Source organism: Gymnoscopelus braueri, assembly GCF_963280865.1.
Source record: "Gymnoscopelus braueri genome assembly, chromosome: 18".
NCBI lineage: Eukaryota > Metazoa > Chordata > Actinopteri > Myctophiformes > Myctophidae > Gymnoscopelus > Gymnoscopelus braueri.
The window spans coordinates 31355630-31427427 of record NC_137618.1 but is presented as its reverse complement, the minus strand read 5'-3'; the positions used below and the strand labels follow the sequence as shown (position 1 = coordinate 31427427).

General features: G+C 40.1%; 5 protein-coding genes across 8 annotated transcripts in view; 3 read left to right on the top strand and 2 right to left on the bottom strand.

The window, feature by feature from the left end:
* The window catches only part of glra2 (glycine receptor, alpha 2), a gene marked incomplete at its 5' end in the record, with an annotated part of 12654 nt that extends 3698 nt beyond the window's left edge, over window positions 1-8956 (top strand). The window contains 7 exons of one of the 2 annotated variants that reach the window (XM_080456784.1): window positions 150-217; window positions 2030-2253; window positions 4063-4145; window positions 4251-4388; window positions 4488-4702; window positions 8103-8252; window positions 8643-8956. In XM_080456784.1, the coding sequence (XP_080312910.1) occupies window positions 150-217; window positions 2030-2253; window positions 4063-4145; window positions 4251-4388; window positions 4488-4702; window positions 8103-8252; window positions 8643-8927 (1163 nt within the window). In that variant the 3' untranslated portion in view covers window positions 8928-8956. Of the gene's footprint in view, window positions 1-4; window positions 73-149; window positions 218-2029; window positions 2254-4062; window positions 4146-4250; window positions 4389-4487; window positions 4703-8102; window positions 8253-8642 lie in introns of both variants that reach the window. The other variant, XM_080456785.1, reaches the window with a different exon arrangement.
* An 8058-nt stretch (window positions 8957-17014) lies between these two features.
* On the bottom strand, window positions 17015-25544 carry fancb (FA complementation group B). Of its 2 annotated transcripts, none has more exons than XM_080456649.1 (9): window positions 25494-25544; window positions 23981-24930; window positions 23731-23886; window positions 23493-23585; window positions 23082-23210; window positions 22745-22917; window positions 21408-21820; window positions 20237-20477; window positions 17015-18209 (listed from the first exon to the last, which is right to left on the bottom strand). In XM_080456649.1, exons 2-9 carry the CDS (start codon window positions 24893-24895, stop codon window positions 17804-17806), a joined length of 2526 nt encoding a protein of 841 aa, XP_080312775.1. In that variant the 5' UTR covers window positions 24896-24930; window positions 25494-25544; the 3' UTR covers window positions 17015-17803. The 2 variants fall into 2 exon arrangements, with proteins under 2 accessions (XP_080312775.1, XP_080312776.1); XM_080456650.1 differs by having other exon boundaries at window positions 25270-25508.
* Window positions 25545-26826: 1282 nt separating this feature from the next.
* mospd2 (motile sperm domain containing 2) lies at window positions 26827-47703 on the top strand. The gene is made up of 15 exons (XM_080412564.1): window positions 26827-26992; window positions 27129-27183; window positions 28134-28289; window positions 28952-29038; window positions 31284-31438; window positions 33763-33823; window positions 33980-34018; window positions 34179-34303; window positions 34492-34665; window positions 41797-41915; window positions 44327-44420; window positions 44603-44699; window positions 45265-45385; window positions 45942-46044; window positions 47067-47703. Exons 1-15 carry the CDS (start codon window positions 26960-26962, stop codon window positions 47217-47219), a joined length of 1572 nt encoding a protein of 523 aa, XP_080268690.1. The 5' UTR covers window positions 26827-26959; the 3' UTR covers window positions 47220-47703.
* A 6335-nt stretch (window positions 47704-54038) lies between these two features.
* Window positions 54039-59953, bottom strand: LOC308106154 (ankyrin repeat and SOCS box protein 9-like). 2 transcript variants are annotated; one of them, XM_080457206.1, is made up of 7 exons: window positions 59743-59953; window positions 59503-59582; window positions 59158-59265; window positions 58531-58681; window positions 57813-57947; window positions 54844-55035; window positions 54039-54500 (listed from the first exon to the last, which is right to left on the bottom strand). In XM_080457206.1, the coding sequence occupies exons 1-7, from the start codon at window positions 59822-59824 to the stop codon at window positions 54349-54351; spliced, it is 900 nt and encodes a 299-aa protein (XP_080313332.1). In that variant the 5' UTR covers window positions 59825-59953; the 3' UTR covers window positions 54039-54348. The 2 variants fall into 2 exon arrangements, with proteins under 2 accessions (XP_080313332.1, XP_080313333.1); XM_080457207.1 differs by lacking the exon at window positions 59158-59265.
* A 2570-nt stretch (window positions 59954-62523) lies between these two features.
* gpr143 (G protein-coupled receptor 143) lies at window positions 62524-71076 on the top strand (the record flags this gene model as incomplete). Its single annotated transcript, XM_080457067.1, has 9 exons — window positions 62524-62785; window positions 64105-64217; window positions 64775-64869; window positions 65388-65480; window positions 66369-66478; window positions 66932-67040; window positions 67426-67543; window positions 68226-68481; window positions 70278-71076. 9 exons carry the CDS (start codon window positions 62524-62526, stop codon window positions 70379-70381), a joined length of 1260 nt encoding a protein of 419 aa, XP_080313193.1. The 3' UTR covers window positions 70382-71076.
* Between the last annotated feature and the right edge of the window lie 722 nt (window positions 71077-71798).

The following is a 71798-nucleotide window of genomic DNA, read 5'->3' as shown; positions in this document are numbered from 1 at the left end:
GCAGGTCCCCCAGTAAACGTTACATGCAATATTTTTATCAACAGTTTCGGCTCTGTCACAGAGACAACTATGGTGAGTCCTCCAGTCTTTTCTGATTGATTCTTTCCCTGTCCTATGTATCATTTTGTTATCTGTCCCCCAACTTGCAGGTCCACCCGTTAATGTTACCTGCAACATATTTATCAACAGCTTTGGTTCTATAGCAGAAACTACGATGGTGAGTTGAGCATCCACTGAGCTCGGCCATCCATGTCTTCCACCCTTGCTCTCTGCTCTGGAGTTAAGGCTGAATCATCCAGTTCATTTACCACAATCGAATGTTTCATGTCTAATTTCAAATTGTACTCATACGATTTTGATCATCCAAGTCTATTGGCGGCTCCAATAGCCACATATTGTGGCGCTACCTGAACCTTGTATTACAACTGAGAATCATGACTCTCGTGATACCTAAAGCAGCATTGGATTGTACATACAGTATGTTAAATTACTCCAGATTTTATAATCCACACAAAGACTGCCAGTACTCAATTTAAGTGCAGCCAATACCCTTGTGTGGGGGGCTTACGGCTTTAGTCTCAAACAGATTGATCAGCGTCATGTCCGAAGACACCCAACTAACTGCTCAAGGGGTAAACAACATCAAACCTGGCATTCTTCACTTGAGCTTGTTCAGAAGCCACCGAAGAATTCAAAATGAGTTGTGCTGATGATCAAATAAGCTTGGATGAAATCTGGTTGCACAAGACTTATTTTTCATACCACTGCCAAGGAGTACCAGAGCCTTTAGACAAACAGAAAGACACACCTTTTAGGTTTGTAACATTTGGAACTGCCAATATACAAATATTAAACAAGGTGAAGACATCTCATAATCATGTCAAGTCAATCAATCGGCTTCTGAATATATATATTTTTATTTGCACATTTAAAAACAACAAATTTGTAACAACAGCGTAATATTGTGTTGGAATGTGCAGGTGAGATTTAGAAAACCCTGTCGGGTTTATAAGGTTAATCTCACCTCACTTAAGAAATACAAAGTAATAAAGACCAAAAATTTATTATTTTGCAACATACATACAAATATACAAAAATACAAATACAACAATAGATACACACAGTATGAATACTAGAGAATAATGCAACCAACTTCATCTACAGAATCCAATGGATTTTCTTTGTCAGCCATTGCTTACTCATTGGTCACATCATCTATCTACCATTATGGCTCTTAATGATTATTGGCTACTGAGAAAGTTTGTGTACATTCAGTATATTTCAAACTTAAATTCCACAGTGATACAGTGACTGCGGCTCCTTTGAACATATTCAAATAAATGCCCGTATGGGTACTTTTGGGTATTTAGATGATGGTATTGTTTGCTATAAATTGCTAGATACATTAAAACTCATCCATACTTTTATTTTTTATGTGCAAAGATTTATTGGAGAATTGTTTCTGGGGAAAACAACCCACACACAGAAAACAGAACACGCACGCACGCACGCGCACACACACACACACACACACACACACACACACACACACACACACACACACACACACACACACACACACACACACACACACACACACACACACACACACACACACACACACACACACACACACACACACACTATTGTGAATGTAATGTTATTAATGTGATAGCAATGTAATGAGATGTCCCATGTTTGATGTTAATAATTGTAAAATTATGCTTATGGCATGTACTGATGCAGTGTGTAATGCATAGAAATGAAAATGCACAAGGCAGTTTTGCAATTATAAAGAAATATCTAAGAATAGCAAGAATGACTAGTTCTGGTACCATAATAACATGCATGTTTCATACATCAAAGCTGGGCACAAAGCAAAATCCTCTGTGTTAATGTAACTCTGAGAGTATACAAATGTAACCAAATGGACCATTTGGTTCCATTTATACACTCAGAGTTTAATTAAAAGTTAGGATTTTACAGTGTAGTATGTAAGTATGTAAATGTGTACTTGTCACCTGCGTAGGACTACAGAGTGAACATCTTCCTGCGGCAGAAGTGGAAAGACCCTCGGCTGTCATACGTTAAATACCCAGACTCCTCCCTTGACCTGGACCCTTCCATGTTAGACTCCATCTGGAAACCTGACCTCTTCTTTGCCAATGAGAAGGGCGCCAACTTCCATGACGTAACCACAGACAACAAGCTCCTAAGGATCTTCAAGGACGGGGCTGTGCTGTACAGTATCAGGTAAAGTGAAGGACATGCTAAGAAACATTACAGACGTTACAGGATTGCAGGTTAAAGCTGCAATCCATGATTTTCATATCCTGCCTGGGATTTAAACAGCATGGGAGACCAAACGTCGCTCTTCAAGGTGGAATCCTAGCTTGGCAAGGGGAGATATTGCACATACTGTATGAGCTTAAGGCAGTGCTACCTGTCAACCAGTAGGTGTCCTACCTGACACCAGGGTCTATATTTCTCAATGGAACAGATGGGAGACCAGACAACCCCACTGCAGATGTGCTAGTGCTATTGTATTAACATACTCTATCATACAAATTGGTAAACATAAAATGTTATTCATTGAAATAAGTTCCACATCGCAGCTATAACAGAAAGGAGAATGGATATCTTAGATTTATAACTGGAAGCAATGGAGATGTAGCCATAAAATGTTTGCATGTGGCATTGAAGTAGTTACACTGTAACTACTTTAATGCCACATGCATCCAACTCATGCCGTAACTGTTACAGCATGAGTTTGAGGCTGAAATCTCAAGAAGAAAATATCTGAGAAAAGAAGCTGAAGCAGATAATAGATAATTATGAGCTCTGATTCCATGCCTGCTTACCCAGCAGGCTATTGGCTCACTGCTCTTACTCATTGCAGACATCAAAGACTATCTACCCAGAGTAAGCAGCTTTGAGTGAATGTAATTCAATATTGATCTAGTCCCTAGATTCTAGTCCCAAGAATGAGCACATTTATATCTCCCAAATACAGTTCCCATGTGTGGTAAAGATTTTACAAAGGAACACAGACTGTAAGATCGTAAACTAATCCTGAGGGTGGTTGTTGTTGTTGTTGTTTAGAATTAACTTAAAACAGGGTTTGATGAAAGCATGCGATACATTAATCTCCCTTCTCCCACATGCTTCGATATAGTCAGAATATGTTTGCAGGGCTGTTTGAGATCAATGGCATTCTGGGAGTTCTGGGGTTCTTGACTGGAGATATGAGCTAAATTTCTTTATAATGATTTGTATGATGAACATATTAGTCATGTAAGTAATAAGTATACATTGTAAAAAAAAAATATCCTTAAAAGATAAATAATAATAATAATAATAGTAATAATAATCTATACTATAATTTACGGAAGCTCTGTCTATGTGTCGGCATACAGCATTATCTATCCCAGTGTAGTTGAACAGGATCAGTAAGAAAAGACTCACTTCAGAAAGATGCAACCCACACTTAATGGATGACACTTAATAGGCCCGTCTAGCAAAATCGGCCCTACATTTGATCACAAATCTGTGCAACAAGATATGAAAATATGTTTCATTTCATTTCAATGTAATTTCAGTCACACACAGCATTCGATCGATTTTATCTGCGATGCCCGAGTATAAAGCAGATCAATTTGGAGTCCACTTAGAGATCAGTTTCTGGCTGAGCGGGGCCCAGGTGTGGACGCAGACAGCGGTCTGGTGCAAAGAAATGAAAGGCGGTTAGCCACTTTCCCCATCCACAAGAGACATGATGACAGAGCGAGCAGACAGTAGACCACAATGCATCTCAGAAACAATATAAGTCCCAGTAATGAAAGTGTGATAGGAACCTGCTGAAGGGAATCCCACATGCTGTGTCAGAGGCTGTCTGAGAGAAGGAACGAGAGGCAGAGATAGAATGCAAATGCTATGTCTAGGTTTGTGAACAAGGATTCGGTACTTCCTAATCCATTTCAAGTAAACAAGTTTATGTTTAAAATGTGCTGAATAAAAAAAAAGAAAACCAACATCAATTGCTGTGTTTTGTATATACCGTAGGTTGACTCTCATTCTGTCCTGTCCAATGGATCTGAAGAACTTTCCAATGGATACCCAAACGTGCACAATGCAACTGGAAAGCTGTAAGCTGCCTTTCTTACCCTTCTTAGCTAAATTGAAATGTGTTGCATGTATATACTGTGTGTCTTTGATAGAATTCTGTTTCATTTCTCCATTGCCATCTTCAGTTGGTTACACCATGAACGACTTGATCTTTGAGTGGGAGGAGAACGGTGCGGTGCAGGTGTCGGAGGGACTCACATTACCTCAGTTCCTGATGAGGGACGAGAAGGAGATGGGCTACTGTACCAAGCATTACAACACTGGTCAGAGAACACACATACTATATATCCTTGTATACGTCCTTGCTCTTTCACAGTTAAAATGGTCTTGCTAAAATTGCATTTGTTGAAATCACTCACCAGGTAAATTCACCTGTATTGAGGTGAAATTCCGCCTGGAGCGTCAAATGGGCTACTACCTGATCCAGATGTACATTCCCTCTCTCCTGATTGTCATCCTCTCCTGGGTCTCCTTCTGGATCAACATGGACGCCGCGCCCGCCAGAGTGGCACTGGGCATCACCACCGTGCTCACCATGACAACCCAGAGCTCCGGCTCCAGATCTTCCCTTCCAAAGGTAAACCTCTCTGTCTTCACGTCAACAGCCTGAGGGGTCAGTGCCAAAGTGAGGCTAATAGGCTGGGCTCTTGGATCAAATGCTCCTCGATCTCTCCCCCGTGTCACAAGACATGGATAATCTGTCGCTATTACACTGATGGAATGGATATGGTAAATAGACCTATATGAGGACATGCTGCACAGAATCTTAAACACTGGGGTGAAATTGTTGTGAAAGGAGCTAAGTGGCAGGCAATTGATGGATTTAAAGCCTTTTCTCAGAGGATGATGTTATATTGTGTGACAGGTATAAAGGAGAGAGATACAACACAGACATGAAATGCACCCTGTCTTGGGTCTATTTAATTCCTCAGTTCACAAAAGCATAAACGAGGAACATAAAAACAAGAATTAACTTTATTTGAGGAAATCACAGCACCCTCCATTTTGTTACATTAGAGATGCTGCCAGTTAATGTGCATAGTTTACACTGCTACAGTAGCTTATTTTCCCACATAATAAATTGGCCTGCACACTTGGTCTGTACAGTACTACAGGCATTGTGCATCAGCTATAGTAGATCAATCACTTCTCCCACACCACGGCCTACATAATATGACCACTCAAGGGCTTTGCCATGTCAGAGTCCCACATGAAAGACATAATAAATATTTAAACAGGGTGCTTTGAAAGCCTCGTCTCAGGAAAAGTAAACAAAAGCTCAATATGCCTTAAATGCCCACAAATAGCTGACTTGTTTCCCTCCAATGCAAATCAGCTGTCATGATGGAAGACAAAGCCCAGGTCATCCATTGATGAATAGGAATGTGTCTTCGGGCTCCTTTCAACTTCATCTTCAACTCAACCCGAGTGAATACTGAGATGGAAACCAATGCTGAAGGTCCAAATTAGAGCTATGGTTTCCAGTCTATTACCTTAGCAAATAAGGCACCAATTATTTCCAGCTGTGCCCTATAGCTCTGCAATCATGGATATTACTGTCAGCTTCAACACACTTGTTAGTAAACACCACTCCTAATTATAGTCATTTAGAAGTCACAGCAAGTTAATTTACATATAGAGCACACTAAAGGCAGATTAAAAAGCCTGACTAAAGTTATATAACTGTAGCGGTTATTTGTTTTTTTTATCAGATATTTTGGTTCAAAATAGTTGCCTTTCCAATTAACTAGTCCACTGTCAGGAAATATGTACAGTAACTTCAAAGATACTGTATATTCATCCAACAGATCTACCATGTTCTGTCATGTGATTGGTCAGGGTAGGGGCTAATCAATTGGTTACAGCTTGCAGCTGGTTAATTTTAGGTATGGGTTTGGTGGTTTAATTAATCAATTGATTTTAGTTAAAGGAGAATTCCGGACAAATTAAGTGTTATCTTTGATGTCTCGTTACTCACCTACCGACGTAAAAAGTGGCGTTCTTTTTTTCCATAGATTCCCCTGTCGTCATTTTTTAAACCCCCTCCGTTGTCATAATGGGAGCGCGTGGGTTAGGGAAATTCGTCTATTATAACCGATGCAAAGTTATTTTTTTCTCTACTACGATTCATTGTAGAGTCTCATGATAGTCAAACATGCGCTGAAACTTCCTGCGAGGCTACCGTTAATGGCGAACGATTTAACACTGGTTGCTTGTTTCCAGAACCTGGCAACACGAGTTGCCAGGTTCTGGAAAGAAACAAGCATCCAGTGTTAAATCGTTCGCCATTAACGGTAGCCTCGCAGGAAGTTTCAGCGCATGTTTGACTATCATGAGACTCTACAATGAATCGTAGTAGAGAAAAAAATAACTTTGCATCGGTTATAATAGACGAATTTCCCTAACCCACGCGCTCCCAATTATGACAACGGAGGGGGTTTAAAAAATGACGACAGGGGAATCTATGGAAAAAAAGAACGCCACTTTTTACGTCGGTAGGTGAGTAACGAGACATCAAAGATAACACTTAATTTGTCCGGAATTCTCCTTTAAGGTTAGGCACTTAATAATAGTATGTTTGTGTATGCATGGGTTTGGTGTGGTTTAATGAATTATTCTTAGTAAAGGTAAGGCACTTTTAGTATATTTAAGTGCAGGCATGGGGTTGGTTTGGTTTAATTAATTAATCTTAGTAAAGGTTAGGCGCTTTTAGTATAAAGTGTAGGCATGGGTTTGGTGTGGTTTAACTAAGCCTAATTATTTTTTGTTAAAGCAGCACTATGTGGTTTGGGGTATCAGTAGCCACTTTGGGCACAAATAACATGGCAGCCAACGTCTTTGACTTCATTACCCAAGAGTCTCTGCAAGCATGTCCGTCGAGAACACGCTGTGATTGGCCAGTCTTCGCTTTGACTGGCAGTTCTCCCTTGGTGCTTTGGCAAATGCCAGGATGATAGTCATTTGTCTCCCCTATACATAGTAATAGTCAAGCCCTAGAAGGGACCCCCCCCCCCAGGGACCCCCCCCCCCCCCCCAAGTCTATACATTTATGGAAGGATGATTGTTATTGCTTATAGATGTTAACTCTCTCAGTGCCACGCCCCGACATATCCCGAGTTTTTCCCGAGTACCCTCAGTGCCAGCACGAGAAATCCCGAGTTTTTACTTTTGACTGTGGTCGCGCTATTCTGTATATTTTTCATGATCACTTTCGCTTCCTGACTACATCAGAGTCACCCGGAGCCGGATGTAAAAAAAAAAAATTCATTTCCGGGTCACGTTGTTTTTCTCCGGTGATTTTCGGCCAGAATAGGGAAAGTCACGGTTTTTCACACGGTATAAAAAGCGAACGGAGAGGTCCACGTCTACTCTCTTTGGTCTGGGTGACGATCAGTCATCGTAGTCGTGTATCGCATCGTAATTTAGCCTGATCAACGATTGTCAAAATGTCAACATCCGGTTAGGACCGGATATGACGTGAGCCTGTTTGGGAGGGGGTGAGTGAGCCAGCGAGGTCATCAATGTGTCGATTTGTTGCTCTCTACTGGTAGAACTGTATTATGGGTTTAAAACCCCAATCAGATCATTTATTTGAATGAAAAATTACAAAATTTTAAATAAAAAAAAAACGCAAATTCCTAGCAGTTTGGGAGTACTTTATGAAAATACTCTTGGCACTGAAAGAGTTAAAAAGTGACAGTGCTGCTTTAAGGTTAGGCACTTTTAGTATGTGAAGACATAGTTTTGTGGCGGTTATAGGGTAAGGATTTGTTATAATTCCTTTACCAATGCCCTCCCAATATCAATGGGTGAATATATCCACTGCCCTAATGAAAATTAAACCAACCATTTTTAAACAATTAGTAAACAGTTTCATAATTCAAATGGTTCGTATGCGTAATAGAATTCATACCACATAAGAGTCATGTATCGTTTCTGTCAGAATTTTTAATAAAGGGAAACCATTTTGTTCACAGGTCTCTTACGTGAAAGCCATTGACATCTGGATGGCTGTGTGTCTGCTCTTTGTGTTTGCTGCGTTGCTGGAATATGCTGGAGTTAATTTTGTCTCCAGGCAACAGAAGGAGTTCCTTCGCTTGAGGCGAAGGCAGAGAAGGCATCACAAGGTAAGCCAGCGTTCAAATCCCTACAAGGTGGCTGCCTGGTGACCGATTTATTTTTTGGACAGAGACTCGATGTGGCTGGAAGTGCTTATCATTTGACTGAATAAATGTATATGACCTAAATAGTTTATCTTTTCAGTCTGGGCATGTTGTTGTGTAGATATTCATTTGTGTTCACTTATAATATGGAATGCCAAAACTGCCATATCTCAAATTAAATACAATTTGAGATATGGCAGTTTTGGCATTCCATATCATGACACAGCCCAATGGGCTTCATCATATGTCATGACATACGTCATATCATTAGGTTACAGGATTAAGCCCCTGAGTCACATATGTCTTAATAAAAAAGATCACGTGAACACTGAACATGCGTGTGTCTTTGTCCAGGATGACGATATGCAAGAAGGCCGATTTAACTTCTCTAGCAACAGCATGAGTCAGTGTCTGCCGACGAAAGATGGCACAGCTGTTAAGAATGCTACCCCAGCTCCTAATCCTCAACCACCTGACCCAAAAGAGACCGAAACCAGAAACCTGGAAATCAGGAAGAGGTTTGTAGACAGAGCCAAGAGGATAGACACAATCTCCAGAGCGGCTTTTCCTATGGCATTCCTCCTCTTCAACATATTCTACTGGATCACCTACAAGATCATCAGACACGAAGGCATCTAATGGCTCCTGTGAGTTTTGAACCTTCCATAAATAACATTTCTCAGTTATTTCTCATTTCTGAGATTGAGAAATGCTGAGGTGAGGTGACATTGTGAGACTGTACATTGAGATGCACCCTGGTGATAATGCCGGTGTTCTTGCAGGGATCATGTATAATGCTCATGCATAATCACACAAGATAAATGCACATGTTCTGATTATCAAGTGAAAAACAGTGAGATTCAGATGTATCTTGTTGTACTACTGTTGCACAATATTGCCTGAAAAAAATAATGTCTTAACTCTATAGGCACAGTAAAATGCTGGAAAAGATGGACCAAATTTTCAACAAAAAAAAAAAATCACTGCCTTGGTGTCTGTACAGCCAAGCAATGGTAACACATTCCGTGAATTTGTATATGAACGGTAGCACAGTCAGAACCTTACTTTGAGACTTTGTGGTTGCAGGAAAAAAGGGGGTGTTTCATATTAAGGGTGTTTAGAACTGTTTTATATTGTACTATTGTCATGCACTTCCTCACTGTTTATACAGCATAAAGCAGCAAGACTCTGCAATGTACAGGCTGCGATGCAAGCACATAGATATATCCTACATACATTAAACAGCAGCACATGTCCCCGGCATGTGTATGAATAAGCAGATGAAAATCCAGAATTGGCTCACGGATACTGCATTTTTATTAACAACCCGAGGCCTTAGATATCATGGATTTGGTGAGATAAAAGAACTACGCTTCCCTATTTTTCCAAGCATCTCCTATTCAGTGGTCTGTCACAAATGAATGCACTGTTTCTCTTATGCTTTTCTACCTAAGACCAGATATCTGAAGGTACTTTTTTCATTTGTTTTCCTATTATAAATATCTGTGCATAATTGATGTCACCTAAAATCAGTGTAATGGCTTACCCACTCGTCTCAGTATACAACTAATTTAAATATCACTTTCATCCTGAAGCTAATTTCTGAAATATCTTGGCATACGTTTCACGAGTGAAGTTTATCAGTTCTAATAATGGTCAGTGTATTGGTAAGCTGAGATGCAAACTAACTACATACAATCTGATGATATACCATTAGTTAATATTCCTACATACCAATGAATTTGTTTATATCACAGGTAAATATTCCAGGTATAATCAACATGGATTTAGAGTTGGAGTGTATGTTTTTGTAGATTTAGTCTAATGAATATTTATTGAAACAGGGAACACAATATGTTTATAAAAATCGCTTTCTGTATACTTATAAATCCTCAATGGACTGTTCAACGCATCCCCACACTTTGTGTTCTTGACTGGATACACAGTAAAATCCTGTTAATTTATCCATTTGAACTCCGAGTGCACAAATGTAAACACACACATTTTGTACTCTCAGAATTAAATAAACACAGAGGAATTTACTGTGTAGTGACACATTTGTAGAGTGATGCAACTGCAACGGGGAGATTCTCATGTCACTCACGGTATAGAGCAGCTATTGGTCTTTGCACTCCTGATATACTGTGCTGAAGAACTCTTTTCTTGAATACTGTTCCTGGAAAAGGTCATCTACTCTACTGTACATCAATAAAGTTGAGTGTGCTCCACGTGTGCAATATGTGTCCTCCATCTCTTTTTTAAATCATGTATTTATAAACAGTATATACTTAGTCGTATGACAAATAGCTGATCTACAAGCTCAATGTGTTGCATTGCAATGTGTTGTGAGCTTGCAGATCTGACAATTGTGCTCATTTTGAAAATGTTTGATGATTGTTTTCTAGATTTTTTTTGTTTTGGGCAGTTTTCGCCAAAATAGGGACATTTGGATGAAAGTGGTTAACCGGGTAAATCATATTGAGATTAAAATCTCTTTTTTAAAGTGGGCACTGGGGCCTTTTCAGCAAAGCCCTGCATCATGCTCATACACACTGTACATGTACACACCTGGGAGCTGCCCAGTACAACCACAACCGTCTACTGGGCAACTAGACTGCAGCAGTTGGGGTGGTTAGGAGCTTTGCTAAAGGGCACTTCAGCGGTGGGTGTTGAGGGAGGGGTGAGTGTTGGTTATTCACTTCCCTAGTCAGATTTCTCCAGTCGGTCCGGGGGATCAAACTGGGAACCTTTCACAAATACATTCCTCTAGGCGACAACAACTTTAAATTCCATATATTTCGATGTATTTTGTGTGTGTGTGTGTATATACACACACTAAATAAGTATATATATATACCGTATATATGAATGGAAACAACTAGGAAGAATAGTTAACAAGTGGGACAAATTAGCGTACAAATAGTATACACACCTGCTTTTTTAGTCAAGTCAAGTTACAAATCAGATCAAAGGAGAGGAAACAGGCACATAGAGAGTTCCCTTCACCTGGCTAGTAAGTCAGGGTGACGGCACATTGCCTCAGATCTCTGGACCGCCTGGAGAGACACAGATATGAGCCGACATTGGGTTTCCATTAATGCAGGATAATGGACTTCACACCCTCTGCAGCGTGGACATCACAGCAGGTAGTGTTCACCTGTGTGGACACTAGCTGAATGGGAGATGTCAGAGTGCCTTCACAGGAGACAGGACAACTCTGTTAGACACACACACACCCACACATGAGACAAGGTGATGCATTTCTGCCAAAAATGTCTTAGAAAATAGCAGCGACAAGCTGAAATTTTGTCGCATTGTGACATGTGAGCTTGTAGTAGGGCATTCACCGAATAGTCGAATATTCGAATATCAAACCGACTATTCGACTATCAAACCACTATTCGATTATTCTATAAAAAAAAACAAAAAAACGTTGTTTTTTTTAGTGGCTTTTCTACAGCAGACACGCAGCTGTGAGCTCTGGTGTGACGTCAACTCGCATTCCTTGAGTCGAGTCATCAATGCCATTGAAAAAAAAATGAAGAAAAAAAAACTTTATTTTTTTTTATTCTTTTATTTTTTATAATCAAATCGATTAATATATACAAATACTTATAGGTCGAATAATTCGAATGCTAAAAATCACTATTCGTGAATGCCCTAGCTTGTAGATCTTTTATTTTATTTTATTGAAAACATTTCAACAATGTTTGCCTATACTGACATGCCTAAAATATGGAGGAAAAAATGGCTTAACGATGTCACATCTTTGTCATTTCCTTTGAGCCATGATGATATCCATGATGAACCCATCATTATTGACAGAAAAAAAACATCATCATAATATGGATCTTTGAAATTGTAAAGGCAGGAAAAGCTGCTGTGCTGGAACTTAATATAAACACTGAGGTGGCATAATGGACTCCATCATACTTCATACTACAAATGCACCGAATCTGTGTGTTGTCTCGCACATGAGACAAGCACCATCTGACCAATCTACTTCAAAACATAGCATGTGTCGGTGAGGAACTGAGGGTGCGTTGTGCCGAGTGGGAATTCGGTCGGACATGCGGTTGTCCCGAACCGAAAATCTCAGTATCTGTCTGTCTGTGTCCCATTTACAGTAATGCCCAAATATGTTGATCTCTGTTATCTGTCTGTCTGTCTGCGTCTCTTTTAAGCCCATGTATGGAGATCCCGGGTGTTTCCAATGTCATAGTACTGACGTCATAGGCTGGCCTCCATGTACTATCTGTCTGTCCCTTTTATGCCCATGTATTGAGACTGAAGATTCCTGATGTAGCCAATATGGCGTCATAGAACTGACGTCATAGGCTGGTCTCTAAACTATGGTAATGGATACGACACTAAGTACTCTGACAACGACTACAACAAATTGCCCTAGTCTAATAATGGAATTTGTTATTATGCTGTAGAATAATAATTGACGGCACCATGATTAGGACACATCAACCCCTAATATTTGTGTGTTCAGAAATTGATAAATTGTTTACGGAGGGTGATTAAGGACACAGCATGATTTATCTAACTGCTGCTTGGAACTCAAAACAGCAGGATTACAAACCAATCAATAATTCTAATCCAGAGGTGGAAGAACCATCAATTCTGCTGACACGGCTTTATATTATTTCTCATAATTCTGCCGTGTGAACAAGGGAGTATACAATCGCCTTTGCAACACCCAATCAAGCTTAGTTTGACGGCTTGAGAAAAGAAAATAATTTCCAGGCCTCCGTGTAAAAATAGGCTGTTTTAATTGTGTTTGAGAGGGGAAACAACTCCCCATCATTCATTAGAGTTCAGGAGGCAGCTCTGCAAGGTCTGAGAGAGGTAAGTAATGAGGGTTTCCATAGCAACTGCACAGAAATTGAAAAGGCCAGCATGTGAGAAAAGTGGGGAATTGATCGAGTTAAGAAAATTGGTAGATCATTTACTGAGTACGCCTTACATCAATCTCAAGATGAATATGAGGGTAAATGGAAATGACTCCTATATTATAACATTTAATAGGAGCATATGCTCAGATTAATCCATTTATCTACAGGATCAAGCACCCAAGCCCAGAAGGTTCTGTACTAGTTTCAGTGCAACAGCCAATAGGGCAGAAGAGGGAAACACCCATTCAATGGGACGTTGCCATTATTCATTATAGATGTTGAAATAAAGTAAAAAACAGTGGCACACTGGGGACTCTTGCTAAGCAGTTACTGCTGGTTCGTGTGTAGTCATGTGTGGTCTGGTAGTATTGATCTTCACTCTTTTGTAATGGTTTAATGTTGCCTCATGCCTAATCAATAGGAACTAAGTGTTTGTTAATGCCTCAATTCACAATGAGGATTACGAAGATTTGTCAAGTTGCCTCTCAAATGTAGAGGCAAGTCCAAAAGCCATCAACCTACCTCTCCCCTGAGTTTAGAATGTGTAAAGTAGTCTCAAGCCCAATGATAGATTAAAATGTTCTTGCAAACTTGCCTAACGTATACACAAATGCTAGAATATATAGCCTGATTACAGTTTGATACCTCTATTATGTGGAATAGTGGCATTCAATTTACTAACATTCCATAGCTTCCCTTAAAATGGTATAAGGACAGAAACTAGATCTCCGCCAGGTCAGGTAGGTTATTGTGGCCTCCTGGTGGCGCTATAATAGGCCAATGTGAAAAGGGTGCCATTTCTTATTAGGCCTTGCACGGCAATCGGACACTGCATTCATGGCTTGAGGCATTTTGTGCAAAAAAAATGTGTTCTGCTAAATTAGACCTGCTGGTGGCGCTATAACAGGCCAATGTTAAAAGGGTGGCATTTGTTCCTCAACATAGTGTGAAGGTGCGTGCAAAGTTTGATCGCAATCGGACGGTGCGTTCATGATTTGCGGAATTTTGTTCAAAACAAGCCACTACTGTAAACTTTAGATGTCAATCTTACCCAATGAGAATGGAATATGAAAAATCAAACACGTCCATCTTGATCACATGACTATGGAGATCATGTGTACCGATTTGCGTGAAGTTTGGATAAAATCGGAAGGAGTAATATATAAAAAAATGTTTTACGTAAGTCGGCCTCCTGGTGGCGCTATAAAAGGCAGATGTGAAAAATGCAGGGCAAAGGTTTTTCCTTGACCTCTAGGGAGTGCGCATACAAAGTTTTGCACAAATCGGTGCAGTTATAGGCACAAACATGAATTGGCCTGTTATAGCGCCACCATGAGGCTGATTAGAACATTTTCAAGTGCCATTTCTTCCTAGGCATAGTGGAAATATGCGTGCAAAATTTCACGGAAATTGCATGCTGTGTTCATGATTTGAGGCATTTTGTTCAAAACGGAGTATTCCTGCAAACTTTGGAAGCCATTTTTAGCCAATCAGGATGGAATATGAAAAATCTGAAAGACCCGTTTTGTTTAATGACTATAGAGATACTGTGTACCGATTTGCGGGATTTGGGGACAAAATCTGTAGGAGTACTGTCAAAAAATATGTTTTGCACAAATTGGCCTCCTGGTGACGCTATAAAAGGCCCACGCTATAAAAAGGCCCTTGTGCCCCCGGACAGGGGCTAAAACATACTCTCTCGCCATGCCTTTCGGCCTGGCGGAGACAATAAATGAATTTAGTCTCAGTTATTCCATTACCTTTGCAAACAACATTTACCTCACATGGGTTTCATTCATATATCACTTATGTTGATTACATACTATGTATTAACACACTGAAGGTACAGTAAATTCAATAATTTGCCAGTATGTCTGGTTGACCTACTGAGATCCAGCGTCAAGAGATGGAAACCTCTGGCCCTATTCAATACCTGTAGAGTATTATAGAGACCAGAGCACTCAGGGTTCATATTGAATACTGACCATGAAACTCGGCATCAATATGGCTTTAACACACTACTCAACACTGTCCTTGACATCTTGCAATAACATCCTTTATGCAACCTTTAATCGTATGCTGAGAATTGGATTGTTCAAACACCAATTACAAATTAATTCATGCGGAACAGATGATTCATATGAGAAATGAATAAGCAATACACATTTTGGAGACAGAGAAACTATTAAAAAAGGCAACCATAATTGCTTACGTATCGTAATAAAAACGTTCTGGGGGAACAACACAAAGTTGTATGCAACGTATGCATGTAATATTGCACATACGGAAACAGTGGATGTGAGGCGGCCCGAACCTCTTGTATAGAAAAAACGAAATCATGTATACATAAATATACAGTATACACAATCTATAAATGCACGGAATCTATGCATATCTGTGTTTCCCCTATGTATCTCGAGAACAGTCCGACCGATCAAATTCAAATTTGCCAAGGACCTGAGGGAGGGATATACCGAGAGGGACTGTCTATCTGTCTGTCTGTATCTACTGCACTAAGTACTGACAATGGGTATTGCATAGCCGAGAGGCAATATGTGTTTTGTATGCCAATTATATAATACTAATTGGCAGACAAAACACACCCCAATGTCACAGCCACAGTACTGACATAGATCACCAACGTCATATAGAAGTACTCTGATAACAGGTACAGCCTGCAAATGACAGAGCAGTCGCCCGCGGATTGACAGGTCCAGGTCTAGTTTCCTTAAAAGTAACTTAAGACCAAAGCAATTCTGTTCCGAGTGTTTAATTAAGTCTTGACAGTGAGAGACTACCGGAGCAGATTATCAGTCTAAAATAAAAACTTGAGGTGTGAAAAGAGGGAGCGTTTCTCCCCAGATTGAGAGTGCTACAAACAGATGGGAGACGCAGCAGGTCCTGGATCTCTGACAACACTACTGCACATCCGCAACCTCTAGTTACCATGGGCCTACATCACGGAGCGGAGGCCAGCAATCTCCATCTCAACAGATGCCGTTGGTCAACCCACCACAGATCTCTAGCATTCAACTAAAAAAACAAGTTCCTTTTTGGAGACATGCTTGATGCTTACAGCACTTGGCACTTTAATAACAGTGCTGACAGCTTGTACAGCATCACGGGAGACCGCATACAAAATAGAAAATAACAAAAATAATAACTGAACCGTAAGGGGGAAAGTGCCACTAAATGCTTCCACAGCCAACTTCGGTAGCCAGCATAGCAGCAGCACAGCCTTGCCTTAAAGTGTTTTTCAGTCTTCTTAATATTGAACACACATTACATTTCCCACTTCAGGATGAAAGAAGCCAGATTCTGTCTCCCACTGGTGAGCACACAGCAAAGTCAGACATTAAAGAGGCTGTCTAAACAGAAACACTGTTGATCTGATGGGAGCTGAGCATCACAGACAGATTAGGGCTATGAAATCCAGGAAGTTGTCCACAGGAGGTACATTGAAGCTCTCCGCACTGACATGAAATGCAAACCCCAAGAGATTTGTCTGAAAGGGGGTAGTCTCATACTGTATAACCTCAGCAGAGAAATCCAGCCAAGATGTGGACATGCTTTCAGTATAGCCGGGGAAATGCATTGCATACTTGAATGGCGTCATTAAATCACCACACTTGACACATTTCATTTACCATAAACACAGCTAGTCTAAAAGTACTTGATATTACCTTTAATTTTGGCTATGGGATATTCATCAAAGAAATGTTCCTACTGTGCAATATTGGGGAATAAAATAATATGAAAAACACATGCTACCAACGTGGATGTTTTTGGCATAAACCAATTAAACAGATTTTAGAGTTTAGAGTTTAACTTAAATAGTATTGTTGCTCAATTGCGAGGAAGACGCTTCCCAATGTGTTTCATGAGCCGACTAGAACTCGCAAAGGAACATCTCCAGTCCATCCTGTGTGCATTTTGGGCTTGTACATACTGTAGGCTGGTGGCCGATTTTCCATTGTGAGCTCTCGGCACACAGAACATATTGGGGAATGTTGAGTCCGACTCAGACTTTGTCTAATGAATGGTTCGGTTTACCTACTCAATATAACTATCATAGTATCACAATACAGCAATGGATAAATGGCATATACTGTACGTATAACATTGTGTTTGTTTATTATTGTTTTTGAATAATGACCGCTGAACTCAATGACAGACTGCTGTCTAAACAAAGGCTCAGAGCACCTGGCTCATATCAATTTGCGTTGCTTGATTTTTGCCATATCCAACATTGCAGCCATGTAAACAAACACACAATGTAATTTGCAGATGAACAGTACACGGGACATAAGCCATGAAATCCTTTTAAAATCAATCACTTTGTTTTATTGTTACTTTTGGGTCCATTCATTCATTTCCTTATTAAGCAGTCGTGTAATAAGCGGGATAATCAATGGGGAGCAGGTCATTATTGAGAAATAAACCCCTTCAGGGTGATTAGACCCTGTCAGGGTTTATTTCTCAATAATGACCTCCTGCTCCCGATCGATAATCTCTTATAATGAAAGCACTGCCATATCTATAACATAAAATCTTTCTTCACACCATAGTGATAAAATTTGAGTGCCACTGCCTCTAGCGCATTCCAGAAATGAATTAAGTTCTCTGTGACTCCAAGAGTACCGCCATATCCCCCTCTAGCTTAACCTTAAATAGTTTCTGGGTCAACCTGCGATAGCTCCCTATATCCACCAGGGGGCTCAATCTGGTCTTGCTCCTCCTCAAGTCCATGTCCCAGTCCTCTCTGCATCTTTGGAGACCCTCCACAGAATGTGGCTCTGGGGTCTCTTTGTGCCTCTTTCCAATGGTCCTTTCCTTCTCCTCGTCCTTGCAACACAACAGGGATGACACACCGTCTTTGAGTGACAACACCTCCTCCTCCAAGGTCAGAGAAAGCACCCGAGTTGTCCTACATGTCCCCAGGTCTTTCAGGGACTTGATGGAGCAGGATGCAGGAAGGAAACCCAAAAATGAATCCAGGAACTGGAGCATCCGTAAGTGACTGTAAATAAGGAAATAGTGCCATTTTGTTTTCATACAGAGTAAATCCTCAGTGTTATTTTTTCCATTTGTAACTGTGTACAACTGTGTATTAACACGGTGGATTTTACAGTGTGGTATGTTGAGTTTTGCTCACTATCATTTCTGAGCTACCTCAGATCCAGCTCAACAGTGGTTAGAATTCATGGAGCATGTATATGAGATTGGTACTTCAGTGTTGTAGAACCTCAAAGGATCCCCATTACTTTGAAATTCCATCAGTTTTCTACGTGACTGACACAAATCCAAGTTATCAATTTCAAAGCCAGAATTGATGTGAGAAGCGTCCATGTATATTTACACAAAGGGCTTTTCTGTCAGATAATTGCATCTACTAGCTCACTAGTTTTGACTATGGAACAAGAACAACATTGTGATGAAATGGAATACTGCTCAACAAGGCAGTATGTTACCTTCCAAACAAAGGCAATTAAGTAGCATACTTTTTTGAAAAAACATATTGTGACAGGGGATTTCACCAGGATATAATAGGCCTATACTGACGTGCAATATACTTTTAAAAATTCCAATTAATTTTAATATCATTCTCTTTTATAATATATTTATTGCTTATCGTCTTTCATTTTTGTTTTACTTGATGAGGGCAGCTGTAATTTCACTCATGGATCAATAAAGTAGGCATATTTCTATTCTATTCTGATCACGAAAACCAGCATGATACCAAGCGTGAGACGTTTCCCCTTCTAAATATTTCACACACACGTTAGGCACGTTAGGCTACTGTATAGATTCCAACCTGTATCATAACTATATTAATGTAAAATATATCAAAGGACTTCATAATTAGCTACATATCTATTAGTTAAGTTAATTCCATTTGCATTATTAAGACCATGTGGGTCGAGGATAATGATTTGTGTAACTTTTAATCAATGAACCAAGTCAACCAATCTACTTCCATACGCAACGCCAGGGGAGAGATGGAGTCATTTCCTCGGTCGGTCACAGTAATCAGTTAAATTATAATTCAAAAAGTATTCCAATCATGACGAACATGGGAATTATCCCCTCGTGGAACCTGCAAACCATACGAGCTAACCCTTAAGTATACGCGCACAGGACAGACGTCTCCAAATACACACGGTGCGCCGTGGCGCATGGACCAGAGTGGTCCATGTGTGACGATTCTAACCAGTTTTATAGGCTATAAATAACACTGCAATATCAACATTGCTACCAATATTTATGATGCCTGAACTTCCCCACAGGGATCAATAAAGGTCCTATCTATATAGATCTATCCAGGCAGACTGTCTGTCTGATACAAAAGTTATAAAAACTCTCATTGGCTGTAGCACATCTCTGCTCTCAGTGCTGGTTGCAACTTGAGATCCAGTTCATATTGTACGATTTCCAGTCGGCAAGAGCTTCAAACTTGCTTCACACACACACACACACATACAGCAAGCAAAACTGGATAAATCCCTCGATTTCACATCAGATCGGGGGATTTATCAGCAAGCGTCAAGACAGATCGGCAGGATAATCGGGGCTAAAATAATTCAATGTGAACCCGCCTTTACAGTAATCAAGCCTAAAGTGGATAGACCAAGTCAGTAGGTTATAGCCGTCCCAGACTTTATATTTCAGACATATCCCAGGTTTTAATGTGTGTGTGTGTGTCTGTGAAGAAGGGCGTTCCTGAAAAAGATCATTTGTTCTCAGCGAGCCTCCCCTGGGTAAATTAAGGTAAAAAGAAAGACATGCTTGTCCACCTGTACAAAACGCCAACAAAATCTAGGCTATTTTTGAAAGTTGTAAATCTTTGTAGCCAAAGCTTTTATTCTACGAAATGCTGTGGCCAATGAAGAGGTGAAAAACAAAAGGCAATTTTACTCAAAGACCTTCAGTTGACTGGGGGCTCTCTGACCAATTATTTGAATTGTCAAATTAAAAGGTTCAGCCCTACTGTGCATCTATGGCTCGGTTCTGCACACTGCTTTGATGCTGTGAATAAAACCAAATTACCTGCAGTGGACTATCAGTTCCCCCTGGAAGGGAGTTGTCTGTTGCCAGTGAAACAGCCTGAGAGCAGCTGGTCCTGCAGGGTTGGACAGAAGATACTGGGGCTCCACCTCTAGCCTCTCACACCCCATTGTTCTCTGGATCCAGCCATCCACATCCCTCAAGCTGTGGTCAGGAGAATCTATGTGGAGGATCCAGCGATTTAGCACAGCCAACAGGCTCAGCAAATCCTCCCTGACCTCATCTAGACAGTAGAGAGAACATAGCAGAAGAAGATGTAGACGCACAACATTCAATCACTCTAATAAAACTAAATATGGGCTCACACACATCAAAATCCAGAGTGCCAATTTAACACCATTACGGGTCCATTGTTACACTTTCAGGGTTAAATTAACCCATTAAGAAGACCTGAGGCCGATTCTACGACTGCCTTCTAAATCAGTAGTTCTCACACTTTTTCGTAATTCAAAATTATTCAACACTTAAAGGAGAAATCCGGACATTTTAAGTGTTATCTTTGATGTGTCGTTACTCACTTACCAGCGTAGAAAGTGGCGTTGTTTTTTTCCATCGATTCCTGAGAGGCTACCGCTAATGCCGAACGATTTAACACTGGTTGCTTGTTTCTCTACCTGGCAACACCAAGTTGCCAGGTTCTGGGAGAGAAACAAGCAACTAGCGTTAGCTCGTTCGGCATTAGCGGTAGCCTCTCAGGAACTTTCAGCGCATGTTTGACTATCATGAGACTCTACAATGAGTAGTAGTAGAGAAAAAAAATAACTTTGCATCGGTTATAATAGACGAATTTCCCTAAGCCACGCGCTCCCATTATGCAAACGGTGGGGGTTGAAAAAATGACGACAGGGGAATCGATGGAAAAAAACAACGCCACTTTCTACGTCGGTAGGTGAGTAACGACACATCAAAGATAACACTTAAAATGTCCGGATTTCTCCTTTAAAAGATTTTTCAAAAATGTTCAAAAATAGCAGATAATACAAGCTTGCAGTGCGGCACAAAGTGACACGCTGTGTGCTTGTTGTATCTGCTATTTTTGAATAGCCAACGCTAAAATCGAAAATGACAGATGCTTTCCCGGTTTTAATACTCTGGATTTTGCTGCATAGATACAAAACCAAAACCAAGTCCTAAATGTTCGATCCCAATTTACCCGTCGTGAGTTTGGAGTCATTCAGCAGCCGAGTTTGGGTATTGCTCTGGGCATCCAAAGGGACATGACCACAATGGAGGACAAACGGAGTTGGCTCGTGTGCAAGGGCAGAAGATTCCTGAGTGTGGAGGTAATGGAGCACGACAAGGCACTTGACACAGCCAGAGTTCAGCAGAGGCGTCAGGTCAGTCACCGCGGTCACGGCCAGTCTGCACGCATTGCTGTCACTGGGTGTGTTGGCATTGTCCCGTCTGCTTTTCTTGGCCGCGGGCTCCAGGCGAGTGGAAGGAGAAGTGGGGGATAAGGGACCGAGTGTGGGGAGCCGGAACACTTGGCTGTGGGTCTGGATGACTGCAGGCACTGATCTCTGGCCCGTCTCTGTCGAGACGGATAAGCTCACACTGCCTACTGGTCTGGAACAGAAATAAAACACATCCCTAACAGTCATGTATCACATGGACGACAGGTGATCACACAGGTAATCTATTACGAAGATTCGTAAAAAATCTATCGGTGACTGAACGAGCAGGTAGGTGGACTGGTAAACAATTGAGATGCCCTGGGGGGGGGGGGACCAATTTATTACTGAAACTCTAACGGTGTTGTAATATAAACCCCACAATAGTACAGAGGCTCTTGAAGCAATTCTGCCATGGATTTCGGTAGTTACAATGTGACCAAATTGAAACCAGAACAGGTGGATGGTGTAACGAAGGAACTGATTGCTCTGCCGCTTCTATGAAGAAAAAAGAGCTTGGAGGGTTATTTGACAATGTGTTGCCATGGCTACCACCTGACAGCTAAGCTAAAGCTACAGTGGTGCAATTTCATACAAAGTCAGGAGATAAGAGTGAGACGGATACAAATACACTGCCTTATTTGTTTACAATAATGCCTTGTTCATCTATGAAAGAAAACATGTTATTATGCAGCTATTTCGAGGTACACATTAATCCTCTATAAGATTTGAGGATTAATAGCCTCGCTCTTACATGTTTTAGTAGTTAAAATGTAATCAGACAGCAGTGGTAGGAGCAGACAACTGTAAAGTGCCTCTCACTAGGAAACAATGCTTGACTGGACTTCATTAATACATACAGCACATTAACACTGCCTGTATCATTACCATACACGTGGTTCCACTTTCTGCCAGATGAGGATGGCATGGCATGATATCAAGCCGGCAAGAATCATTACTAACAAGTGCTAAAATAATGTGATGTTCAATGAGCCATTTAGGGAAGATATAGAGACGCACATATAGAATTCTATAAATCACATGCTTTGCTAAATAGGTGATCTTACATTCATAGAAGAAAACATCACCACACATTTACCTAGAGCTGTCTGTAGTTAGGATGACGCCCACAACCAATTGGTCTTCAATGATGCGATGCCAGAGCTTGTCAACTTGAGGTTTTGAGGACACTGCTGGCACATCTCGCTTCGTGTTATCAAAGGCTTCAATCTCAGGCTCATCATTGCCGTCCCATAGAGAAGTAAGACCCTCCTGTACAGGATGAGCAAAGACTATAATCAACACTGACAAAATCTGTGTGACAGCAATGACAGTTACCTCTGTCATTCCCTGCAACAGCACACCCACATTGGTCAAAACGTAAGGCCATTAATGAGGCCAATGTGTATGGGGTCATGAACACAGTATACAATTACCTCCTCATACTGAGAGAGTACAGGCCTTCTTCCTGAGACCACATCTATAAGGGATTGGACTGACTGGTGAATCACCCTCTCCTTCACTCTCACATCTCTCTGCAGATCCTGAAGCAAGTTCAAGCCACTCTATATACAAAAGACATTATTTGAGTGAGATGGTCCACTGAATGTTTTAAACGTGTTTTATAAATACAATTGACTTGACTGAATGAGATCTCTAACTGAATTATAACTAAATGACTTATTCATAGACTAAATGACTAATTCATAGACTAAATGATAAGTTCATTAATTTGCAAGGTCATCAGAATAAAATAACTGATTGTAATGAATTAAATGAATAAATACAAATAACCAATTATGCATCATAATATTAATGTAAAGAAAGCCATTAATATTAATGCTCACCTGCAGCCGAGACTCTAAAGCTTGAAGAGTGAGAAGATAGTTCTCCTGGGCTGGATGAGAGGTCTTCAGAACATCTCCGCTGTCCTGACTGTGCTAGAAAATAACAATATATTCGCCATTAGTCATTCTCACTTTTTCAAAATTATCTACTCCACATTTAGGGATTATCCTGGCAAATGCTGACAAGATGCTTTTTAACAACAGTAGTGTTATCCTGTAAGGATGACAAATATCTTACAGAGTACGTGGTGCCACAGAGGTCTGTGATGAGGTAATTCTCCAATGGGTGTCCAGGGCCCACCTGCTTTGCAAAAACCAGCAGCATCTGGTCTGTTCCATGGCCCAGGAAGTCATCCACGTGAATAGAACTTACACCTGACCAACAAGAGGCTACCTGCATGTGTAAAGTGGGACAGTAAAAAGACTAATAGACTACTTTTGTCAAGATGACACATCAACCCCCCAAAATTAACCCATTTAGAATATACCTGGAACGTTTCCTTCCATACAGCACAGACATGCCCCTGGTCGAAGTAGATGACAAACAGGGAGCCATTTCTTCCCGTGTTGACCATCTGAATATCCTCAGGCTCCTCAAAGGGGAGCTGGCACACTTCTTTTGGAATTCCACTCTCAAAATAAACTAGCTGCTTCTTACAGGTTGCTGCAACAACTCTGGTTTTCAACACACCATTCTTCTCTTCAGCTGAGAGAACCAGCATGGACTTTGTAATGGAACAATAGGGCTGAGGTAAAACCCAACTTCCGTCAAACATCTGTCCATTGTCTGGAAGATACCCAAGAGCTTGGCTGCTGCGTGCATCCGTCATACATTCTTCTGAGGAATTTTGCAGACCTAGAAAAAACACTTGTTCTTTGTGAAGCGGGAGTACTCCAATGATGATTTGGGAGAGTTGGGCAGGTATTTGTCTCACTTCAGGTGCCTGCAGAGATGTGTAAAAGACAGAAGCAGCATGGCTCCATATCACTATGGGGCCTGGCAGAATTCCAACATCGTCTTGCATTTGATAAGGGAGCTGAAATTCCATGTGAGGCTCCAGTCTGTTTGAACTGCTCAGAGTGAGGAGACTGTACTTGAAGCTCTCGCTTTTACGTCTATGTACCAATAAAACACATGGCGTAGTGACTCTTTTTTGAACATCAAAGACACATTTGCAAGTCACTATGTCACATGACCTTGTTTTGTTGATGACAGCTGCTCCATCATTTGCTCTTAGGAAAGAGTTGCCACCTTGATCGAAGGAAAGGCTGCTGAATAGGACCTCAGCAGCTTTTACATTGTATTCTGAAGATGTTTTGCATTGAAAGAAGATTATCTTTCCGCAGTGGCACAGCCGATGCTGTTTACGCTCCGAATCTTCCAGGTGTATTTTCTCCATCATGCATCCAGGTAAGAGAAATAGGGTGCGACACCCCCCTGCACAATGTAGAGTTGGTTAATAAGTCATTTGTTTTAGAAGCTATTCAAATGTACAGTATTAAAAAATAAGACATTGAATTATGAATGTACAATATTAGACATATTTTATGACAAATCTAAAGGGTTGTGCAATATCTCATTTGGTTTAGAAGTTATTAAAAAATCTATGTATATTATGGTAAGAACATAATTCAGAGAGTACTCCAGAAGCAGCTCTGTGGTGGTCTGTCGAATATCCAATATTTAACTAACTTTACCACGGTAGACACACAACACACAGATACATTGTTAACAACTAGCAACAACACAACATTATTAAGCATACAAGCAGTATACCTGCTGGCTGCAGCTGCCTAAATGCGAGATGTAACTCTGTGAGATAGTGTAGTAGAAGATGCTAAACCAGTGTAAACATGGCACAGACAAAACCCTGCACCGCAAACAACAGTGAACACATTATAGCTCCCAAAGTACAAAGTTGACAGAAGTCGATCTAACGTAATGTAACGTTAGCTTTGCTTGTGAAAACAGACAAAGCAGATGTTCTTTTAAATATTTACATGTAAGGAAGGACACTCATCTCATCCACTCATGTCTCCACTGAACTTTCCAGCCAGTGTTGCCAGATTGTGCGAGAGAAATAAGAAACCAGCTCTATGAAAATAAGCCCAAAAGATGCGAGCCGCCGAGCCCTTCGCCCTTTGGACATCGGCTATTTGAAATTAGCCGACATGTAGAATAGATCTGCTATTTTCAAAAAAATCTTGAAAACAATTTGATATCTTAATAACACAAATCTTGTATGCGGGTCCCTGACATAAAATGCCAGGGACCCCTCATACCATCTGAATTTCCCATCCCATCTGAATCTCAGATGGGATGGGGGTCCCCGGTCCGCAGACAAAAACATTTGGGGGTTCTTGACTTGAAAATGTTTGAGAAACACTGGTTTAAACAACATTTAGGAAGGAAGCCCAAAAAAGCAACCACAACCCGAAACTACCAATATGTACAACAAGCAACTTTACAGAAAAACAAGCCCAAAGTCGCTTATAATAAGCAGACATGGCAACACTACCACTGAACTTTCCAGCGCGCGAACAGAAGTTCAACATTTCCTGCTATGATGATGACGTCAGTCAGTCGAAGTGCATTATGGTAAACATTTAGCACGCGACTGTTTAATAATAGCCAAAATAAATGAATACGTTATTTATGCAGCTAAATAGACAATAGCAATAACACAAAAGCAAACAATTATATATATATAAATAAAAAATATATCTTAATCTGTCGGGACTCGGGATGATCACTGAAGCGGTCAGTGAAATGACGTCAGCTGGAGGCGTAGCCTTGATACAAGATTGTCATATTATGACAGTCTTGGATGATTTTCTAAATAGTGTTTCCGCTTTCGTCCCTTTTAGTCCGTACATCTACATAAACGTTCAAATTTCAAATATAAAGTACTTGCCTCATGGCCAAAGATGTTACAATTATGTGCGGCTCCTCAGAAGTACGTACCTGTGGCTGTATTGTTCGATAAAAAGCATTTTTAATCCGATTGGTGGCCAGTTATAATGTGCAATACACCTCCCAACCGATAGGGTCGCGTCGTTGAAAGCATGTGGAGAAAATAGCCACCGATCAGATTAAAATGCTTTTTATTGAACAACACGGAAGATACGGGTATTTTTGAGGGCCCGTACATAATTCTAACATCCGTCATCATGGGGTAAGCACTTTATAATGGAAATCTATACGTTTATGTAGATGTAAGGGCGAAAATGGGAGAAAGTGCCAACACTATTTTGAAAATCATCCAAGACTGTCCGTCTTGTGATCTTTTCGGCTACAGGGGGCGTTGCCGTGGTGGTGGAGCCAACATGGAGCGCTACAGAGAGTTGCAGTTTCTCTCACCCAGCACTGATTCATCGTTAGCCAATAGCCACCTAGCATGCTAACGCTAGCGGCTAGTCAACAAGGAACTGCCAACAACAAGTAGGACAGTGTGTGACACTTGAACATGGCTGAAGTTGATCGGAACGAATCGGAGGAGGTAACGTTATAATTAGAACAAAAGCCGCATACACCATTTTTCTTTGTCGTCAATAATTGTTCCATGTGAACAGATCTTACTGTAAAGACAATGTCTGTCTCTGTTTTAATGTAAAGACATAATGTCTCTTACACAGAATGAGAAAAGGATCGAGGAGACGAGACAGAGATTCAACAATGAGTTCTTGCAAGGTAACCGTTTATTATGTAACCGTTATATAGACTTAATAATTAGCAAAAAAGCGCATCTTCTATATAAAATAATTGTGCAAAAAAAAAAAAAACATGCCATATGTACCTCATATTCAGTGGTGTAACTACATTATGTACATTTACTCAAGTACTGTACTTAAGTACAATTTTGAGGTATTTTACTTTACTGGAGTATTTCCAGTTTGCAGTACTTTTACTTCTACTCCACTACATCTCAGAGGCAAATGTTGTACTTTTACTCCACTACAATAATTTGAAAACTTTTTTTTCCCAAAAAATATTATTATTATTTCTGTAGATTTTGATTATTAGGCCCCCCCCCCCCACCGGCTATTTGAAAATAGCCGGTCTACAAGCTAGAGATGCAATGCACTGTGAGCTTGTAGATCTGCTATTTTCAAAATATTTTTATACATTTCATATATTGAAAACTTGTGAAATGGGACATTCTGCATAATGAGTACTTTCTACGTTTGGTACTTTAAGTACATTTTGATGCCAATACTTTTGTACTTTTACTCAAGTAAATTTAGAATTCCAGACTTTGACTTGTAACAAGAGTATTTCTATATTGCAGTATTGATACTTTTACTTAAGTAAAACATTTGAATACTTTTTCCACCACTGTATGTACCTCATATTAATAACATCAACTGACTGACCCAAACTACAAACTAACAACAGGTAGCTTGCTAGCTAGCTAGTTAGCCAGACAGACAGCAAGTCAACTATATTTTAAGAGCCGTCTGTCAGTGACCACCACATGTTTAAAAGAGTAACAATTTCTATGTAAGTTAACTCTATGTTCTCTTAACAGCCTTTGTTTATTTTTCAGTAGTTGTTCCATATTTTGGCTTGCTGTCACGGTAGGAAACTGACATTTTAACTACTTATGTGACACTAAGTTGTGCCCTGTTGTCATCCTTCAGAGTCATCAGATAAATATGACTCCAGAGATGTGGACAGACTACAGAAAGATGACACGCTTGTGGATTGGTACCTGTCATGGAGACAGTTTGTCATCGATGATGCCCTGAAGATGATCGATGAAAGCTTTCAGTGGAGAAAAGAGTATGGTGTGAATGGTAGGCAGACTTGTTTGGGCCACTGTAATACTGTTCTCTACTACAGCTAAACCCAATATTGACATTCTGCGTCTAGATGTGTAGGCACAGATCAGTGGGTGTCTTTGTGCTCCTTTGGGATCCAGAAAGAGTCCCATTGTCTATTGACCTCTAAAGACAATCGCCTGTGTCAGTGGTTTCTGAAGAACCGTTAGTAGAATTACTGTGTTTTACTAAAGTAATTGCTGGCCCTTTAAACTAGGAAATTCAGTTTGTCAAATAACTTATTTTGTTTTCTCAAATTATTAGATTTATTAATGTTATTGGTATATCATTTTCATACTTCCACACAATCCACGATATCACTTGTTGCACAAAAGTACTGTATATTTCTGTTATAAGTTCTGTTATCTTTCTATAGGCATGCAAATATTACAAGTAGATATACAGAAGAAAGATATTTTGGTGTTCATAACTCATAATGGAATTGAGAAGTGTTGAATTAAGAGATATGGAATTGAGAAGTGTTGAATTAAGAGATATGCGCTTTCCAACAATACCGGACTTCCTATCATACAGTATGCCCTAGTGCTATGGAATTCTACACAGAGGTTCTAGTTCAATTTTGTTCAATGTAAGTGATCTAACTAACAGTGTTTGTGTGTGTTCTTTGTGGTTTTCAGATTTGAGTGAGGCCAGCATTCCTAAGTGGATGTTTGAGACTGGCGCCGTTTATCTCCATGGCTACGACAAAGAGGGCAACAAGCTCTGTATGTTCTTATATTATTACAGTCTTATTACAGTCAAATGTTAAGGTTTCAAGTAGGGGAAAAATATCTAATTGTGATATATATATATTTTTTCCCCCAGACTGATGTTGCGAATGCGAGTTGATTTGCGATTTTATCTTTTAAGTCAGTCAGCTTCAATTATTTTAACTATACAGTGTAACTACCACAATATTAGTTACTGTCAGCATAAACCGATATTTAAAGGACCATGTTGTATGGTGTTATTGCATGTTTAGCCCATTGACTACAAGTCATGAATACTTAATTGACATTAGTACTGACAATTTTCCAAAGGACACACTTTTGACTCGTCCCCTGGAGGACTTTAGGTCCGGGTTAAGATATAGCGATATAGCAACAACCAATCAAATCTGTAACACTATCGGCAGAAATCTTTGTTTTCAGTGACTGTCTCCAAGCTTCTTTTTAGGTGTCACGCAGCAAAATAGCTCAAATGCATCTTGTGTGTGATCTTAAGCCTCGGCCAGACAGTTGCGTCAGATATCAGGAAATGCCGTTCACTTCTATTATATGGGGAAAATGAAGTGGAGCGTCCTGTTGCGTTGAGTTGATGGAGCTGAAGTGCGTGAAGTCCAACACATCAGGTTCAACATTGGTGAACCATGACCCGGCAGTAGCCGGCACCAACCAATGGGACAAATGCGTTGTTGTGCGTTGACCCATCTTGGCTGTAGTTTTCTTTCAGTGAGCCAACGGTCCAAACGCAGTGGGAATGCAAGGCAGACGATCCAAAACTAACAGGCACATGTGCTTGTATTTCAATAAATGTAAACCTCTTTATTTTTGATGATTGTCCCCCCCCCCATCTGAAGAGCTGATGTGAGTCTATTAAAGAATAGAGTCTAATCAATAAGTATCCCAACTAAATGAGAAGCAGTTGAAACTGTTTTTATTAGTTCATAGTTAGTTAGTTCATAAGTTTCACATAAAAACGTAGGCTACAAAAAAACATAACACCTGTCTGTGCTTTTTCACAAATTGCACCCTTTTTCTACCATATGAATTTGTCATTTATTGATGTAATTCATATATTAATTCTATTCATATAGATGTAATGCAACGTTTTCATATTTGTCAAGGTGGCTATCGCAATGTTTTCATATTGTGCATACATGTTTTTTTTATGAGCGTGCATGCGTATGTTTCCATGTTGCATGCATGCATTCCTCTATCCTCACTCCTAAAAATAGCACTAGTCAAATGAACTACACATCCGTAAAACCGGCACTCTGTCTTGCACTGCCCATAGCCCCGGAAGATAACAAAGGAAAAGAACGGAAATGGACTAATCTGACGGATCGGCTTGCGTTTCAGATGCGTTATCTGACGCAGTTGTCTGACTGTAGCTTATAGATCATCTCTTTTCCCCACGCAATACTGTCATATGACAAAGCATAAATGAGTTTTGGATCTTTGTTGTGGCAAATTCTTGCTACCCTACTTCACATCAACTCAAGAGAGAACAAATAGACATCACACTCATGGTGCTACACCAAATTACCTACTGTATATCAACATAAATCGCCAAATGAACACCATACACAACACTACACATACCGTAAAGTTCCACAATATAATCCCCAAACGCGTCCCCTTAGTTAAATAACATAAACAACACAATAAACACAGCCCAAGTGCATCATGGGAGATCAATATGGAGATCTTCAGTGGCACGCCCCCAGAAAAATATGACAACACTGACAACACAGCTGTTACTAATCGACTAATTAGGCAAGAATTGAAAATTATGCCAGATTGAAAATGCCGGTACTTTGTGTGTTTCAACCAGTAGTTAAACTGTTATTATGATCCAGTAGCACAATTTACCTAATTGAAATTACATTAACATATTTTCATATTTTCATTAATGAAATATAATGTGTTATGATGCTGAACTGATTTCAAACCATTGTTTAGTGGAAAGAAGTCACTTTAGGATATCGACTGATCTTGCAGATATTAAATAATTATTACAAAGTATAGCTGCCCCACTATTGTCCCATATAATGTGAAATCGCCCTACTACTGGGGGGACTACTTTGATATGTAAATTTTAGTCGTTCATATTGTGATTCTGATTATTATTTGATTAATTGTTCAGTTTTCTTTTAACTCCTAATCTGCTAGTTTTCCCATAAATAAGCATGCTGTTGTTGCCCACTATCACTAAATATGTATTCTATTTTGTGTTTATTGGATTTAGTCTGGTTCAAAGTGAAGCTACACGTCAAAGATGCAAAATCAGTCTTGGACAAGAAGAAGTACATTGCTTTCTGGCTTGAGCGTTATGCACAAAGAGAACCTGGGATGCCACTCACCGTTGTGTTCGACATGACAGATTCTGGCCTCAGTAATATTGTAAGTCCACAATCATCATAACTGTACTTTTAACAACACGTTTATTTTTATTTTCAATTTAAAAACACATTTATTTTTATATTCTAATTTGCTTTGCACTGATTCATACTGTATACATTTATTTTTATAAGATTATAGGACCTAAAGCAGGACTGTATTTCATGATTCAAACTATCCTTCAGCACACGTCCCTTAAAAAAATTGTCGGTTTCTCTGGGTGTTATTGAAGCCCCATAGCATCATATTTCTTGCTGTTTGAGCCACCGTGGTGGAGGGATTGATGCTCCTCAATGGTTTAACACTTGGGAGATTAAAGTGACCTTTAAATCCGATTGGTCAATCCAAGTGACTGCTTAATCCTTACATTGGAGCGCTCTGCCAGAGAGCTCATTTCATGGGCCAAACTCTCCTGGAGAGAGGTCTTAATTAATCACATGTACTCGCGCATACACATTAAGGAGAATAAATAACACAGACACCCAAATATGAAATTAGTGGATTAGACGACCATTTTGGAAACCAGTCTTATTAAAGTTTGTTGAACCACAGTGCGAGCTGGAGTAGGCATAGCCAGTGTGATCTCATTAAGGCTTGTTGAGTGAGCCTGCTGCATAGCAATGAGGCTTGCAGCCCACAGAGCTGAGCCAGACTATAGGGCCTGCTTCCAGTGATTTATCTGCATTGTTTTATTATAAAGAACACATTTTCACTGAATTAACCTGAAAGAAGGGTTACAAGAATCATTCACCTGCAGTTTGAGCTCTTTTATATGTGATTTGAAGCTTGTGTTGTATTGGCTAATGATGATTAAATTGTCTTTTGTTATCCAAATGGCAGATAAAACTTGTCTTTTTAAATTGGGTTGTCTGCATTTCTTGTAGTTTCACAACCTGTTTTTATATGGAGATTGATTGAGAGTATCTCCTTGAAGGGATAAAGGTTCTTGAAGCGAGGTTGTTCAAAGGTAAACAACACCAAGGTTATGCAATTATGTGTTCTGTGTAAATGCAGAGTGTAAATGTCTGACCTTCTGTCACACAGAGCACAGGCAAGTAGGTGAGGCTTAACTGTTACATAGCTTTTAACCTACATAACTATTGGTGCTTTTCCAATGCATGGTACTGGATGGACTTTGGTTAATTGGTTTTCCATTGGGAAAAAATAACGTATGGATATTACCTGGTACCCGAGATGTTTTGGTTATCACCTCCAGCAAGGTTCCAAGTGATCTGAGGTGACCTGAAAAAAATCATCACTAACGTCATTGCTTTACCACCTATAACTGAATGGAAGCTGAATTCAGAATACTGCATACTGAATACTGTCAACAAACTTTTAAACTACGTGTTATAAAATGTGAAATGAATCAATATTATTGAGCAACTGCATGGCCTATTTTTTTGTCTAAAATGTTATTAAAAAATGTTTTTGTCTGACTGTATAGGTCAAATAGAGATTGTTTCCAGACACGTTGCCTTATTCTTGAGCACTATACTAAAAAGAAAAATAAGCACCTGGTGCTAGAAGTGAGTTGACTTGAGCCGGTACCATGCAGAGGAAAAGCCCCATATTTCAATAAGAGAGAGATCGAGTTGTTGTAAATGGGAATTTATTGAATAAACACTTTGACATAAACATTTTGGCGGTTAGACTCCGTTAACATTTGTCATACATATGCAACGTACATAGTATGGGATATGCTTAATAGGTACAACGCCCCTGTACATAAGTATGAGAATGTCGGGAGTCTAGACGCTGGTGGTGGCAGTGCGGAGACCCTCCTTCCTTCTTAACTCTAGGCGCTTGAGGCGTGGTGGAGTTTGGGGATGGAGGTGGGTTGCTTGCTGCATGCTGGAAAGAGAATGACCAGTGAGAGAGGCAGTGATATTTAAAGGCGGAGTCCAACCGCCTGATTGGCTGACTGCCGATTGGCAGATTGACTGCAGGTTGGCAGATTGACTGCAGATTGGCATATTGACTGCAGATTGGCATATTGACTGCAGATAGGCTAGGAGTGGCTAGACATAACAACTCGGTGATCTTCTTTCTTGAATTTGCGCTTAGAGCTACATTTCCTATGAAAAGTATGAAGACGCTAGTGGTTGAAAATCAAAGCGACTGAGTTCTCTATGTATACACTTGTGACAAAGTTTCAGTTTGCTGTGAACTGGGTCATAGCTCATCTAGAGCCATTAATACCTCAGGCTGCACACACAGATTCTCTGTTGAAAGTTCATTTCGTTCAAGACGTCTCTTAGTCAAAGTGTGCTTCCCACTCACTGTATTCTGTAAGTCACTCGCTCTCTTTTACTTTGTATTTTCAGGACATGGATTTTGTGAGGTACATCATTAACTGCTTCAAAATATATTACCCAAAGTTTCTGTGTAAGTACTGGGGAAAAGAACACAGACACAATACGTGTTGTCATCCTGATGTCCATTGGTTTACTTTTCATATTCACAAGTATGGTTTCATATGCAGACCTGGGTGGGTGGTATTTCATTTCTGATGTAGCCAAATGTTTTCTCTTACCATTTCAGCCAAAATGATCATTGTAGACATGCCTTGGATCATGAATGGTGAGATCTGCTTCTGCCTTTGCACACACACCACCATGTATTACACACATTGATCATATGTCATATAAATGTATACGTATGTGTGGGTATGTATATCTGTCTAATGTATCTCTAAGCTAGCTGACATTTTTAACGCAACTGTACTGGCTTACTTTTGCAGCTGCTTGGAGGATTGTGAAGACATGGTTAGGTCCTGATGCCATCAGCAAGCTGAAGTTTACATCCAAAACGGAGGTTCAGACATTCATTGACCCTGAATACCTGCCACCTCACATGGGTGGAACGGTATGTCATTCAAACTCTCGATAGGTGCTAAGCTAATAATGCATGCTATGGCTTTCCAAATTCTCTTTCCAAGGTCTACTTTGCCTCTTTTATTATTGAGTTTGTCACACCTTTCAGAAAACAAAAATAGAGTCATGACACTCATTCATAAATAGTATAGAGATATAACCTATTTGGTTACATTGTAGGACTCCTTCAAATACAGCTATCCTCCTCTCCCCGATGACGACTTCCAAACGCCTATCTGCGAGAACGGACCCATTGCTAGTGAAGATGAAACAGAGAGTAAAGATGGGGAATCTGAGGTGAAAGATGCTCTGGAGTCCAGCTTCAACTCTGAGGTTGCTGTTAAGCCCAAAAAGGTACTAAATCCCTCTTTGAAGTTTATTTCCATACCCCTCAGTGTTTGGGAAAGCTGTGAAGGACAAAGTGTAATGAGCATTTCGTCGCTGACGGGCAGAAACCTTGTATCTCCAATCTCCAATCCAATCCAATCCACTTTATTTATAAAGCACATTTTAAAACTTGTTCAGGGTTAACAAAGTGCTGTACAGAGAAAACCAAATACACTGGGAAAGTTAAAAAACACAGAGACAAAGCTAAACACAGAAGCAAAAACATAAACAAACGAAGCAAAATAAACAACAGAAAGAAACACATCACTGAAAATATGACGCAGACGTGTCAACAGACAGTGAGACAAAACATAGAGACAAAACATAGACCACCGAAACACTCAAACAGGGTCAAACGCCGAAGCATAAAGGTGGGACTTAAGGCGAGATTTAAAAGTATCGATGGTGGGGGCCAGTTTAATATGGGAGGGGAGCGCATTCCATAGAATGGGGGCTGCTACCGAGAAGGCTCGTCACCTCTGGTTTTCAGATTTGAATTTGGGACCTCAAGTTTCAACTGGCCCGCAGACCGTAGTGACCTTGGTGGGTTATACACCTCTAGGAGTTCAGATAAATACTGATCCATACAGTATTTCAACGTGTGTTTTGTAAATTAATGCCCTACTTTGTTGTTCAAGCATGTCATACAAAAGGCAGTGTGAGCTTGTAGATCGGCTGTTTTTGAGAGTTCAAATGTTGAAAGTAGGGGTGTGCCGATATATCGTCCTGCGATATATCGCGATACGTTTTCATGACGATATGTATCGTTTTTTTTTACAATAATAATCAGGCATGCAAACAGCCCCGGTGAAAAGGGTGACATGTTGGTTTTTTTTCGGGTCAGGTGTCACACTATTGCCCTATTTGGATTCAAAACGGCTATTGTTGCTGAAAAGCTACAAGTTTGCATGTCTGAATAATGCAAAACAGAAATATTTGTTTGTATTTGCTCCCCCCCCCCCATATATTTTCATAATAAAAAAGTGCCATGTATCGTATTGATGTCGTGAGCCCAGTATCGTTTCATGAAATTAGTGTATCGGCACACCCCTAGTTGAAAGTGAAAGTGGTTAAATGTGTGTGGGTTTTATCCATTGTTAGTGTGATGTAGTCAACCCATTGGAGTCACCATTAAATCTGTATGGGGCTTTTAGAAGCAATACAGTCCATCGCTCTGATATTGCCTGGTTTTTAAATTCAGGGGACCAAGAAAAACAAATTAAGTTGTTGTTCGCATTCTAGTCGTGTTAGAAATTCAGCTTTACTTTAATGTTGCGCCTCACTTGTGGAGTATCTATTTCTTTCAGTTGGGTCTGTGATTACAGCATGTAATCAGGCCCCTCCGCTGAGACAAGTGTGAATTAAGTGGCAGTAATTCCCTGATTTGGCGGCCGTTAAGCTCCTGCTCATTGTCTCTGTCAAGGTGACTCCTAAAGTCTTCGGCTGTGGTTTAATCTTACAGACAATAGCGATGCATCTTAGTCACCCTCGCCTCAGTGCATTGCTTCTCTTCATGTTCTAAGCTCCTATTAGTGTATGAAAAGTATTTCAAGGCTGTTAGTGACCCCACTCCCTGCTGTAGCTGGTTTCAAACATCACTCACAATTGACCATATTCACACTACCACATTATTTTTCTGACTAACAGCTTATAGCTCTTTTCGGCTCTGAAGCTAAACCTTCCATAACCTGAAACTTACCAGAATCTGTGATGTTTTTTTGTTAATGTATTTGTCATGAAAACAAAACTCATTAAAAAAAGCAAAAATTGTCCATCTACAAGCTCACAATGCGTGTGACATCTTGTGAACTTGTAGATCTGCTATTTTGCTATTTGACACATTCTTCAAGTATACGTTCTGAGCTCTGGGGGTTAGTAGTACCTCCCGAGGACTCAAATTAGGTTCTGAGAACCTTAACTGAAACTGAGTCGTAGTGTATGGAAACAAATCCAGAACCCGTGAAATGCGTTTCAAGGCACAGGACGGTTCGACTAGTTCTTGTAGTTGAAAAGAGCCAGTAGTCTTCCACCTCATTGGAGGCTTGAGTGATACAGTTCATCAGTGCCTGTTCGATGCTCATGGGCTGGCTGGCTGACTGGCAGCCCCCATGCGGAACCCTGTGATGCCCCACAGCTCTCAGCTTGAACGCAGGTGCCATCAACCTCACCCTGATGTCGCCAAGATGCACCCTAGCTGCTGTCTGGGCTTTGGCATAGACTGTACCCCCCCAACACATACACTCTCTACAGGGTTATTCAGCTTCAGCTTCATAATCTATTTAGCTTATTTTCTGGCTAACGGCATGCAAGCCAACCGTGCATGGGAATATATTGAGGGTATTAGGATGTAATCTCTGGAGATGCCTGGCGGGAAGAGATTTTGATACATATTGAAGACTAAGAGCAAATGCCCTCATGTTACACATCTGGGGCCATATTCAAATTCAAATTCAAATATTTTATATTACCAATAAAAGTTCCCCTAAATTGCACAAAAAATCTAGCTAGCTACATAAGTGTTGAAGATAGATGGATAGATAGATAAGAATAGAAATAAAAATGAAGTAGAATTAAAGTCTGACCCTAACCCTCATTCCTTCTCAGTCTGGTATTTTTTTGTCACTGTACATTTGTACATCATTATGTGATATTTGTCCTCTGCATTTATCCATACTAACTATCAGGAGCATTGCTATTATCCCGGGGAGCAGCTGGGGGTTAAAATGTCTTGCTCAGGGACACTAGACTGGGTGGACCGAGTGGCAAATAGGGGACCTTCTGATTCCCAAATGCCCTCTGTACCCATTCATGTATAATACATGTATCATTTGTTAATAAATATACGCATAAGTATAATGCCTGCCCAGTCTATCACCAGTAATATGAGCATGCATCTATTGTCCATGGATTAGATATAATCTGTACAGACATTCGACAGCGGATATGAGGCTGATATCTTTACAGTGTCAGCCAGACTACGGCTAAAATGCCTAGCGAAAACCCTGAGTGTGTATACGGATAGTACAGTCCATCAAAGTATTGTGAGCAAATACACTCTATCACCAATGAAGCATTTACAGGGCATCTAAGGAATGAGGAAACATTTTAACCTACAGTAAGGGAAAGGTTGATCTTGTTGCCATGTATGACGTCATGTTTCATGAATTCACTTACTATGCACAATAGGGTTTTGTTGGTGGTATTTGTTATTTGTTCTTGGTTATTTAACAATTCTCTTGATTATGCTTCCTCTGACTTGTCGCTGACTTCTCGCTGACTTACTTTAGGTGTTTTTAGTTTAGGCTTTTTGTGTCCACACTAACTGCCAACCTTTCTCCTATGCATGTCTATGGTAGTGCTACAAAGTGCTCCTCTTCTAACCACCGCACGTTTCAGTGCTCTCAACGGCTAGTGTTTTCTGGCAGAGTGCTCTGCTCTGGGCACCTCAAGTAGAAAATAGTTCAACTTCTTTTGGAAAAGAGTGCCGCTCATCAGTGTAATGTTTTTTCCACCATAAAAAAAAACACTTAATGTGGAGGCAGTTTACCTACATTTTACAACTGTTAAACGACATTATCAAGATTTACTCTGAAATTGGCCAGGTAGAAGCTACTTTGCCTTTTAAGGTGTTAAACCTTAATCTACCTTAATAGTATCTTAGTTTTATAAAGGCTTGTGTCCATCCACGACCGTTTAAGTGATATCGTTGTTCTTGACTGTTGCGGTTATATTAATCACCCTAACCACAACCCTTACCCCTGTGAGGTGTGTGTGTGGGGGGAGTAGTAGAGTGGTGAAATAGGCTGTCACATTACAACGTTGTAGTCGCTGTACTGTAGGCGGCCAAATAGCTACTAAGCTATTTGAGTAGCCTACTTCCCAGTCCCAGGAGACCCTTCTGGCAGCGCTGCGTTACCCAGAGCTGCCCCCATGAGCCGCCTAAGCAATAGCACACAAACACAAAAGCTCTCTTTGTCAGTGAAAACAACATTAGTCACGCACAAGAGATTTAGATTTACAAATTGGCAATATGCAAATCAGTGGTTTTTGAGCCTAAACAATCATCCACAGATCTCTCATTTGAAGATTCACATCACAATACCACCTAGGGCTTTGAGGCCAGTAGGTCAACTTGCCATACATAACCAGGGGGTGAGATATAAGGTCATACAGTACAAAGAGTGGTTACTATAGTGGTATTCCATTACTGAGGTATGAACTGAAGCCTATTGATGTTGTAAAACAACCGCACGCAGTGGCCTTACCTGTGAAGTTTGGCTAACTGTCTGTCTAGAAAGTGAAATCCTGTTTGATTTGTGAGGTACACCCATAGGACGCAGGAAGAGGTTTTTCAGGATTAGCCAGGCGGATGGAGTTTGAGCAAAACAACAGCTATATCTGGAGGAGCGAACTGCATCTGGCGTGTTTGATCAGAACCTTGAGCAGCTCGTATAGGTCTTACCACTACTGTGAAAAGACTGGGGGGCATGATGTTAATACTAGTGTGAGTGCTGGTCCACACACTTCAAACCGCTCTAAACATATTCCATGGCCCTGCTCTCAACTCTCCGCTCATCCCTCGGTCAATATAAACACACCCCACCCGTACTCCACCCACTCTCCCACCTGAATACCTCAGGGTTTCCGGCGCTATGTTGATAACCGATCACTCCGGGAAGCTAATTGCTTTTCTCTCTGTTTTGAAACAAGGGCTGGTGGTGGTAAAGCAATGTAGGATCACTCCCACACAAGGAGCTCAGAGTCCTGGAGATTTCTGCAGACTGGAATGCAGGTGTACCTGTCACTGTGTGTGGTTTATACATTTTTGTTATCTTTTTGAGTATGTGTGCCTTACTGTTGACTGTCATCATCATCATCACCATGGAATTTAAAGGTGACCCCTAAGATATTTTGTAATTTTATCATGTCAGGATGTTTGACTATTATGAAAGGATTACTATTATAACTAGTATTATTATTAAACTGACGTGCAGCTGTGACTGTTGCAATGTAATACATTTCATGTAAACTAATGAGAAAACCTGCAGCGCAGTCATTTGTTCCGGCAACTTCACAATTGTTTTGCAAAGATTTTTAAGCCCCAGGTGAAATTGTCTTCAGAAATAGTGCCATAATGGGGCCTTTTTTTAACAACTCTGCTCTAAATTCCTTTCATACTTTAACTTTTGCCTACTTTATTCATCTTTGTGATTTTTGTTTATCCTTTGTACTAATGACTACCATTGGGGGAAATAGTTATCCGAATCTCTTACCTCGGTGCCTTGGCCACTCCATCCTTTCCCAGCCATGAGACTCTAAAGGGCATTGAACACCAGCGTAATATTTCTTTGTGCCTTAGTGTTATAATGTTATTAAGACACAATGTTATTTTCTTTTGTACTGTGTTGATTATCAACACTCCACCTAGTCATGAAACACTTTGTATGATGAATTGAAATTGTAACTTTAAATATTTATTGTCTTATCATTTCATTGCTTACACAATGTGTGTATAATCTCTGTTGAATGTATCTCTTGTTATGAAGAAGTGGAAGAATGCTTTGTTAACGAATTGATTTTAATGATTCATTGATTTCTCAAAATGAAGTAACACTGTTTAGGTTGTTGTTAATCTATGCTGGATTGGGTTCATTTGGTTTATGGACATGCCAATAATGATGCCAATGATGTTCTTACTGCAGTGCTGTAATTTTATATTCCTAATATGGTAAAAAATTAAATGAAGGATGTAGATATGTTTATTTTCAACTATGCTACTTTTTAATTACATTTCAATAACAATAAGTCACTTTATTTCCTATTTGGAGAACTGACTGTATTAACATGTACGCCCTTGTTAAAGCTAAATAAATATAGACCTTTCAGAAGAAGCCAAGTATCTTTGATGTGGTCATTGTGGCTGCAGGGTGGCCGTCAGCTGCTGCATTTGACACAAGGGTTGCGTTTGTTGCTTATCACAGCAGACTCACTTCCTCATCATGGGGCTGAGTCAATGCACTTTCCCATCTGTTTAATACAATCTGTGGTCCAAACAATACAGTGAGTGTGTGTGTGTGTGTGTTGGTCATGGTGGTAGGCATTTGGGGGGGGGCAGACCTTCATATCTTATTTTTCAGCCTTTTTTCATGCAAATTTTGCACATTGTCCGGTCTTCCAGTTCTGGCTTAGACATGTGACCTGTGCTTGTGGTCAACTTGTCTGTTAGAGGAAAGTTTATGGATGTTTTGTTGTGAACCGAAAGTGCTGACGTGATGCATCAGCGGTTTTGGACCGGTTGAACTAGTTGCTGTCAGGGTAGCGTGTGGTGTCAGAGATCATGTGTTGTGTGGGTTATTTTGGTTTTGTCTTCTCAAATGGACATGCTGTTTGTGCTGGAGGCTACTCGGAATAAGGGTCAGGAAGTTATCATGGGATTTTTCTCAGTTAAAGTAAATGACCTTTCACACACATACAGTACAAGGTGACTTTAACCCATTAAGTCCTGAGACCGATAAAAACAGTTTTCCGAAAAACGTATGTTTCTATATCAGTGGTGCTCAAACCTTTTCATGTCAAGGACCCCCAAAAAGATATGTATTTGGCCGCCGAACCCCATCTCAAAATATTTTGTTCCAGGGACCCCCCAGAAGCAAAGATTTTACTAAAAAATGTTCGCCTTAAAAATATATATTCAAAGATTTGCGCCAATTATCATGATTTTTCTAAAATAGCAGGTCTACAAGCTCAAAGCGCGGCACGAAGTGACACGCTATGAGCTTGTATATCTGCTATTTTAGCCAAAGCCAAAGTATAAAATAATGGTTAAAGTGGTATAGCAAAAATCTAAAATGACACAGATACTTCCCCGGTTTTAATGGGTTAAATGTTGATAACAGATAATACTTCACACCATTATTTTATATGGGACCATTTATTAATCATTACACAAGACTGTCGAGGCTTTCATTAACTGATAGCTTTCTCTATCCGGAGGTCAAAGGGCCAATGATACATTTTCAGAGAAAGCACTGAAAGATTGTAACGTGCACAAATTATCTCCTGGCAATCTTTCTAATTAAGTGGCCTTTATTGTTTCAGGTGAACTTCCTGGAAGACAGTATAAGGTCGGAGGACAGTGACAAAGTAGATTTGGCCAGTCGGACCAAAGGAGCCAGGAAGCCACTGACCACCTTCAAAGGCCCTCTACTACATGTTAGGTACTCGCCCTGCTTTCACCTCTTCTCCATCTCTTCATTTAGCTTCTATCTTTTCTTCATCAACATTCAGCCAAGCAACTAGAAGCCCTTTCTGTTCACAAATCCAGGACCAAAAAAGGTGTAGAAAATTGATTTGTTCGCTCATGGGCTAAACCCAGGTATCGACATGTTTGTACCGTTACAGTCCAATTGATCCTGTTGGATGAGTGTAGAAATTAAGGATGCCCCCATTGATATTTCTTTAGGTAGAAATGAGTTGTTGTAGTTAATTATTACTGTGCTGTGATAATCAATGAGTGACACTGATGAATGACCATAAGCACTCGCCAGTTTAACCCCTTATATTATTAATGTCCAGATGAGACAACAGTGGAATGGAAAGCATTATACGTATCACAAGATTGTCTACTCAGTTAATCATAAATATTCCAAACGTGGTGCAGACAACCATGGAAAAAAGAAAACAAAGACACTCCTTTTTCAGGTGAAAGAAATATTTCATGAATTTATTCTTCGAGCATGGGTAACAAAACAGACAAGTATCAATTCTTCAAGGTCTAAACAGCTAATAAGTCTGAATTAGATGGTGATGGTATTCCACCTATCACATAATGCCTTGAACATAACCAATAGCGGGCCGGGCACTAAAACAATGATAGCATAGATAGGCCCCATACATGCATACATGCCAAATAAATGTGAATCCACAATAAGGCATGGTAACAATAAGTGATTTAAATATTATAAGCATTGAAAATATATATAAAAATCCTGAAAAGGCCCCATTTTATATAATAAGATCACTCCTCCTTTTCACTAAGTATGCCCCTCGAGTTCTGTTTTTTTTACAAAGTAAAGTCTTTGATCTTAGATTTTTCGATTTTTGATAGCCCCAGGCTATGAATTGGAGTGATAAACAGATTTATATGAGCCTTAAATGCAATTACGTTTGGGAGCTGTGTTTTAACCCCGATGCGAGACCAGGAGGGTTCAGCAGGTGGGGGAGGGGGAAGGGAGGCTTTGATGTGCAGAATGTGTTTGTTAAAGGTTTCCGGAGCCCAGAGAGACATTCTGAGCTCAAGGGAATGAATGCCAGTCTCCACAGCTACTCTGCTTGGCAAAAGAAACGATAGGACATGAAAAGGAAGGGGGGGCTTTGTCCTTAACCACTTAAGCCCTATTTTATACTTTGTCATACGATGCTATTGCACTGTGAAAATAGCCAAAATGCAAGCTCACAACATTGTAAGCTTATAGATCGGCTATTTTCACAATTTACTAAGATATTTGAACATTTTTATGTTGCCTAAAGCTCATAAAAAATAACTGATTTTCTAAATGAGTCGCATTGTTGGCTTGAACCCATGGTCTCACTGCGGCCCAATCTGCATCAAGGAGAGACTTTGCAAATACTTGACAGAAATTAAATCAATTTTAGAATTGGAAATTCATTGAAAATGAAACCTAATTGGATAAGAAGTGGTCTGCTTAGCGTGAAGTCTTCACGTTACACATGTGTACTCTGAACCTGAGGCTAGTGATTTGAAGGTTTTGGGACTCGGGTTATTTGAGGGAGAGAGGGATTGGTAGGTAGGGTGGCTAAGTTGATGAAAGAGTGCCTTGTGGCTAGTTTTTAGGCCGTGGATTTGCCTGTGCTCCAGATTTCACAGCTTTGAAGCGTGATCACAGCTGTTTTCAGCGTGAACTTGGGAGTAATGGGCTGTAATTCCTCGTGTTCCCCTGTAAACGGGGCTAAGGCATGGCTGGTCCAACCACCCAGAGGCCTGACAGCTCCATATGTGAAGAAATGCAGCAACATCAGAGACTGGGAGAAGGCACCTAAAAAATGTAGTGAGCAACCATATGCAACTCTGAAGAGTCCCTTTTGGAAAATAGCCAAATTAACATTTCAGTATGATGCCAGTATGCCATCCTGTAGTTTATTTTAATTAAAATTAGTCCATATTTTAGTTGATGTTGACATACTGGCAACAGTAAGTCTTGGTGTTATAGTATACTTCTTGGGTAGGCACTCCTACCCAAGAAGTTGTTGGAGGCATGATTTGAGTGGCAGTTGTTGGAGGCATGATTTGATAAAGCAGATGGTTTAGTTGATATGGAATGGGAAATGCTACCAGTCCCCAGATAACCATACCACACAGATTGCCAGGCCTTCATCCAAGCACAGGAAGCTTACCAGTCAGATCAATATTGCCAAGATACTACCAAGAGGAACACCAAAGCTCATTGTAAAGCAAATTGAAGGTACTGTCTGAATTTAGTAGTTATATTGGCATTCTGGTGTGCCCAAATAGATGCTTGGGTTCAGACCTGAGCCTCCGCCATCCACTCAGACAGCAGAATAATGTGGCTCTTATTCAAAAATATGTGTTTTGTCTCGCTCCTTCCAGCCCTTCAGAGGAGCTCAGCTTTGGTTCTAAAGAGACTGAGAAGAAATGCCTCATTATCCTGAACAATGTGACCAAAAATCAAGTGGCCTTCAAGGTATTTTTGTGTGTGTAGAGCGTACATATGTGCGTGCCGTGCATGGGTGTGCGGGAGGGAGCAAGCAGTCCTGTATTCATTGTAAACATTGATGCATTAGTGCACATTTTCTTGATTGTCTAAGAAATTGTTGTGTTTGTAATATGTGGTCTCTGTTCAAGCTGGCTGTTGTGTTTCTATAGGTTCGAACCACAGCACCTGAGAAGTACAGAGTAAAGCCCAGTAGTAGCTGCTGTGAACCTGGTGCTTCTGTGGACATCGTGGTATCCTTGCACGGAGGTATGGCACTTATCTTTGCACTCAGCTCACGGCGGATGTTCCTGCTCTATAGAAATTCTGAATAATCAAATTCGAGTCCCGTCTATTTCTTTTCCAAAGTGCAGACAAAGTGCAGCTTTCTTGTCTTGACATACATATTTTAAGACTGATAAAATAATCATTCTGTCAAAACAAACCTTCGTAAACCCTAAACACAGTCTAAATAAATAATCTCTCAAACCTACCTGAGTAGTTTCCTATAAAACACCTAACCTCATCAATCTGTTGAAGCCAGCATGACGTGATACCGGATTTGGCTGATAATACTTTTTGTGACCTTTAAGGATGCCAACCCTATACACTATGGTTTGCTTTTTCTTTCCACAAGATTATTCATATACTCTATGTTATGACTTAATTTGCTCCTTTCCATCTCATGTTGTTGATTTACAGTGATGATCAAAAACCTATTCAAGATCAACATATACAGTAGACATTCATTTTAGAGAGTAGAACAAAAGAAAGTAAAGAAAAGAAAGCGTAGAGTAGACACTGCAATTAATTGTTCATTTATGGTCTTGTGCAGGTTTTCAAGCCTCTCTGCAGGACCGCTTTCTGGTCATGGCTGCTGAGATGGACACCGCCGGATCACAAGAACTTGCACAGTTCTGGAAAGAAGTTCCTAAAACCAAGGTCATGGAACACAGGTACCAGACTGCTGTTTAAATACTTAACCCAATAAGACCTGAGGCCAATTCTACAAATATGCCTTCTAAATCCTACCAGTTTTCTACTGTATGTCAGTGGTTCTCAAACTTTTTCATGTCTAGGACCCCCAAAATTCTATGTATTTGGCCACCGACCCCCATCTCAAAATATGTTGTTCCAGGGATCCCCAGAAACAAATATGTTTGCTTTAAAAAATTTTTTTTTAAATGTTCACGATTTTCTTTTCTCCAAAAATAGCAGATCTACAAGTTCATAGCACGTCACTTTGTGCTGTGCTATGAGCTTGTATATCTGCTATTTTTGAACAGCCAAATAAATCTAAAATGACACCGATGCTTTCCTGGTTTTAATGGGTTAATAAGAGGTCTTGCCTCATGCAAAGCCAATGTTTGGATTCACACTCTCAACCTCACACCAGCTTGTTCATTTAACTTGACATAGGTCTCTTAATACAGATCTTCTCATTTGAGTTGTGCCTAATGGCTGCTAATCGGCCTGACCTCGTCTGCTCACAAGATTGTGTCTTTCCTGTAGATTACGCTGTCATGTCCTGGAGAGCGTTAAGCCAAATCTGAGCCTTCTAGGGGACGGCCCTGTGGATGCAGGGACCAATGGGCATCAGGACCTGAACACAATGGTGAGTTCTGATACTGTAGGAGTACAGGCTTTCATCCAGCAGCGTCAAACACAATCCATGGCTCTCTTTCGTTGCAGTATGTTGGCCTTATTATTCACATTGGTGTTTGTTGATCGAGATAGTTTGGGTGATATTTTATATTTGGTTAGACTGTATGTGTTCAAACATGGATGAGTGCATTTATTATATTTCTTTATATTTAAAATAATAATATATTAGCTCTGAATTACATAATGTAATGACTTACAGTAGATTACCAACCATCCTTCAAATTGTTCCATAATGTTTTTCACTCCAATTTTCTATTGGGATGGTCATTTTGACTCATTTCAGTAACAATTATTCTCGCCAACCAATCAATTATTCTACAAATTGTAACTAAACAGAACGTACTGCAATTGGTGACTATTTTCTGAACATTGCATTGTTTGTCAAAAACACGCATCCTTCATTCAACCCAGACAACGGACGATGACATAATTTATACCCCCGTAAGTATAATGAGTAGTTGATAAAATAGATTTCCCTGCGAGTTTGTCTATTGTAAACTTGAACGTCATAAAGCAGTTAATACATTTGTTTGTTAACCGTAATGTTCTGTCTTAGTGTATGTTCTGACTAAAGGTCATTACACACCGGTGATTATGCGAATATACGCAAAATTCGGACTCGTTCCGAATAATTAAAAGGCGCTTTTTCGCTTCGCTTTTTCGCTCCATGGAAGCTTGCATTGACTTTATAAGGTTTTTAAAAAAAACGTATTATTCGCATGAAGAATTCGCCCCAGTGTGTAAGGACCTTAAGCCCGGTTTATACTTTGTCACACGACGGTGTTGCGAGTTGGAAATAGCCGACCTACAAGCTCACAACACGGCGCGGATGCGACATGTTGTGAGCTTGCACGTCTGCTATTTTCGGCGCCCGACACCGTCATTGGAGCAAAGATTTGGCTTTACTGGTCAAAATCTTTCAATCCATTACTTTTATTACAAGGGTGAGCTGATCTCATCTTGTCATTGCAGCTCATGCGAGTCATGACGTGTAACGCCAGGATGGAGAGGAAGTTGGACATGTGTATGTGGGTCCAGAAGGTTCTAGTTGGGCTTGTGATGGTCCTGATGGCAATCAACCTCCTGGGTGTCTATGTCCTGGCCACCGGACAGCGGCCATCATGACCGGCCCTGGGTGCCCTCCACCTCCTGCATCTGTCTGTCAGTACGCAGAGATGTCTAGTGGGTCCATGGTCAACCATCTGAGGGATGGTCCTAACGCTCTCTTCTCTGATGAAACCAGAGCAGACCATCCTCCTCTCCGTCCTCAAGGGCTGTTGTCATGGAGAGGAGCACTGTCCCCTGGCAGCAGTGTAATAGGGACATGCTAATGTCTGGCTCTGTCAGTTGCCTTGTAGAGATTTCTACTCGTCCCTTCTGAGGCACTTCAGAGTTACAGTTGCAGAGACTTAACCCTGTGAGATTAAATCATTAAATGTATTTTTATTATGACTGATCATGGAAATATACAATATATGTAGAGTCTATTTATTGCAAAAAGGCCAAGGATATAGAAAATGTAGTTAGCATTTTTGTGATCATTATGTACAATATTTCTTTTACATAATCTACATATCTTTTCAAAAATAAACAGGCACTTTTTTGTTTATTTGTTTGTTTCGATTTAATCCAACATTACTATATTGTCACATATTTATACCCTTTACGCTGAGCAGATATGGAAAAGGAATTAGAATAAATTTGTGCCATTATAAAGAACAAGCTCCACCAAGCAATGTCCTGATACTTAATGGTCACAGCCACTTAGCAGAAACAGGCCTGTAACTCCTTCTGCCCCATGTTTTGCATAAATACATGGTTTCCAATGAATCTCTTTAATAAGAACCTCATCAGCGCAGAGGTATTTAATTGAGAACATGGCAGAGTGTGTGACCCCCCTAAACCTCTGCACACTTATCCCGAGAGCCTGGAGAGATCTCTGTCTCTGGTATCGCTTCTATTTGTTTTAATTACCCTGACACTGACATACTAAAAATACCGAGGCAATTACTGGTGTGTATGAGGATGAGGCAGAACCTTCTCTCACAGCTCAGTGGGAAGGCTGTATATCTGTAACAAGATCCAGCTCAGAGCAATCACACTACGAGCCACTGCACAGGGGGAGATCACACATTGGTTATTAGATACATGCACTCACAGCCAGGCTACAACATTGGATTCTAGTCCACAGAAGGTGGGTTGCTCCTGGCATATGAATGATGATTAGAATTATTTAAGCGCCGGGAATAAACAAACAGAAAAACGTGCATTTCATGTCCACTGGCCTCTGCCTTGCCTCTGCTCAAGCAATACTCCCCAGTGATCATGTTCTATTTTTATTTATTTTTTGGTAACTCCTATTCTGATGGTTTGCCATTCGCATGTCTGTCCATTTCCCGTCCTCTTGCCAAGCCATTTGCAGAACCTCTCTGCTTCAATGGCTGTGAAAGTCAATCGTTTTAGAAGCAAGTGTGCACTGGATTCAAAACGTACATTACATGTTGTATTTTAACCTGCAGTGAGAAAGGTTCCAGCAGTGAGTGCCCAAGCATTAAGTACAGGATGGGGGGGTCAGGGTGGAGTGCCTGCCTCTAGAGAATAAATGTGAAAGCCTAGGCATTAGACACAGGTGGGTTGGCACCTAAGTGCGTCTTGTGTACCTCACAACACCACCACTGAGTGTGTGTGTGTGTTTGTGTGAATGAATGAATGAATTAATATTTTATTTCCGTGTTTGAACAATTTCTTGACCCATCCCACATGGGATTATCACGTGTGTGTGTGTGTGTGTGTGTGTGTGTGTGTGTGTGTGTGTGTGTACTATTTTTATCTTTTCTCCCAAGTAATATTAGATTTTCTGTTACTTTTCGATACACACTTTTCACAGGAGACATGGAAGGTTAAATGGCTCAAACCACTGACATTTATTGGGGGGGGGGGGGGTTCTTAAGATGTGTGTGCTCATTGTGCTGCAAATAAAAGTTGTATGATCTAACAGGCTTTCTACTGAAACGCCAAATAGCTAAGAAACAAAAAATGTCTAAATGAGGATTTCTGCTGCCTTCAGGGGAAATCCACCCTATGCCTGCAGACAATCCACCCTATAACCTGCATATGCACCAAGTTTCCCTACAAACTAGAAATCGCTAAGCATAACTGTAAGGATAAGAAGTGTTATTGATCCTGCAAGGGAAAATCAGTTGCCAAAGACAGCACAGCACTACAGATTACAGGGCACTTGATCAGAGTTGTAGACCAGTAAGTGAGACTAAACAGGTCTTGTAGTGGTCAGTTCAATCAAAATCTAAACAGCAGTCTGGAGATATGAAGTTATGATGTGGGTCTCAGAGGAACATGAGATGGTAACTTATGTCAGCAGTAATTATGGCTGACAAGTGGTTGATGGCTATGCATGTCCCCATAACGATTTCCCCCTTATGTTTATAAACTGCAAATGTTTGGACCTTGTATGACAAAGAAATCACCCACTTGTTTACACCTTCAATCCTATGGTGTGACAATAAAGATGAGTTGAGTTTGTGTGAAATAGGCTCTCTCTTACCCCCTCACCCTCTCTCCTACCCCCTCCCCACCTCTATCTTTCTCTATGTCTCCCCCTCTCTTGCTGATCAAGCTATTGTCTGACGTCACACACAGCAGAAACCGTTGCCTAACAATGGTGATTTGCTCTGACGTTGGGGATGTCCATATTTGGGCATGATAATATAGTAATATTGGGTCATGCCTTGTGCAAATTACAACACATGGATGGATGGATGGATGGATGGATGTATAGATAGATACGATATATGTCAAAAATAATTAGTCACTGCTATGCACCACTATCCAATCAATGATAGTCATCCTCTCTGATTGACTTTCCTCCTGCTTTTCCAGATGTCACTAATGACATGGGTCTGATAGGTCTTTCCATAGAGTCTCAGAAGTCAAGAAGTCCTCCACAATATTGATTTAACATTAAACGCCAGTAAATCGAAACTAAGCTCAATTGTGGCTGGCCTCAGGTACTCACGTTGTGTTTGAGGGGACAATGATTTACTTCAACTGGCAAATCAGGACAGTGGATCAATGTAAAGTTAATGAGTATTGCACCTAACAAGAAGCACATGGTGAGTTTCACAACTGTTGCTTTTATCACAGAGAATCTTACTGTTCAGTGAAGATGAAAAAGCAACAGTATACCGGCCCGGGTTGCAATGCCTCCTGTTGCTTTTTCATCAGCACTTCTAATTACCTTTTAAAAACAAGGGTTGCAATATAATTATCTCAGCCAGGCCAAAGACTGGGGATGGAGATGTGTTTCTACCTACATGTGTGTATGCGTGCGTGCATATACGTGTATGTGTGCATGCGGGTGCTGTGCGTGTGTGTAAGAGTGAATCCCTAATCTCGCAAACCTCTGGCGCTCCCGCCCGCTTTACATTTCCCCCTATAATTCTTGAACCGTACTCTTGAACTTATCATTTTGATTGATTGGTTGATTGATTGATTGAATACTTTATTTGATTAACAACAGTACTGCAGTACAGCTCTGCTAAGGAATGGATACCACAAAAAGCTTGTTTCCATTGTGGTCCATTGTACTCAATTCATCAACAAGACATACAAAACATTACATATCGGTAACATCACCAATCAAAAAAACAAAAGATATATTTACAGAAAAAATAGGGGGGGGGGGGGGGGCAGAGGATGCCACTCCCACGGGCTCCTTCCCTGGAGCTCGCTGAGGGAGTGCGTTGTTTGACTCTCTGGGGGCAAACTGTTAGGGGATAGAATTCTACTTTGAGGACAGACATGTTTTAAGTGTGGATAGGGAATCGAGATCTTTAATGGCTGTTGGTAGGGTAGGGCATTCCACATTTTGGTGGTAACATAGTAGAATGCATTTCCCCCCATGTTTGAGCCGAATCTAGGGGGAACAACAATATTACAATTTTCGCCTACCTAGATTTTTTGCCATTATGCATTATCTTCAAAACACTAGCTACTACAAATCGTTACACTTTTTTTTTTACCAGGTTGCAGACCTGGTCTAGAAAGACTTTCACTTACTAGCGACCTCTTCGACTTCATCATTGGCTGTCCTTAAGCCAATGGGGAGACTATACTCTGAACAGCGGCAGTCCTCCCATGCTATGGGATCAAAACCTTGCTAGACATGCCTGCCTGCCTGCAAGGGCTTCCAAAGTTTGCAGGAGGGGCCTATTATCCTTTTTATATGCCAGGAATCATGAACGCATTGTCCAATTGACCCCAAATTTAAATCACATATTGAGGGGTCTCTAAAGGCAGAGCCAAACATTATTTAACTTAGACCATAGGGGCACCACAGATGTGACAAATGTCACTGTTTGTTGCAAAAACATTGTTCTTTTCATCAAATTACACATGATCGTGTATTAATTATGGAATTCATTATATTCCAACAATATTGTTTCTATGTTATTGGCTCCCAAAATGTGTGTGAGGGGCCTATTTCTACAAACAAAATCCCCATACATCATGAATGCAGCATCTAATCAAACCCAAATTTGGATCACATGTTGAAGGGCCTCTATAGAGCAGAGCACACCTCCAAAAGCATATGTTGCAGAAATGCTATTTCCCTCCACAAGCTACCCACAACCCTCTCTATGTCAGTCCCAGCTGGTAGAGAAATATATGCGCTCTAGTTCTATATACGGTTAGTAGGTGCTAATATCTCAACATGCATTATTACTTGAAGGCAGTGTACCTGAAGTCTAATTTATAATTTGAAAATAACTGATTTTCAAGCTAATGACCCAGTAGTTATCTCAGGCCCAGTGGCCCACACAGGCCTGAGATGAGGTGTAATCAGCCAGAGTAACTGAAAACACCTGTATGAGTGTTCAGGGCCATTAAGTCTACAATGTTCAATTGCCCAGGCAGTCAAAGTGGCTTATTATTATATAGTGTAATATCATGACTCATGGGAGATCCTAGCCCTGGTCCAGAGCGTTAGTGAGTTCTCTCTAACGCTCTGGACCAGGGCTAGGGAGATCCCAAGGGCAGCAGCAGCATCATCACTGTCTTGATTGAACTGTTTGAAGAATTAAATAGGGCATATTTTAATACATTGTATTACTTCATGTGTCTGGCCGGCAATGATATTATTTTCTAATGCCATGCACTTTTTCTTTTAAAGGGCAAGACCACTTTGGTAGAGGTTTGGGTTGTGTAGTTACCTTGCCATGATGCAACTCCAAAGGTGGACAAGAAATAAATAATAATTGCTCCATTGATTAGAAATTGATAATACAAAATATGCTGTACTTGCATTGTACAGTGAAACAGCTCTAAAAGTCACTCTTTTAGCCCGTAAACGAACACAAACAAAGCTGATTCAGACAATATAGAACATCACCAAACCTGTAGTTACTGTTCTTTTTTTATATACGTATATAAATGACAACTTCCTGTTGATTTTACTATTTGAAAATCCGGATCCACGGATCCACTCCGGGTTTTCTTCCTAATAAAAATAGCTAAATCAACAGGAAGTTAACATTTTTGTTTAAAAAAAAGAACAGTACTGGGTTTTGTGATATTCCATACTGTCAGAATCAACTTTGTTTACATTCGTTTATGGCCTAATAGAGTGACTTTGAGAGCTGTTTCACTGTACAATGTAAGTTTACAATAAAGTTTACCTTACCTTACCTTACAATGAGGAGCATATTTAGAATTATCAATTTCTAATCAATGGAGTAATTATTTTTGATTTGTTGTCCACCTTTGGAGTTACATCATGACAAGGTAACTACACAACCCAAACCTCTATATCAAAGTGGTCTTGCCCTTTAAGTAATCGCTGATCTAGTATGTACTATGTGTACATATTTTACCTTGCTTTATATATTGCCTAACATCTTAATATTTCAGTCACCTTTGAAAGCATTCATAAATATGCAATGCTTATGCATACTTATCCTTCTTTAGACATGGTATGCAGTGTGCATGACTACAAAAACATTTTTAATGTTCCCAAAGGCCATTACAGTAAAACAAAATAGCAACTCTATTTTGCATGGGATGCTTAAGAAGTGTTACTAAAAAGTCTACCAGTGCCCAGCAATTATGAAGTATTATAATACTTGACATTATAAGTCACTATAAAAGGCATGAAAATGTGTAAGTATTGCATTATGAGTACTTGTTTGAGTATTTATAATTATACAGTGTTACAAGCCGATTATAAGTAGTATGTTTAATGCACATTTTAGACATGGGGTGCAACCAAGGGTTACCAAAAACACACAAACTAAGCACCATAGACTTGATGTAAAATCATTTTAAACAGATAGGTTAAAAATGTGTTGAATTATGTTGTAAATATTCCAGTCTATTTCATATTAATTTTTTTTTTTACTTTAAATTTTTATCCCACGATTTTTGTAACCCATTTTTTTCACCCGGTGCCAATTTCCTAAGTGATCCTGGGCGCTACACCAGCCCTACACCAGCACTACACCAGTCCCCCACAGTAGGGAGGCCAGGGCCGAGCTCATGCTTCCTTCAGGCATGAGAGCCAACTGACCTTCTTGTCACCTGACAGGGGGGAGTTTCCCTGGTTGGACGTAGCGCGTGGAAGGAACACGTTATTCCAACCAGTTCCCTTCCCCTCCATCAGGCGCCCCGGCTGTCATGGGGGAGGCGGTATAGTGACCAGGATTACTACATGTTTTTGTGAGGGTATTAACTACCCTAGGAGACACGGGGAGAACATGCAAACTCCACACAGAGTAGGCCCTTTCGCCGACCCCACCTAGGGTATGGGCACTGATGACGCGGAGGAGAAGACACGCCCCCAGCGCCCACAGCGTCCCTGGCGGGAATCGAACCCAGGACCTTCTAGCTGTGAGGCGACAGCGCTACCGACTGCGCCACCGTGCCTCCATTTCATATTAATTTGATAAAGTTTTAAATCAAATATCTTACTGATAGTCTAGGGTATGCCACAGACCAAACCGATTTTGAATTCATGAAATAGTTACTCAGCAGTAAGTACTCTTTAGATCCATAGCAATGTGTTTTCAGATGTGTACCAGAAATTACAAATGTATCACCATCAACAGTGCATATGATGAAATCCTCTCCCCTCAAGATGATGCAAGTATGCCCCCTATTGACCCAGAGTTGAAATAATCAAAATATTTTGAATGAAAAGTCTTACAGCTTTGCTTTGTAATGTAAGCCGCTGAGAGAAACTTCAATGGATCAGTTCACCTCCTGCATCTGACTGGTAGAGAAGATATTGTTTCAGATCTATGGGTATATCAAGGCCATGAATACCACCAAGTCTTTGTTTGCCTACATGTTTCCTGATGTAGAGCCGGCACAATTGCATGAGACGGGACACTCCTGATCAGTCATCAAAAGAAATAAGCATTATGTCAAAGTCATGTTTTCCTGATTAACTAATGTTAATGTGCTCTTTTCACAGTAGCCATTATGACAGGTAAAAAGCTGAAGGAAAAAAACATTAATTGTGTGTCCTTCATTTAGGTGTTTCTGTGTGTCAGCATGAAGTTAACTGCACAGGATCTGTCCATGCTGGCACACAGTAACGCCTAAATGAAACACACCCACAGTTACCTTCCGCTGTGTCTACCCGTCAAAATGTCTGCTGTGAAAAGAGTCTATTACACACTGGCCTAATTTAAATGGAGTTGAAACATCTGGAGTCTGTTGTTAGAAGGAATACCTCCTGCGTGCCGCAGCAGCCTCTCTGCCAGGCTGTTGGGAGGGGCAAGATCCACAGGCCGTTGGTGTCTTGAGTTCCTGAGGGAATTATCTGCCCCATGTTCTAACAGGAGGGACACCATCTCATGGTTTGACAGACGGGCTGCAATGTGCAGAGGGGAGTCGCCAGCCTCATTGTTATTCACACTGGCACCTGTGGAAAAACAGATCAGCGCAAAAACCACGTTAATACCAAGATCACACCATTGCCTATTTGTAAAGGGTATGTCTATGTGTTCAATCAATGCTTTCATTTGCCGCACAACACAGGTTGGCTGGTTGTGGGCATGTCAAAAAGTGTGCCGAAGTTCTACGTATAGCATGCCACCTTTGGCTAAATGGGGGAATTTGATGGAATACTTTATCAACAGTTTGAAAAGACAAGCACAGGGAAGTACAGTTCAATACAAGGTCTGTTAAAGGGAATACACCATGAATTTTTACTTTTTCTTCTTTTTTGTGTGTTTTTGGTCTCCCCTACCTCTCTTCTATCCCCAAAAATACCCCAGTTTGAACACTCAGGCTTTCACAGCAAATCTGGGGTTTTCTGTAAATTGGTCTCAAAACAGGCCAAACTGATTTGCACCCTGACGTGACGTGACGTCAGGGTGAGGGACATAAACAATATGATATTGAATGTTATTATTATTTTTTAAATTCATTGTGTAGATCCTTTAAGAGGATTTTAAACCCAAGAAAGCACTATGGCTTGTTTCCATTGGGATCCTTTGTACTCAATTCATCGAAACATTTAATGACAGACAAATATACACTACTATGCAGTGCTCTATCAGCTTTTTGATCTTCTTGACATTGACGTCAACGTTGTTCTGACACCACTGTGTGAGTGATCTATAATAATAATCCTCGTCCCTGTAGGCTGCCATGTCGTTGTTGATGATCAGGCCCATCACGGTGGTGTGATTTGTGTTGTCAGCAGCTTACTTGATGATGACTTTGGAGCTGTGCATAGCCAGCTGCACATAGTCGGATCCCTGAAGTCCCTCACAATTGAGGTGAGGGCAACAGGTTTACTCTCTCCAGTCATTAAGACATGTTACCTTGGACTGTTTGGGGACAGGCGCAATGTCTTGAATCCCACGGGAACAACAGCAAATCTTACACTTACTTAACCAGGCATGGTTGATTAAGTACAGATTATTTTGTGCAGCAACAGCATGGGGGGAGGAGGGGGAAAGGAAGTTTTAATTCATACACATTCACACAGCTTTCTACTGTTACAGTGGAGTGTATTTTTTATTTCTCATCTATTTATGTCTAAGCAACACACATAATGGTTAAATATATGCATGCATGTTTGCCTGCACAGCAACTGTACAACTTTCCCCAAGTGTACCTACAGTATTACTACACTGTCTGCAGTTGGAGCGACATCGTCATCCACCTCATCTACCTACCCAAGTACAGTCTGCAGGAAGTGAGTCCATCCAATTATACAATGCAGTAGCACTTTCATTACCAAGAAGTTGTACCGTATGTCTAAGCAGCACACACAATGGGTATATAACTACAGTATATGCATTCATCTTTGACTGCCTGCAGGTGAAAGCACAGCAACCACTCGACCTGCCTCAAGTATACCTACTATTGCAGTTGGAGTGACATCCACATCATCTGCCTCTACACAAATACAGTCTGCAGGAAGTGATCCTGCTGACTGGCCAGCCATGCCTGATGAGGTGAGTGAGTTCATAAGAAGAAGGCTCTACAGTATCATATATATTATTTTCCCCAAAACGATGGGAGAAGTTGGAACCACCATAACTTTAATAGGAAACTAATAAATGGGGGTAAATGAGAAGCTGGCTTATGTATTCAGAAAAGACCAATGTACTGCTTTTGCTGCAAGCTGTTCTCCCAGAAAGACTAATTAACAAACTAATGACTGGAAGAATTGGCATTAATTAGCCTACTCAAAATGCACAAGAACTGTCAATACGTTATTATACGTACATGTCACCATGGATGAAATTAGACTTTTGCCTAGAAAAGGGGAAAACAATTGATGAAATGGCACATTGAGTGCACATAATTTTTTTACATTTGCTTTTGTTATTTAAGTTATGAGTATTGTTGGCTAGTCTTAAGTAATTATAATACAAACATTCCGCACCGACAGGTGCCGCCCCAGCTGGTAGGAGTACATTCAGTAAGAAATATCACCCTCTACGCCTGGCTTTGGTCTCCCGAACACAGGCCAATTGTGTTCGTGTTGTGTGTGTGTGTGTGTGTGTGTGTGTGTGTGTGTGTATATGTTACAGGGAAATTGGAAAACCAGTTAAATTGAAAAAGGAGCGCTCGTTTTCACCCCCGGTCACTTCCCCTTTGTTATCGATTCACTTTGATTGCGACTGGTGACGTTAATCTGTCTATGTAATCAACACACCTGTTACTAGGCAATTCTGTAGAACCAACACTAGAGGGCAATGCAAGCCACACTAGAGCCCCCCCCCCACACACGCAGGCATGCACACTAATTAGAGAGTGTCGTGGATAGTAACCCATGAAAAGATCTATTCTCCCCCTATCGGTTTACAACTCGGACGGCGCTGAGTCGACTAGCAGACCATCGGCCGGTCGGCGCGGGCACTCGCGCCTGGAGGCGCTCGGGCGCACTTCCTCGGCCTCAATGTCTGCTGAGTCGGCGCGCCTCCATCATGGACAATAACTATTATCACCGTCTCGCGAGTTAAAAATACAGCGTTACTCTGCTCAGTTTGGCTAACCACTTCATTATCCAACCTGTCATAGAATATTTCTCTCATATTATTATTATATTATTATCCTCCGCCTCGCATCAAAGCCCCGCCTCGCGCCGAAGCCCTGTGCCTAAATACGAGCATACCTTTCCAATTTCCCAACGAATGCCAATTTCCCTGTAACATATACACTAAGAAGGATAACATATACCTAGTTGAAGCAATTTCTTTGCAGCGTGCAGATGCTGATTGGAGCACACAATATGGAGAGGGGAGCCCGATGGGTCAAAATGCTGATCCATATCTGCACCATGCTCAACAAGCGCCTCAATGCACTCTGCTTGACCTGGACAGAGATAACAAGAAACAACAGAAGGTAAGAACATGCTTTCCTTTTATTGTCAAATCCACAGAAAAACACATATTAAAACCATGTCTGCTTCTTCTTTTTTTTACCAGACTAGACTGGTTCAGCAAAAATTTGTGTGTACACACAGAAAAAGAATGGTTCTTTAAAAGGCTATATGGTTCCACAAAGAACCTTTAACTTCTAAAGAACCATTTGATCTAGTGAATGGTTCTTCATGTTTCTCATCTAGTTCTAGAGAACCTGTTTTTGTCAAAGTTCTTTGAACTCTTAAACCATGTCTTAATAGGCAGACATTCATCGAAAATAGCAGATCTACAAGCTCACAACACGTTGCGGTGCGACGCGTTGTGAGCTTGTAGATCTGCTATTTTCGACAAACACATTATAGCCGGTTGATGAAGTTTAAGGGTTCTTTATAGAACCATTCAAACAAATGGTCTGAAAGGTTCTTTCTGGAACCAAAAATGGTTCTTCTATGGCATCACTCTGAAGAACCAGTTTTGGTTCCAGTTGGCACCTTTATTATTCTGTGTGTAGGCTGAAGAATGTGACCTGTCACCTTTAGCTGCAGCTCTGTGGATGGGGGAATCAGACTGACTTGTCCCCAGGGGGGTGGCTCCATGCTGCAGGAGCAGAGATACACTGGTCACATGGCCGTGAGTGCAAGCCTCTGACAGGGGGGTCGTTCCGTCCACTGTTGGAGAGTTCACCTGGTGTGGATTGGTTTGGCAACAGTAAGACACTTCCAAGATATCCTCCATACAATTATACTTCAAATTCAAATCAATTTAGTAACCCAATTCTAATGTAATAGTTCAGAGAAAATATTACTGCAGAGAAATATTAATGCTTTACCCTGACACACGCAATCTTCAGCAAATTGCTGGTCGGGGTTGGTTTAACAAAAGGAGTATTGGTGTAGGCAGATTTGTTAATGTGTTACTGAGTGCGTGTGCATGTCTGTTGATTTGTCTGTTCTTGCATATACAATGGGCAGTCATTTGCCAACTAATATACAGCCATACACCATTAAATCCAACAATAAATCATGTCTGCCTTAAAACTAAAGCATTGTTTTAATAAGATAAGATAAGAAAACGTGAGGGTACTGTTTGCCTGATTTGGTGTTTCCTGAAAACCAGTCACATTCACCAAAAGTCTAACTACACTATAATGGCTTACTGACATTGGCCCCATTTTCCAGCAGAAGTTTAGTGCATCCTGCATTGCCTCGTATGCATGCTCCATGGAGCGGAGTGACCCGGTCCAGAGTAGCCAGATTCACACAAGATCCCTGTGAAGATATCACAGTACACCAGTACAAGGATAGGCATAAATAAGCTATGAGCTTCAGCCTATGCCTTTTCGATCAAACAGTATCGGAATATTGAATTACAGTGTAATGTTTTGTGATAATGTTGATGTGGATCGAAATAAACTAAACTAAACTAATAACCTACAGTAGAACCACTTAAATGAATTCATATTTTTTTTCTCTTCCATAATATGAGCACCAAAAAAAGTGTTTTACCTGAGCAATGAGATTCTGCAAAGCGATGATATGTCCATTAAAGGCAGCATCATGGATTGGAGACCAATCTGATTCAAGATCTTGGTATGGACATTATAGACAATAAAAAAACAAACAGAAAAAAACAGAAACTGCTTTAGACACAAGTAATGTACAATAGCAAGCTGAAATTTCAGTGTACAGTATAGTAATTTATACTACACCCATAGCCTAAACGATACCATACCAGCTGTTACTTACCACTCATCAAAGGGTTAGAGAAAAACACAGGTCCAGTTTGGTGTGCATTGCCTCGCTGATTCTCTTTGTGCCCTCCAGACATCGTTTACAACAGAGTCCAAATTACATGTTCTGTGGTCTGGGTGTCTGGCTGCATAGGTTATCTATCAACTGGACTGTGACCACTAGAGTCAAACTCATCTGAACTGCACCTTGATTACATGAGGCACGATACCGGTTGGTTCTCAGCCAGCAGTGTGCAGTGAGTGGGGAAAGCCTGTTGAGCAGATCTGTCATTTGTAATTTGTAATTTCACAGATACCATTCACACCCATCCCCTCCAGCTAGAGAGAAATAGGCAGGTACAGTATGTACTGCGGTTGAGGCTGGCTTGAGTTTGGGTAGAGAGAAGAGTAATGTTAATAACTGCATAGAGAGGCAGAGTTTAAATATTCATGCACATGTGGGATCCATTGTCAGGGAACTTCAGAATGATGACATACTGTAGGTTGGAAAGTAGTGTTTCAAAATTAATTTATGGTTTGTTTGTTTGTTTGTTTTTTATGTTCTTGATTTGACAGATTTCTGCACACCCCTTTTAGGGGGTTGTCACTACATGGCCACCCTAGTAGAAGACCCACCGGGAACACCCTCCCCAGATCCTTAGCCTAACTTCCACACCAACTCCATGCATATTTGATCATTAACTTAATGATCAAATGTGCATGGAGTTGGTGTGGTTTAACTGAAGTTAATTGCAGTAATTAAACCCATGCCTAAACGTAATCATTAACTGAATTTTATTGTACTATAAATTAGTCTTTAGGCAGGCTTTTTGACAGAATACTGGAAGAGAGCAACAAAATTAACACACCATTTCTGTTATCAACAACCACCAGGTGGCGCCATCAGAGAGAGCAGCAGACAGGCAAGGACAGCGGTGGGGGGAAAGGAGGTCATAATAGTTAGTAGTTAGTAGTTGGCACTTGGCAGTGGTGTAAAGTAACTAAGTACATTTACTCAAGTACTGTACTTAAGTACAATTTTGAGATATTTTTACTTTTACTGAAGTATTTCCAATTTGCAATACTTTTACTTCTACTCCACTACATCTCAGAGGCAAATATTGCACTTTTACTCCACTACAATTATTTGAAAACTTTAGTTAGTCACTTTATTTGATTATTTGATTTTAATTATTACAAAACATACATTAAACACTTCAGCCCTTTATACATTCGGCCATTTGAAAATTGCCGATCTACAAGCTCACAATGCTATTTTCAAAAGACTTTTTATACATTTTGAAAACTTGCGAAATGGGACATTCTGCATATTGAATAGGCTACTTTCTACTTTTGGTATTAAGTACATGATACCAATACTTTTGTTCTTTTACTCAAGTAAATTTTGAATCCCGGACTTTTACTTTTTACAGAATACTGATCTACATTGCAGTATTGATACTTTTACTTGAGTAAAATAAATAAAAATCCCTGTGGCAGCAGCTACACGTTTACCATACAAGACCCTGTGCCTTCTTATGCACTGGAATGATATAGCATTGTGTGAAAGAAATGAATGTGTTCTCTGTGTAGGCTATAGCCTTTGAAGCTCAAATCTGCTAACTAATGTTAGCATTTTCTTTTCATACATTTTCTAGATCTCAGTCCAAATATCTTAAAAGGATCCTTAGCTGGCTAATGATATTTGGCTTAATTAGCCAGGGATCTTTATTGTTTATTGCCATATAAACACAAGTTGATAGGGATTTGTCCTGCAACAGCTCAGGTTGAAATAAACATATCTTGCATATTTTCTGACATGCAAAAGACGATTGATAAGTAGGCCGGTGAACTATGATGATGTGTCTGCTTCCTTGGCTGTCAGGGAAATAGCCTACATATAAAATTAGGCATAAATCCAATGTATGCTCAATCATTGGCACACTGAACCATCAGGCCTGTAAACATTCTTTAAAAATATAGCTTGGTGGATTTGCCTCTAATTAAATAGCCTACTTTAAAGTAAACCTTAACCTCACACAAGAGGCTTTTGTCGGCTCCTCGTAGTGAGCAGTGGGGTAAAGTAACCAAGTACATTTACTCAAGTACTGCAGTGCTTAAGTAGGGCCTACAGTACACTTTGGAGGTATTTTACTTTACTGGAGTATTTCCAGTTTTCAGTAGGCCTACTTTTACTTCTACTCCACTACATCTCAGAGGTAGCCTACATATTGTAGCCTACTTTACTCCACTATAATTATTTACTAACTTTATAGTTACCAGTTACTTTGCAGATATAAATTATTAGCTTATTAAACATACATTAACCACTTTAGCCCTATTTTATACCGAGGCTATTTGAAAATATAGCCGATCTACAAGCTCACAAGGAGTTGCATCCATAGGGGGTTGCATTGCCATGCATTGTGAGCTTGTAGATCATCATTGTAGATTTTCAAACATTTCAGTACTTTTACTTTTGATACTTGTCCTTAAGTAAATTGTGATGCCATTACTTTTGTACTTTTACTCAAGTAACATTTTGAACACAGGCCTTTTACTTGTAACAGAGTCTTTTTATATTGTGGTACTGCTACTTTTACTTAAGTAAAATATCCGAGTACTTCTTCCACCACTGGTAAGTGAGGCATAGTTTTTAGGCCGTGACTGCAAGGATTAAATGAAAGCACATGATGACTCAACCCGTGATTTCTGTGAGAGTTCAGTCAGGCCATGAGGACTCAAGCTTTCCTTTATCATCTGACACGGTAGCCTACTTCTTTCTTCCATCCAGTCCATGATGGCATCCCCACGGCTGGAGACATTCTGCTGCCCGAACAGAGACGCAGCGACAGACTTTGTCATCACTTTTCAACCCGTCTTGTTTGGGGGATTATGCATCGGCAGCGCATGTCTCAGTTTAATATTCACCATAGTGCAGATCTTACCAAAACGCAAGGGTTACAGAAGACTGGGACATCAGTATCCCCTGCCTAAGCCTGCGTCCTCCTCACGGATATTATTCATCATCAGTATATGTGATATATTGGGATGTACAGGTAAAAAACTATAACTCTTCTTTGGCATGCAGTTCCAAAGTCTGCGTTCATGCGTATTGATGGAGGCACTGCAGGCACCAAATGGTGGGAGAAGTACTCAGATATTTTACTTAAGTAAAAGTAGCAATACCACAATATAGAAATACTCGTTTATAAGTGAAAGGCCTGTGTTCAAAATGTTACTTGAGCAAAAGTACAAAAGTATTGGCATCAAAATATCCTACTTAAAGTAGGCTACTAAAATTAAAAGTACTAAAATGTTTGAAAATAGCTATGTATAAAATAGTGCTAAAGTGGTTACCACCACTGGCAGGCACTTTAGGCTGCTGTTCTTTCCATGATTGTTTTTAACATCAGAAAACACAAAAGTCAGTGTTAGTCAGACATAAAACACTTAATACCAAGTTTTAACCGTCACATATTAGGCTATATATGCTTTTCCGTTGATGATGACCTTTAGGCTTTATGTCACTGCTTTAAGGCTAAAACACACAATGCATGTCAGTGTATCTAATCCCAATGATGCAGTTTGAAACCGTGTGTCAAAGAGTAGACAGATGGGGCCTTTGTAAAGTCATTATAGCCTACTGACTGCTGCTGTGGGGCCTGCTTTGTACAAAAGTTAAAACAGTTACATTACGATATATAGGCTATCAATTACCATTATGAATTACTACAAAACTGGAAAATGAATTCAACAAGATTGTTTCCTTAATTCCTTCTAACATGAATAGACCATCTGTTTGATCTAGCCATATAACGACTTGGTTTACATTAGCATTTTCAAAGGAAACTATATGTAGGCTACTAATTTCATGGTTTTCAAAAACAAAACTCACTTTTGTAGCTAGCTACCTTAAAGGAGATGCTGAATGAATTAACACTAAACATGTTTTATAGTCCCTGCCCTATTTCCACTTGACACGTTTTACATTGAAATGCACAGCAAGTTCCTGAGACATCTCATACTTTCCCTAGTGTTACTGCAGTGCAGCTGGAACTTGACGTAGGAAACAGGGAAAAAACTAACAAAGCAAGCATACCTTGGGGCTTCGTATTTCCATTACATCCAATATCAATTAAAAGGATTCCATGACTGAATCAAGTTAACAGAGCTCTTAATAACACAGATGACCAACAACTTTATGTGTTTCAGTGTTAATTGTTACCAGACATGCCTTGGAATACACCCCATCCATCCCCTGCAGGAGTTTCCTCCTTTGTGTTTACATTCTTCCATCTTTTACTCACACTTGAGTTCGCTGACAAGTGAGTGATTTGAAGCAGAGTGTTTATTGTGTGCTTATTTCCCTCTCCAGGTATTATTTTGCGGTCATCCATCTGGCTGGGTCTTCCAAACGTCGTTGACAGCATCTCAATGGTCAACAGCAGTGATGTGTTGTTCCCACAGGTCTTCTGTGTTGGGAGTTCAGTATGTATGATGAATTTTCATAATGCTTGACACTAATGATGAGCAGTTCAACAACAGCTCAACAACAATGGTGAAGTCTGCATCTGTGAGATATGCAAATCCACAGTACAAGGGAAAGCAAGGCATATTTATTTATTATATTAGACAGCTTCATTCATGACAGGTAATGATTAAAAACCTTTGACGAATATAGTAAATAAGTAAATTTGCCAGTCATGCAGACACCTCAAACATACTGTAAGTTTGATGTGTTTGCAGTATGTCCAAAAGCAGCACTTTTATCTTCGAGACCATGTTGAATTCCTGAATCCATATAACAAGGAGCATTTTAAAACTTTATTTATTTATTATGATGATTAATTTTTGACTGTTAAATTAAACATGGTACAGGTACATACACAAACTAAATATAGTACATGTATCAGATATAACATCTGTGAATCAGTTTCTTCATGGACTAATATGGAGTACAGTAGTAGGTCGGTCTAACCCTACTATATGGAGTACAATGTTGTACTTTGGGTTGACTGACTCTGACTCTGATCTATTTTTGGCAGATGTGGATCCAGCTGTTCTTCAGTGCGTCCTTCTGGTGGACCTTCTGCTATGCTGTGGATGTCTTCCTAGTGGTGAAAAGATCTGCAGGAATCAGGTGCCCGCAAACGTGTCCCACTTTTGCCACATTTCCCTACAACAACAACAACACCACCATCACTCCTGTCCTGTTATATGAAGGCACATGTTCCCTCTGATAGGCATAAAACAAATATTTTTATAAATTATTCATGTAGAGTTAACAACTCACAAGAAGGCACCCTAGAGGTATTACAGATATGTCTTTGTCTCCCATAAACACTCTATCTCTCTCTTGACTAAATGTGTTTTCACGACCCCATTTGCAGCTGCTCTGAAACCCATTTGGGTGTTGACATTCAGAAAGCAATTTAACGAGTTGCACTGGAAAACGGCTTTTAAAGCAGCCCGTTGGGGGGACGCATCATGCAGTTTGGACTGCTGCTTCACATGTTGTTGAAATAGGTTCACGATGCTTATTCAGCCATTCAGTGTTTTCTTTTGTTCGTTTTTTGGCAAAGAGAACCAAGCCCCGTGCTATATTACGTGTTATAAGTGCTGAGGCAAGTCTCATGACTGGTTTGTCTCCCTCATCAGCACCATCATCCTTTACCACATGATCACATGGGGTCTGGCTGTGTTGCTGTGTGTGGAAGGTGTGGCCATGCTGTACTACCCATCCATTTCTGAGTAAGTGTTCAGCAGCCTGGAGGCCTTGTCATTGGCACCATGTTCTCTTTCATAAATACACCATTTATCTTTAGTCATGTGCAACACTTTTCTCATTTGATTGGTTATTCTCATGCGAGAGTACACCGTAAAATCCTCAGTGTTCATTTTATCCATTTGCAATGACATGGAGTGTTGGCGTGGCACTACATGTCTGGCTATGTATCACTGTGATTATGCAATGTTGGTCAGATGACTAGAGCGCTTTATGATTAATGGGCTCTTATACAGTAGATCACACAGACATACAAGACTGTAGTGTCCTGACTGTGATCTATGACCTTGTTAAGTCCATGGTCATTTAAGTTACAAGACAAGACATCAGCATATACAAAAAGACAAATTAATACATTACATTCACAAAAACAACAACTACTACTACTGGATACACTCTGATCAATCACAGGAATGGGGACACATCAGACAAACAGTGTTTGGTCTATTCCAATAGAGGCAATGGTTGCCCTTTCACAACCTATGCAGAAAGGGGAGCCCAGTCCATTATACGGAGTACAGACTTATCTAATGTATCCCGGAACATGTAGTATAGCCTCTCAAAAGGAAACATGGAGATTTTTTTTTAAATCATATTATATACAGAATATTTTCATATTATTGTATCATACTGTATTAGTACAATGCTGTGCAAAGGATTTTCCCCTTGTGGGAAAATAAAGTCTAAAGTGTATAAAGTGATATTGTTGGTGAATATTCATCCAGCCCAGCATATAAAATCGAAAGGCGGATGGCATAGCCACATGATCAAAGGCAAGAAGAATTGGTTCTATGTTCTAAGTTCACGTGGTAAATAAATGATGTGTAACATCATCCACTGTTGCTCTGCTGTAGTTGTGAAAACGGCCTCCAACATGCCATCCCCCACTACGTCACCACCTACGGCCCCATGCTGCTGGTCCTCCTGGTCAACCCTGTGCTGTTTGCCCGGACCACCTCCGCAGGTCAGTACCCCACATGCATGTTTTTCCACAACACCAAATCTTTGCTGAAAATAGCTGATCTACAAGCTCACAACTTGTCGCACGGTGCCGCATTGTGGGCTTGTAGATCTGCTATTTCCACCAAATGTTTGCCTATTATTGAGATGCTAGGGTTCATGTGATTAAACACACAAGTAGCTCTCTGGGGAAAGCAGGGATCAGACCATAGTTATACACATAAATAAGAAGTGAGTCTGTGTCATAAGACAAGGCTGTAATGAAAACAGTAAATACCAGGCCTGCATGCCATGGCATCTTGATTCTATAATATTCACCCAGCAGAACAGAACATAAAGCCACGGGTGAACAACATGATAACAAGACAGCAGGAGCAGGGCCTTACCTAACAGTGAATATAATGAACATTTCCACACATGAGCACAAATAACCACCGTACTCATCTTCTCCATTTAGTGACGTCTTTGCTAAAAGGTCGACAAGGAATCTACACAGAGAATGAGAGACGCCTGGCCACAGAGATAAAGATACGCTTCTTTAAAATCATGCTGGTGTTTTCTATCTGGTATGTTATGTTCCTTTTGCAGGTTATCATAGCATAAAGCCTATTTTATACATTGCAAATAACTGCTCTTTTTGATGAGCCACACCGTCATGCTTTTGCAATTATAAATTGGCTTAGCGTAACTTGGTTGGCTCTTTTTGTATCTTTTTTTTTAATCTAAATTATTACCTCTCTAGTGTAACTGTGGAAAGAAGAAGAAAATTGGTGAATAACAATCCATGTCTTTTTGAAAACCTCTATCACTGACAATAACAAAAACAAATCAGCATGTTGTTTGTGAATACAAAATCGTCAAACAAGCATTTCATATAATTATTTCAAGTTTATTTCAGTGAAAGTGTCATTTAAAAAAGAAAAAAGCAACCTCTGAACTGATGTTTTTTAGCTGGGTGCCCAATATTATCAACGAGAGCCTGCTGTTCTTCCTGGAAATGCAGCCAGACATGAACGACAGCAGTCTGAGGAACATAAGGAATGCAGCCCTCATCACGTGGTTCATCATGGTGGGTCACAGCTAGAGCTGGATATATTGGTCTGGTCACGACGGGTGGTAGCTCGGCTGAAATTTGTTTAAATAGGTCTCAAGTCAGTGTTTCTTAACTTTTTTAATCCCTGTGACCCCCGTCACAGCCCTGTGACATGATACTAACATCAGCAGTATCATGTAAGTATCATGGTCAGTATCATGTCAGTATCGTGGTCAGTGTCATGCCAGTATCATGGTTAGTGATCGTTAGTCATGGTCAGTATCATGTCAGTATCATGGTCAGTATCACAGTATCATGGTCAGTTTCATGGACAGTATCATGGTCAGTATCAATTCAGTTTTGTGGTCAGTATGTCAGTATCATGGTTAGGGTTAGTGCTCTGACCCCCCCCACCCCCAAGAGCACCTCAGCACCCCCCTTTAAAAAAAAGAATTCCAGCGCCCCCCGAACTTCTATGTACCGCCCCCGTTGAGAAGCATTATCTTAAGTGGATAAATAAAGTTCGGTTCATGTGTTTTCTATCTATCAAAAAGTTGTTTGTATTTATTTGTTCATAAGTTAGTTTGTACACTAATTGTACACTTTTCAACAAAATATCAGTCAAAACATTGGGATCAGCATCAGACGCAAAACTCTGTTGTTTTTTTGAATGTTCCAACACTAGACTGAGGACGTTTTTTGTACTTTGCCGTCTCAGGGGATCCTGAACCCAATGCAAGGCTTCCTCAACACCTTAGCCTTTCATGGCTGGACAGGCTTTGATGTGGACTTCAGCCTGCAGAGGCGGAGGGAGCTGGCCTGGGACTCTGCCTCCTTGTCAGTCCCCAATCCAGGAGGTTATAACCCTATGGTGGGTTCCACTCTGCTCTATCAGAGCCATGTTCAAGAAGCCAAGAAGGACATGACCGGCAACGGGCAGCCACCCTCCGATGCCATCAGTGTCCTCTCAGAAGGTAATGGGCATGGCAGGGGCGGTGACAGTGTCAGCTCCCCAGTGTACCAGGGCTGGTAAAGTCCAGTCCTGTCACACTGACCACCATCATCGTCATCATAGTCATCATCACCATCATCATCATCATCTACAGTACACATGGTATCACCCAAAGCTGTTGCTAGACTACCTCTTGTTATTATCAAGTATGTGTTTTCTTATAGATGAGACAATAAGGAACTTGTAACTACTTTAAAGGACGACTTCACCCATTTTCAAGCCATCTTAACTCATTCACTGCCAGAACTTTTTTTTTTTGCGTTTGCCCACTGCCATAAATGTTTCAATTAAAAAAAAAAGTACTCAGGAGCCAAGATACAAAATGTTTAAGTTTTAAGTTAACAAGGAAGTGGATTGGAGTCTAGATCTTCAACAAATCATATCTCCTTGGTCTTTAGGTTAAAAATTAAATAAATAAATAAGAAAAAAAAAAAAAAAAAAAAAAAATTTTTTTTTTTTTTGAAAAAATTAAAAGTCGTTTTAGTCGTTCTTGGCAGTGGGGGCTTAAAGGACAAAAGTCGTTTTAGTCGTTCTAGGCAGTGAATGAGTTAATATAATTGGTCCTCACTAATGCTCATGATAATATGGCACCATTTTTGTCTACTCTGTCTGTGTCTCAGAGGAGGGCTGTGGACAGTTCAGAAACCCGCCTACCAGTGACATCATCGGTGGAGAATCCAAGCTAATAGAAACAGCAGGCTTTCAATTCCTGGAAAGTTAGCATGATATAATGGAAGCTATTGTTCTTGCATTAATAAAAAATGGAATAAAAAATGTTCTCTCGTTTGAAAAAAAAAAAAAACCTGCCTAACTACGAGGTCACTTGTAGGCAGGTTTCTGAAGTGTCCACAGCCCTCCTATGAGGTACAGACCGAGTAGGAAAAAAATGGTAACATTTTATCATGAGCAATAGTGAGGACCAATTATATGAAGGTTGAAAATGAAGTTTTGAAGTCGTCCTTTAATCCTCCAGCAGGTGTTCCAGCCATCAGAAAAACATTAGAGGAGATTTTAATTATTTTATCTTTTAAGTTGTGATACTGTAGGTGTGACGGTAAAGATTAGGAGAGACTTAACCATGGTACTGTATATTGTATGCAAAGTAATAGTGTAAGTATTAATTTGCTAATGTTATTTTAGTTGACTGGAATTTTGTATGATGCTGCTAAGCTAATATGCAGAGAGCAATGGGAAAGTGTTTACTTCCAATGTGAGATTCACTATCAGCATATTAATATGTATACTCATTCTGGAGAAAGAGGGCAAAATATGAAATGTATTTTGGGATAACTTTGTATGGTTTTGTACCATTTCTGCCCTAGTGGTATTTGTATGTACCTGTGCACCATAGATAATGTACAAAAACAATTAAGTGTTCTGTTACAATATTCAGGTACCTTGTATTGATAAATCACTCCGAAATAAAGATCAGCTTTCAAGGCATTTGTTTCTTGTTTATCAATATAGCCCTGAATATGTTTCTCATAAACTCAACTGAAATTGAGATAATATTGTTCAGTGAGGTGGCAAAAAGAAAATCATTTCAATAAATTAGAATTTTACTACAACTAACTGTATAGTCATTATATATGCTATTCACAATGCAAATTCCCAAAATACATTTGGTTTGAATGTCAGTGAAGAGTATGACTTCAACAGTAGCAGTTAATCAAGCAAGGTGTTTTATATTACGAGAAAACGATAGAATCTAAGAGGCTTCATCCAGTAATCTCCTCCTTTTTTGTTTTGCCACTGTAGGTTCAGAGTCTAGTACAATTGAAATCCACATTTCCAGTGAGCTACGAGACTATGAAGATGTAGACGCAGATGGAGAATCCATGGAGAACTCTGTGAGACAATAGCGGGGACAAAATCTGCTTCAACTGCCAGCCTCCAAATATCTCTGTCGTATGTCCTGGATCTCTCAGATACACCGTTTTAGACCCTCTTAGCTGCTGCTAAATAATAGCCCGAAATTGTAGTCTACAAATCCCTGGGCCATTTTGTCAAGTAGCCTAGTTTTTCAGTTTCCAGTTTTCGGGCAGTCAAATGGTTTTGATATTGCATTAGTCAACATTAAGCAATAAGACTACTCATTGGTTCCAAGCCCCAGTAGGCTTGTCTTTTTCTCTCTCTCTTTCCCTCTTGCAATTTTAATCAGTACAAAACAGCAATCAACTACAGTAATTGAGGAGTCCCCAGGCTGCTTCACCGTCTCATGTTGAAGCCAGGTAGACAGTTGCACAAATCTGACCTTTCCTCATTGACAAATAACTGATTTAATTACACAAGGACTCTTTTCAACCCGATGCATTCAATAAAATGAACATTGGATTTGTGTTATGCATTCAATAAAATGAACATTGGTTTTGTTATACATTCAATACAATGAACATTGGTTTTGAGTTATACATTCAATACAATGAACATTGATTTTGTGTTATGCCTTCAATACACTCTACATTGGGAATGTTATGCCTTCAATATAATGTACATTAGTTTTGCGTTATGCCTTCAATACAATGCACAATGGTGTTGTTTGATGTATTCACAGTTAAAGGTTCTATGACATTAATTTTAACTTTTTTAATTTTTTATGTTTTTTGCGGGGGGGTTTAGGACCTCAATTAGACAGAACTGAACATTCAGTGGATTTTCTGTGGTCTGGGGTTTTCTGAATAATTAGGCTGAAAAGTAATCTGTGATTGGCCCCTGGACTTTGATGTCACAGTCCATTAATCCCGCCCCCTCTCTTTTTTCATTGCAGTTGAAAAGGCTTTAGAAATCAGAGAAAGAATCCTGCCATGGATCACTGGAGTAAATTTTTCACTTTTTTTTTTGTACACGTTTGAAGGACCATGATAAATACTTTTAATGTGTTGTAAAACTGAATGTCATGAAACCTCTAAGTAGCCCCCAGTTTTGTTTGATGTATTCACAGTTAAGTAGTCCTTCAAAATGTAACAGGGTCACAATATTTAAATAATTTAGTTTGAATTACAAATGTCCAGCTTTCTACCATGTATTTTTACTGCATAAATCTATTTTATATAATATTAAATATAAAGAGCATTTCTCAAAGTTTTGTTGGTGACATTGTTCCTTGATGCTTGAACCCTGCTTGGATTGTTCTCATAGACAAAGATTGGATTTATACCCAGGACCACATGCAAGAGTTTACTGCCATGCACATTTGACACCTTACAGTTATGTCATTACACTGATCATATTACATGGTTGAATTATAATTCCCCATAAGTTGTCAGTTCTCAGTTATCA

Excerpts from the sequence above, each read along its gene's own strand:
- LOC308106154 (XM_080457206.1), bottom strand. The coding sequence starts at position 59,824 with ATGTCTGGAGGGCACAAAGAGAATCAGCGAGGCAATGCACACCAAACT. Across the intron at positions 58,682-59,157 it reads TGCTGGAAAATGGGGCCAAT|GTGAACTCTCCAACAGTGGA; the intron begins GTCAGTAAGCCA and ends AATCCACACCAG. Across the intron at positions 55,036-57,812 it reads AAAGAAATTGCTTCAACTAG|GTGCCAGTGTGAATAACAAT; the intron begins GTATATGTTATC and ends GTTTTTCCACAG.
- mospd2 (XM_080412564.1), top strand. The coding sequence starts at position 26,960 with ATGGCTGAAGTTGATCGGAACGAATCGGAGGAG. Across the intron at positions 28,290-28,951 it reads AAAAGAGTATGGTGTGAATG|ATTTGAGTGAGGCCAGCATT; the intron begins GTAGGCAGACTT and ends TGTGGTTTTCAG. Across the intron at positions 41,916-44,326 it reads GGCCCTCTACTACATGTTAG|CCCTTCAGAGGAGCTCAGCT; the intron begins GTACTCGCCCTG and ends CGCTCCTTCCAG.
- fancb (XM_080456649.1), bottom strand. The coding sequence starts at position 24,895 with ATGATGGAGAAAATACACCTGGAAGATTCGGAGCGTAAACAGCATCGG. Across the intron at positions 23,211-23,492 it reads CTTTAGAGTCTCGGCTGCAG|AGTGGCTTGAACTTGCTTCA; the intron begins GTGAGCATTAAT and ends TTTTGTATATAG. Across the intron at positions 22,918-23,081 it reads TACTCTCTCAGTATGAGGAG|GAGGGTCTTACTTCTCTATG; the intron begins GTAATTGTATAC and ends CATCCTGTACAG.